General features: G+C 40.6%; 1 protein-coding gene across 3 annotated transcripts; it reads right to left on the bottom strand.

The window, feature by feature from the left end:
* Positions 1 to 17,788: 17,788 nt before the first annotated feature.
* On the bottom strand, positions 17,789 to 48,434 carry STAMBP (STAM binding protein). Of its 3 annotated transcripts, XM_021715707.1 has the most exons (11): positions 48,338 to 48,361; positions 47,835 to 47,935; positions 46,242 to 46,456; positions 36,079 to 36,154; positions 35,703 to 35,798; positions 33,894 to 34,260; positions 31,368 to 31,492; positions 30,394 to 30,531; positions 21,250 to 21,362; positions 20,579 to 20,678; positions 17,789 to 18,782 (listed from the first exon to the last, which is right to left on the bottom strand). In XM_021715707.1, the coding sequence occupies exons 3-11, from the start codon at positions 46,442 to 46,444 to the stop codon at positions 18,726 to 18,728; spliced, it is 1,275 nt and encodes a 424-aa protein (XP_021571382.1). In that variant the 5' UTR covers positions 46,445 to 46,456; positions 47,835 to 47,935; positions 48,338 to 48,361; the 3' UTR covers positions 17,789 to 18,725. The 3 variants fall into 3 exon arrangements, with proteins under 3 accessions (XP_021571382.1, XP_008062577.1, XP_008062578.1); XM_008064386.1 differs by lacking the exon at positions 47,835 to 47,935 and having other exon boundaries at positions 48,338 to 48,434; XM_008064387.1 differs by lacking the exons at positions 47,835 to 47,935; positions 48,338 to 48,361 and adding an exon at positions 47,429 to 47,621.
* Between the last annotated feature and the right edge of the window lie 23,655 nt (positions 48,435 to 72,089).

Consider the following 72,089-nt stretch of genomic DNA (forward strand, 5'->3'; position numbering starts at 1 on the left):
CGTGAGTGTGCCATTGCACCCCAGCCTGGGTGACAGAATGAGACTCCAACTCAAAAAAAAAAAGTGATTTCTTTAGATGAAATCTATCCCGATGAGGATGCTGTGAACATTGTTGAAATGACAACTAAGGATTTAGCATATTACATAAACTTAGTTGAGAAAGCAGTGGCAGAGTTTGGGAGAATTGACTCCAATTTTGAAAGGATTTCTGTGGGTAAAATACTGTCACATGCTACAGAGAAATCTTTCATGAAAGAAAGAGTCAATAGATGTGACAAACTTTACTGCTAATTTTAAGAAATTGCCACAGCCACCGCCACCTTCAGCAACCACCACTCTGATCAGTCAGCAGACAGCAACGTGAAGCAAGACCCTCCACCAGCAATAAGATTACTTACAACTTGCTGATGACTCAGATAATTGTTAGCATTTTTAAGAAAGAAAGTATTTTTAAATTAAGGTATAGACTTCTTTTAGACATAATGTATTGCACAGTTAATAGACCACAGTATAGCAAAGGCACAACTTTTATATGCCCTGGAAAACCAAAAACTTCGTGTAACTCCTTTTACTGCGATATCTGTTTGATTGCAGTGGTCTGAAACCAAACACACAATATCTCTGAGAGATGCCTGTATGCCTCTGCTTTCCACATGTTCTGAGCCTTGGGCTAGCCTAGGAGGTACTCCAAGATTAGGGCTCTGGCAGACCCATTTCTTCCCTTATTGCCAGGCACTCCCTCACCAACCCCTGCCACTTTTCCTGCAAGTACTTGGAGTGTGTTTCCCCACCTCCCTATCCTTACCTCAGGCAGTGGTGGTGATGGGGAAAGAGGGACTGGAGAGCTTTGTTTTTGTTTTTGGTTTTTTGAGCTGGAGTGCAGTGGCCGCTCCCGGCCACCACAGCCTCGACCTGCTGGGCTCTGGCGATCCTTCCGCCTCAGACTTCCGAGTAGCCGGAATTACAGGCATGCGCTACCACGCCCAGCTGATTTTTTGATTTATTGTAGAGATGAGGTCTCGCTGCCCAGGCGGGTCTTGAACCCGCCGGCTCAGGCAATCCACTCACCTCAGCCTCCCAAAGGCGCAGGATTACAGGCTGAGCCACCGAGCCTGGCGAGCTTTGTTTTTTATTTTTTAGAGTTGGAGTTTCACTCTGTCGCCCAGACTAGAGTGCAGTAGCACGCTTCCGGCCACCGCAGCCTCGACCTGCTGGGCTCTGGCAATCCTTTTGCCTCAGCCTTCCAAGGAGCTGGAACTACAGGCGTGCGCTACCAGCTAATTTTTGATTTATTGTGAGAGATGAAGTCTCGCCAAGTTGCCCAGGTGGGTCTCGAACCTGTGGGCTCAGGCAATTTACTCGCCTCGGCCTCCCAAAGAGCTGGGATTACAGGCTGAGTTACCGAGCTCTGCCGAGAGCTTTAAAAGTACAGTTAGTAGCCTTCTTGCTGGATGGTTCCTTAGTGATCAAGCTCCTTACTCAACACCCAGGTCTGCCTACCTAGAAGGGTGGCTTTGAAATAAAGCAGGACTCTTCCCCTCATTTTGAGATTAGGGGCTGTGGTTTTCCCGAGAGGCTTCAACACATAAAAACTCAGCTGAACCAGGGCTGTTAGGACCGTTCACTTACCTCTTTAGGCAAGACGAGGATGTCCCCCTGGAACACTAGAGTCCCCAAAGAATAATTTGCAGCAAACTACTGAACTTAGGCTTTGCTATTATTACTGTTATTGTTATTTCCACAGTTACCACTTTTTGAGTTATGTCTAAGAGGGGAGACCCCCCCAAAAAAACCTTGGACTTATTTTTGGAGGGTGGCCCCTTGTAGCACAGGCATCCCTTGCTAGGTAAGTGTTCTAATAACCGACTTGCATCAGTGTACTTGCTAGTTTTGTTGTGAGAGGCTGCGTTTGGCTTCAGTGAATTTATTTGGGAGATTCTTTTAACTTGTTGACCCATTTCATGATGGCTGATTTATGAGCACACCTGCTTACACAAAAACAATGTTCAGCAGTTTTGGATCAAAAATGGCATGTCTCCCATTGCCCTACTCTCCTTATTCACTCGGTCTCACCTTGAGCAACTTTTTTTTTTTTTAGTTTTCTTGGATGAAAAAAGTCCTCAGCTGGGTTTGGTGGCTCAGCCTGTAATCCCAGCACTTTGGGAGGCTGAGGTGAGTGGATTGCCTGAGCCTGAGGGTTTGAGACCAGCCTGGGCAACTTGGCAAGACTCGTCTCTACAATAAATAAAAAATGAGCTGGGCATGGTAGCATATGCCTGTAATTTTGGCTACTTGGAAGGCTGAGGCGGAAGGATTGCTGGAGCCCAGCAGATTGATGCTGGGGTCTCCGTGAGCGTGCCACTGCACCCCAGCCTGGGTGATGGTATGAGACTCCAACAGAAAAAAAAAAGAAAGAAAGAAAAAAGTTTTCAAAGGAAAACATTTTTCCATTGTAGTAGAGGTGAAACAAAAAACTGGTACAAGCACCAAAAGGCATCAAAACTGATGAATTCAAAAACTGTTTTGAGCACTGGGAAAAGAGTCTTGATAGGTTATTGCATCAAACAGAGAGTGCGTTTTTTTTTTGAGTAGGAGTCTCCTCTGTTGCCAAGGCTGGAGTGCAGTGACACACTCACAGCCACTCCAGCCGCAACCTGCTAGGCTCAGGTGATCCTTCCACCTCAGTCTTTCAAGTAGCTGGAATCACAGGTGCATGCCACTACACCCAGCTAATGTTTTGATTTATTATAGAGATGAGGTCTCGCCAGTTTGCCCAGGCTGGTCTTGAACCCCTAGACTCAGGCAATCTTCTCGCCTCTGCCTCCCAAAGTGCTGGGATTACAGATGTGAGTCAACATGCCTAGCGGATAGTACTTTGAAGGTGACTGAAGTTTAAACATGTAAGAATAAATACACAATTTTAATAAATCAGGTCCATTTTTCGGGGGGTACCCCCTTATACATGCTATCAATTGCACTAAGCTCTGTATATGCATGATCTTATTTAATTCTGGTATTATTTACTTTTTTTTTTTTTTTTTTTTTTTTTTTTACTTGGAGTCTCACTCTGTCGCCCAGGCTGGAGTGCAGTGGCATGCTCATGGCCACTGCAGCCTCAACTTGCTGGGCTCAGGTGATCCTTCTGCCACAACCTTCCAAGTAGCCAGAACTACAGGCACGTGCTACCATGTCCAGCTAATTTTTTAAAAAAAATTTATTGTAGAGATGAGGTCTCACCAAATTGCCTGGGCTGGTCTAGAACCTGCGGGTTCAGACAATCCACTTGTCTCAGCCTCTCATAGTGCTGGGTTTACAGACTGAGCCACCGGCCTGGCCTATTTACATTTTAAAGGGTTGAGAACTTTAAGGCCAGGATATTAATTACTGAAGTCATACAACCAGTAATTGAGGAAGCCAGAAATCTATCTCTTGTCAGTCTAGCTCCGGTGCCTGCCCTCCTAACCTTACCCTTATGCCTCCCCAAGTGCTGAGAGAGAAAAAAAAAACACTTGCAACTTGGCGTTAGCTGAGAACTACTGGAATCATTACTTGTAGCATTCTGAAGGTGAGGTTCTCACATAAGAACATAACACAGGCTGGGCTTGGTGGCTCAGCCTGTAATCCTGCGCTTTGAGAGGCCGAGGTGAGTGGATTGCCTGAGCCCGCGGGTTCGAGACCCGCCTGGGCAACTTGGCGAGACCTCATCTCCACAATAAATCAAAAAATTAGCCGGGCGTGGTAGCGCGTGCCTGTAGTTCCAGCTACTTGGAAGGCTGAGGCAGAAGGATCACCGGAGCCCAGCAGGTCGAGGCTGCAGTGGCCGGGAGCGGCCACTGCACTTCAGTCTGGGCGACAGAGTAAGACTCCAACTCAAAAAAAAAAATCACAAAAAAACAACGTAACACAAATAATTTCGAATCCATTTTAATTTCAAAATGGTACCGCAAATTCAGGTCCTCTTTTCTCTATATTTGGTTTACAGAGAATTCTTGGGTAGCCAAAATAACCTTTAACAAGTCAAACAAGGGTGCTGTGAAGAACCAAAATAGGAAGAGGCCAAAATAGGAACTCATAAAAGTTAAGGTTTATCACACGTTTTTCACTGTCTTAAAAATACTTTACTTCAGTAACACCTTTTGGTGAGAATGAAATCAGTCTGATAGATCTGGCAACAAGGGTAGACCCTGGAAAGTGGTTTGTGTGGGACCAAATGCTGAATAACACGTAGGAAGTTCACTTCCTCCAGCTCTCACAAAACGAGGTCACCTGCTCCAAGTTTTCTAAGTATGGGGTCAGTCTCTGACTAAAGCCCAGTTATGGTCCTTCACTGCCCAGGCAATTTTAAAACTTCAACTAAATAAAGCACTCACAGAGGGCTTTTTGCCTCTGAAGTTATTAACGCTCCTGAATCATGGGCTCCATTACCAAGTTTTATTTATTTATTGTGTTTATTATGTATTTTTTTTACTCTATGAACTTGGTTCTGTTTGGCTAGACCCAGACTCCAGTTTATCTTGCCTTGAATGATGACAACCTGTGTCTTCTCTTTTTTTTTTGAGTTGGAGTCTCACTCTGTCGCCCAGACTGGAGTGCAGTGGCTGCTCCCGGCCACTACAGCCTCGACCTGCTGGGCTCTGGTGATCCTTCCGCCTCAGCCTTCCAAATAGCTGGAATTACAGGCATGCGCTACCACACCCGGCTGATTTTTTGATTTATTGTAGAGATGAGGTCTCGCTGCCCAGACGGGTCTCGAACCCGCGGGCTCAGGCAACCCACTCACCTCAGCCTCCCAAAGGTGTGGGATTAGAGGCTGAGCCACCGAGCCCGGCTTCTCTTTTTAAGATGGTGAAAATGTATGATAAAACTCCTGTAACTCAAATGAAAAGTCTACTTTTTTATTGGCCATCCTACCTAATGCCAGTTCCTTAACAAATGGTGTAAAGTGGGATTCTCAGGTCAGCATTTGACACAAGGAGCAGAAGGGCTTTAAACAATTCCACCACTCACCATTATTGCCATAATTTTTGCCTTATGATGGCAAGAATAATATCAAATTATTTGCAACTTTTATCGACCTTTCCTCAGTTCTGGGCCATGGGCAAATTGATTGGGCATCGCTCTTCTGCTTCATGGATCAGAGTGGGGAGAACAACTTTCCTGAGGGCTGATCCAGGCTGAGCTCCTGACACCAAGTACTTTTCCATTCATAAAAAAAAAAAAAAAATCTGATACCATCCCTGGATGAGCTAGTTGCAAAGTCCTTTGCAATTCAAAGAAAAATAAAAGGAGATATTTTCTACTCTGATGATACGGCTTTATTTTCTTGGACAAGGAATGGTCCACATATACAATAGAGCCTACTGGCTAATTATGGACAAAGAAAAGGGCTACAGGTTGGGCATGGTGGCTCATGCCTATAACTCCAGCACTTTGGGAGGCCGAGGTGAGAGGACTGCTTGAGCCTGGATGTTTGAGACCAGCCCAGGCAACATTGTGAGACTGTTTCTACAAAAAAATTAAAAAATTAGCGGGGTGTGGTGGTGCATGCCTGTAGTCCCAGCTACTCAGGAGGCTGAGGCGGTAAGATTGCTTGAGCCCAGAAGTTGGAGGCTACAGCGAGCCTTGATCATGCCACTACACTCCAGCCTGGGAGACAGAATGAGACCCCCAACTCAAAAAAAGGGAGGGCTATAGATAAAAATCTATGATGCTAAAGTTATTACCTAGGTAGGTATTCATTTCCCGGCTATTCCCAAGGTCACAAACAAAGAGACAATCACACTGTCCAACATTTAATTCCCCAAATTTGCTTATACAGAAACCCTTTGTAGTTACTGCAAGTTCCTTTCCCACAGTAAAGTGGGAATCAATGTAGCAAGTGGGCCACGGGGCTGTTACTCCACCTCAGTAAGCTATGTTAAAACAAAACAAAAATGAGGCGAAAGTTGAGAGCTTCGGATCTTACTCAGCCACTAATAAAGAGTGGCAGTTGCACCCCAGGCACTTGCCAAAGATTATAATTCCAAGCTCACTGTCACTAAATATTTACTAAAATGTTACTGAAGAGATACTCAGACTTGTTTAAAATCCATGCAGTCCACCAGAGCTCCCAGATATAACAAATCTATCCTAGGTTAGATCAGGTTAGCAGACTCTGTGTCTCAGCTGCACCATACTGTTTCCCCACAACCACCAGAGTTCCAGCAGAATTGCTTTTACTATATATTGTGCTGTCATGAAATTTCATCATTTATATGGGAAAACAGAACACTTCTACATGATGCTGGGTTTATTACACAAGTTATTTGTGACATCATACCATATAGCCCATCCATAATGGGAATGTAACTAATCATGGTTTACATGTTTTGCTTTATTGCTGAATCCAATTTACTGCATACTTAATTTTTATATTCCTTGTTCCCCCACATTCGGTTAATTTTCTCTTTGTAATATTTTTACATATCCATGGAATCTATCTGAAATCCTTTCTACAAGGCATCCTATGTCAAGTCCTATGGGACTTGGTACTTAAACATTTGTTGAATGAATTAAAAGTAGAGTATAAGTAAGTTAAAATAAGACCATTAATTTCTCCCTCACTTTGGTTCCCTCAATACCTATAGGTAAAGTTGGTGCTCATTATTTTGTGTACACTCATCAATGGTGAAGAGACTGCCCTTATGCTGTATTACAAGAGTGTGGCTTCTTTATCTTACCCCATGATCTACTCCTTGAGGACAGAGAGCATAGCATCTACTTCTTGTGTACTTTATTTTTTTGAGTTGGAGTCTCACTCTGTCACCCAGGCTGGAGTGCAGTGGCACACTCACGGCTACCCCAGCATCAACCTGTTGGGTGCCAGCGATCCTTCCACCTCAGCCTTCCAAGTAGCCAGAACTACAGGTGCGTGCTACTGTGCCCGGCTAATTTTTGGTTTTACTGTAGAGGCAAGGTCTTACCAAGTTGCTGAGGTCTCACCAAGCTGTGCGGGCTGGTCTTGAACCCAGAGGTTCAGGCAATCCACTCGTCTCAGCCTCTCAAAGTGCTGGGATTACAGGCTGAGCCACTGAGCCTGGCCTTCTTATGTACTTTAAATAGTTCTCTGCCCACAGTAGGTACTTAATATATGCAAATTAATAAGTGACCCATGGCCTGCATATGTGACCTGTCTTTTTGAATGTGGTAATATCATGACTTCAAAGTCCAGTTGCTAATGTCTAAAGCCAATAGCACTTGACATTCCCATTTGTATTTTATGATCTCACCCACCTTGGGTCATATTGCCCACAGTGGAGATGGTAGGCTCTAGCTTTTTTATTCTAGGCACCTGTCATGAACACCTGTTGCCTTTGCCCAATATCTACCCCCCCTTTTTCTACTATTCCACCATTATTTTTCTTTGGAAATGAATGCTACACGTGGCTCAGATGTGGTATAAGAACATAAACCACATGTTCCTACAATACTCATGATTGACCTGGCCAATAAGAGCATTTCATTCTCCTAGTCACAGTAATTGGTCCAAAGGTGAAGACATGACCAAAGCCATTGCCCAGTAACTCAATTCCAGGACTAGTGTTGAAGCTGTTGGACTCAAAAGTCCTTTGTCTTGCTGAATTTACCAAGACAATAGGCTATAAAACTACAGCCGTCAAAGCTGCCCTATTGGAAAACTTAATTAAATGAACAAGCATGAAGCATATAGGAGCCTAGACATGAATACAAAATGAGTCTTGATGACAATGGACACTGGATCCAGCTGTGCTAAAACACCAGTTTGAATCGAATTTTCCATCGGTGCAATTAAACAAACTTGAACTAACAGTATTCTGTTCTGGGCCAGGTGAAGTCTCAAGGGTCATAATCAGAAGCCTTGTGCTTACAGAGCAACACTAGGATTAGGAACCAAAATATTTGTGTGACCTTATCCTGTGTCTACCATGGTTCATTTAAAACAAAAAATTTTTTTAAACTCTTAAGTCATGGGAGAGGTGTAGAATACTTAGCTGGGAGAGAGAAGTTCTAGACACAGGTGTTTAAGTGTGGCGAACAGGCTGTTATGAACTGTTCAAGGTGGGAAAGGGGTCAATGCTGTAGATGGCATTAGCTATGTTTTAATGGAGTTGTACTTTGATATGATACCATTAGTTTTTTAAAAGGAAAAGAGAGGAGGCTGCCAGGGACAGGGAAGCTAAATACAGGGAATGACGAAGGAATATCTAAGAATAGTCTTACTTCCTTTAGTCTAGGTAATATTTTCACTTCTGTCACCCACCAATAACCTGTTATGATTTGTCCAACACAAGGAGCATCCTACGTTCTCACCCAGTCCCAGAAAAAAGACAGAAATAGCCTTGGGCCTTTGTGGGCGTTCTTTACCAGAGAAAGATGAGGTTGGGAAAAGTAATCCTTCCCTAGGAATGGATGTAGAGAAGATCTACTACATCCAGATGGATACCCCAGACTTCCTCAGGTCATAAGACCAGAGCTGCTTCTCTCTTCTTTAGGTCAGTTCTTTCTCGGCTCTCCACTCATCAGGTTTTGTCCAAAGAGTTCTGCTAGTTCTTGTAGCAAGGTTTATGTTGAATGGGTTCCAGTGATGAGGTCACCCTCATAGAAGGCTTCCATATAAGACATGCTTCTGCCACTGTGCCCAAGAGATTTCCCAAGGCCCTTTCACTGACACTGTCTATGAAAAGGTCTTGGCTGGATTCCCACATTAAAGGGGGCAATGGAGTTTTGGTTTCTGAAAATAGAAAGTATGGTCATTTTTGTCCAATTATTAAAGTAATACATGTTCTCCATAGTACATTTGAAAAATTTTTAAAAGGACGGGGAGGGGGGAGAACAGCCATCCCAAAATTCCATCACCTAGAGGTAACACTGATAATATTTGAATGTACTTTTTTCTCATAGTTATTCTGAGTACATGTGTATCTATGTATATTTTTGGAAGGCAGTATTGTAGCGTGCCTAAGAGTGTGGGTTTGGAAGTCTAACGTCACTCATTTGGAGTTCTGTGGCCTTGGGCAACTTTAAGTCTTCCTTCAACTATAAAGGTTGCTAATTCTTAATCTAGTTCTTGGCCAGTACTACATTATTTTAACTTATAGGATTATAATAAGAGTTATCTGGTCACAAAAATTTCCTCAACATTCTTCTTTCCGTTTTTTAAATGGTTATTTCATGTGTTCCAGATTAATTTTAGAACAATTTTTAAAATTTAAAACAATGAGGTTTTTTTTTAAAAGTAGGTGAGCATTTAAATCTGGGGCTTAATTAAATAATTAACATTTAAAAAACATTAAGTCTTGCCCTCACGGAATACGTAGTGTCTGTGTTTCCATTTATTTTCTTCACATCCTTCAGCAAAGATTTTCTTCATACAAAACTTGTACACCTTTGTTCCAAGGTGTTTTATATTTTTAGTTGTTAGGGTAAATGAGATTTCCCCCCAATCATAACTGGCTATTACCTGGCTGGAAAGCTGTATTCAAAGTTTTAAAATAAATCATTTTAGCAAAAAACTTTGCAGCTCTTTCTTCTCAAGTCTGTTTTTTAGAATTTATTATCATCAGATTTCTAAGTACTCCATTTGTAGCCAAAACTTGTGTCTCCCTTCCAATAGTACACTCTTTATCCTGCTTCTTTACTTTGGTTAAATTATCCTTTCAGGACACTGTTTAATAATAGAAGTTAGAATGGATCTATCTTATACCTGAAAACATTATTTGCTTATTAAGTATGATGGGTGGGGGTGTGGTATCAGAAGATTTATTTTATCATGTATTAATTAAGCTTCTTTCTTTACTAATTTATTAGGAGAGTTTAAACAATAAAAAATAAATGTCGACTTTCATCTTCAAATACTTTTTCATGAGAGACTCTTGTTTCTGTTTGTTTCCTTTGACCTATTCCTGTGATGTAGTCATGGATTTCTTTTAATGATGCCATCATTACATTCTAGGGACAAAATCACTAGATAAATCCTGGGATCTCTGAGTCAGGGAGACCTGGGCTGCTATCCTGGTCCACCACTTACTAGCTGGGGAATGATGGGCAAGTTCTAAGTGAGGATATGAAGTAAATACTGGCAGTTATGATAACTTATTCCTTTACTATATTATTATATATTATATACACTGTAATATATTACTATATTATACTTATCTTTTACTGTATTAATTTGTTAGTGCTTTACTTAGAATTTTTGCATTGGTGGAAAGTGTGTGTGAATAAATTTTTGAGGTTATGTTCACAAAGATCAAGTATGTTGGTTTTCTTTCTTTCTTTCTTTTTGAGAAAGCAGGATTTGTTGAGAGGACAGAAAAGCTCCCACAGTGGGAGGGGACCCAAAGGGATTGCCAGTATGTTGGTTTTATGTTCCTATGTTCTACAACAGTTAAAACAGCATGAGATATTTGCACACCTATGTTCACATCAGTGATGTTGACAATAGACAAGAGGCGGAAGCAATCCAAGTCTCTATCAATGAATGAGTGGATAAACAAAATGTAGTATATATCTATAATGGAATATTACTCAGCCTTAAAAAGGAAGGAAATTCTATCATGTTACAACACAGAGCCAGTCACAAAAAGACAAATATTGCATGATTTCACTTATATGAGGTATCTAAATAGGTCAGATCTATAGAGTCACAAAGTAGAATGGTAGTTTCCAGGAGCTGGGGTGGGGGAGAAGAGGGAAAAGAAAGTTGCTGTTCATGGGTACAGAATTTCAGTTTTGTAAGATGAGAAAGTTCTAGAGATATGCTTCACAACAATGTGAATATACTTGACACTACTGAACTTATACGTAAAACAGGTTACGTCAGCACATTTTGTTATGTACTTTATATCACAATAAAGAAAGGCATGAGAATTACATCTGTTTCTTGAAAAATTGAAGGCACTCATAAAAGCACCCCCACCATTTCTCTATTGATTATTGGTCTTTGATATCTTCTACTTAAGATAATTTTGGTTTCATTCACATGTACAATTTTTTTGTAACCAGAAAATCATAGAACTTCTGCTGTCTTTTGTTTCACCTCTTCCACATCAGCAAAACGTTTCCCTTTGAGGAATTTTTTCATATAAGGCAACAAACAAAAAGAAAGTCGCTCTAGGCAAGATCAGGTGAATAGTGTGGGTGGAACATAAGGGTCATGCTGTTTTGAGTCCAAAACGGCTGAACACTCAGAGTGGTATGGGCAGGTGCATCGTTGGGGTGGAAGAACCAGTCAACTGTTTGCCACAACTCAGGACGTTTCTTCCACAAAATCAGGATGCAATCTTCTCAAAACTTCCAGATAAAACTTTGGTTGACCATTTGATCTGGAGGAACAAATTACGAATGTACTACAAGAGGCTCATCCTCCAAAATCAGTCCCTGATGCAAAAAGGTTGGGAATGCTGCTGTGAGGCATGAAGTGTATTGCATGCCTTGGGCTGGAGGGTAATTTTTTGTTTGTTTGCTTTTTACTGGTAACAGTGTTTTTTGTTTTGTTTTTTTACAAAAATAGTAATTTGTACAATTGACAGTTGAAATTGTGTGTATTCATTGTGTACAACATATTTTGAAGTATTGGGGGTCCCTCCAAAAACCAGAATTATCTTTTGAGGGTGGACTTGAGTACACTTAGAATTTGTTCCACTGGTCAAACTGTCAACCAATGTTTTTATCTGGAAGTTTTGAAAAAGTTGTGTTACGATTTGTGGAAGAAACGTCCCAAGTTGTGGCAAACAGGTGACCAGTTCTTTCACCATGACAATGCACCTGCCCACACCCACACCGCGCTATGTTCAGCAGTTTTTGACCCAAAAATGGCATGATCCCTGTGCCTCACCCTCCCTAGTCACTTGATCCTGCCTGAGCGGCTTTTTTTTGTTTCCCCAGATGAAAAAAAAGTCCTCAAAGGAAAACGTTTTGTCGATGTGAAAGAGGTGAAATGGCAGAAGCACTAAAAAGCATCAAATTTGATGAGTTAAAAAACTGTTTTAAGCAGTGGAAAAGCATCAGAGAGTACTTTGAAGGTAACTGAAATTTAAACAGGTAAGAATAAATACACAATTAAAAAAAAAATAAATTCCGGGTTTTTGGAGTCCCCACTTGTACAGGACTTTCTTATATCATGCATTTGTCATATTTGTTTGCTCATTTCTAATTTTTTATACATTTTCCTCTTTGGCCACTTTGTTTATGTACCTATTCGTGTATGTGTGTGTGTGTGTGTGTGTGTGTGTGTGTGTGTATTTATATATATATATTTTTCTTTTTTGAGTTGAGGTCTCACTCTGTCACCCAGGCTGGAATGCAGTGCACAATCACAGCTCACCACAGCCTTGACCTCTATGGCTTAGGTGGTCCTTCCACCTCAGTCCCCTGAGTAGTTGAGACTACAGGACAGTGACACCACACTTGGCTAATTTTTTAAATTTTTGTGCAGAGATGAGGTTTTGCTATGTTGCCTAGGCTGGTCTCGAACTCCTGGACTCAAGCGATCCTCCCCCCTTGGCCTCCCAAAATGCTGGGATTATAGTGTGAGCCATCACACCTGGCCTATTTTCCTACTTTAAAATTTATTAATTTCTATTTTAATATGTAATTTCTTTTTAAATATTTTTCTTTCCTCCTGATTTTCCTATACCTTTTTCTAATTTCAGTTGAATGCTTAATTCCTATTTTTTTTTTTAGTTGGAGGCTCACTCTGTCGCCCAGGCTAGAACGCAGTGGCACGCTCATGCCTACTGCAGCCTTGACCTCTTGGGCTCAGGCAATCCTTCTGCCTCAGCCTTCCAAGTAGCTGGACTACAGGCATGTGCCACTATGCCCAGCTAATATTGTTTGATTTATTGTAGAGACAAAGTCTCACCAAGTTGCCCAGGTTGGTCTTGAACCCCTGGGCTTAGGCAATCCTCTTGCCTCTGCCTCCCAAAGTGCTGGGATTACAGGCATGAGCTACTGTGCTCGGCATCTTTTGATTCTTTCTTTCTTTCTTTTGAGTTGGCGTCTCACTTTGTCGCCCAGGCTGGAGTGCTGTGGCACACTCATGGCCACCCCGGCATTGACCTGCTGGGCTCCGGTGATCCCTCCGCCTCAGCCTTCCAAGTAGCCGGAACTACAGGCACACACTACCATGGCTGACTAATTTTTTATTTATTGCAGAGATGAGGTCTTGCCAAGTTGCCCGGGTTGGTCTCAAACCCGCAGGCTCAGGCAATCCACTCACCTTGGCCTCCCAAAGTGCTGGGATTACAGGCTGAGCCACTGAGCCTGGCCTTGATTATTTCTTATTAAGTAACTAAAGCATTTGGAGTTCTAAATGTCCTTCTCTGTACAATTTGTAGAAATTCCAGAAGTTTTAATTTGTGATGTTGCTTATGATAATCACTTCTCTCTAAATCAAAGATGAATGGTTATATATGTAGCTTATTTTCTCATCTGCTTTCCTTCCTTTATCTTCTAACAAATCACATTGTATGATTGTTAAGTTTTAAATTACATGATCTTTAAAATAATTATTCAAAATGTGTGCATATTTGTTGCCCTTTCACTTATTTAGCTGGATAATTTGGGGCAAGCCTCTGCATTTATTCACATCTTAGTGCATGGCAGGGAGCTGACAGTACAAAGGGAAAAAAAATACAAAGTTGTGTTCTCAAGGAGTATGCTTCAGGTACATAAACCAGTAATAAATGAACAGGTCGATTTTCACTTGTGACAGTGCTAAAACGGTAATGTGTTAAAGAGGTAGGTGGAGGTGCTTTAGATGGAGTTATCAGGAAAAGCCTCAGCTAACTCCTGGGTCCCTGAGGCTTATCTTGCTGGGATTTAGCCCAACAAAGCTCTACTGAACCACTAGGTGCCATTTATCTTACCTCTTTAAACTGTTGCCTTCCTTGGTTTGTGATGAGAGTGGTGTCACCATATCCTGGGCACCTCCTGCTTTCTGTGCTCCCCCTTTCAGCCTTCGTTCCAGGTACATCTTCTGACCACCTACAAATGAGCAACTGGGCAGGACAACCATCTTTCCTGGAGGCTAGGAGAGCGCAAGTGGAACACAGGTCCAAGATAGGACACTGAGTCAAGGAATTCAGATGGCTCCCCCACGGTGGGGATAGAGCATCTCCAGGCTAGGACAGAGGCCCAGCCAGTTTCCTAACATGTGATGCTGAGCAACAAGGAAGTGACTGAATGGCACTTAATACAGTGAATAAAGCAAACATGGTCCCCACCCTAGTACTATTTATATGATAGTTTAGTGACACAACTCACAGTAAGAAAACACTGCAAAACAGCAACAGACCACACATCAAATGGTAGTAATTGCCACTGGAGCACGAAGAAGGAAGCCCTGAGTGAACCTACTAGTAAGAGAAGATATTAAAGATAGTAAAGGAGATGGAAGTTGATCCAAGCCCTAAAAGAAGCTGTTTTTGTTTTGTTTTGTTTGAGTTGGAGTCTCACTCTGTCACTCAGGCTGGAGTGCAGTAGCACACTGATGGCCATTGCAGCCTCGACGTACTGGGCTCAGGCGATCCTTCCGCCTCAGCCTTCCAAGTAACTGGAACTATAGACATGCACCACTGTGTCCGGCTAAGTTTTTGATTTATTGTAGAGGCGAGGCTTCACCAAGTTGCCCAGGCTGGTCTTGTACCCATGGGCCCAGACATTCCTCATACCTCAGCCTGCCAAAGTGCTGGGATTATAGGCGTGAGCCACTGCGCCTGGTAAGAAGCTGATTTAATAACCAAAGAAGGACACAAGAGTCCATGGTTATCCAGTGCCACAGGACTGGATCCTGGGTCTAACAAACTCAGTGAATGATGAATCAATTTGAAACAGATCAATGTTGCAGGATTTACTGGACTTTCACTCATTAAAGCTTTGCTTTCAGCAGTCGCCATTCCTCTCAACCCCAATATGAAAAACTTCTTTCCACTGTGAACAGAAACCCAGAAGTGACCAACAAAGGGAAAGGGAACTTACAATTTTAAATTCTTTGGTACCAAAAAGAAAGCTGACACTCTTGCCTCTCAAGCAAGAAATATCCACCATGATGCTAGCCCCACAAGGGAATGCTTCTCCCACACTACCTTTTAAGGTATCTGGTACCCAAGAGAGCATTATAAAGGTTTACAGTTTTCTTCTTCTTCTTTGGTCCTATTTAACTAGGAGGATGTGAAAGTGATCATCTGAAAAAAGCCAGCCATGCCCCAACTCCCAGCAAAGCAGCTCCTCTGGATTCTCTCTGGCCGGTGGCACTTGGAAAGCTCTGGTGCCTCTGTGAGGCCAACTGGGACACTGTTTGACAGCCAGACATTGATTCTGTCTTCCTCCTCAGCCCAGACCACTAGGCATGATACTTGTGCTGCTTGGGAGAGTGGAAAGGCATCCTGGTCTTGGAGCCTCAGAAGCTCACAAGTAAGTCTCTTTAGTTGAGTTACTCATTACCCTTTCAATACAAACTTCTTTCCTCCGGTTTCATGGTCTGAGTCCCTTTAATTCACAATACTCTTTTTTTCTCCTTTCCCTATAACTCTGGTTCTTCCTCTCTCCCATTGGCCTACCCAGTCTCCTGGGCTGGCTTGATAAAATGGAGGTAGCTGAAGGCAGAGACATTGAAACAGTCCTGTGCAGAGTGCCTCTGTGATAGCTAGACTGTAGCAGCTACAAAGAGAATGTTTGCAGATTGACTTTCTGCACCCATCTAGCCAGTAAGAACATCTTGTGCACAGGAGCAGAGGTAAGAAAATAAGGCAGTTTGGTGATTAGTATGTGATCAATGCAGTTGAGTGTTTGACACATTGTTCACTTTGGTTCAACAAACATTCACTGAAAGTCTAGGCTGTGCAGAGATTGGTAAACAAGCTCACCATTCTTAGGTAGAAAGGACCAGTGCTGTGGGTTTTCAACCCTTACTGCACTAGAGAATTCTAGCAGCTTGAAAGACAAAAATAAAAACAATGTCTGCGGCCTCACCCTAGATATTCAGACTGAATTGGTGGGAGGAGAGGCACTTTAAAAAAAAAAGTTATCTAGGCATTTGAATGTGTAGCCAGGGGTAGAAAGATAAGTGGTCATAGGTGGAAAGTTCTGAATAAAGGTTAAATTTAGCTTTTAGGCAAAAGAAAGCGATTGCAGGTTTTTGAGCAAGAGAGGAAACATGAATATGGCTATAATGTGGGAATCTTCCTCTGATCAAAGTGTTATAAACCAAAAATAAAACTGTAAACCCCCAACCAACTGAATGGAGCCCCTGGGCCAAGGAAAACCTGAAAAACTAAATTCCAGGTCATGATGGAAAAGGAGGTCAGACATGCCTCTCTTAATTATCCCCTATCCCTTGTGGAGTTTTAGGGACAAATGACCAGCATTAACATTAAAATACAGATCATACGACTGTCAAAACAGACTGTGGGAATAAGATACCAAATTCCAACCTGACTCTGGTATAAGTATCACATGACAGATAGCAGTCCTTAAAGGAAATAAAAATGCTTTACCCTAAAATGTGTTTCTCTGATATGTTTTGGAGTGACTCTGAAAACTCTCTACAGATTCAAATTTCCCCAAGAGAATCTGTAGAGAATCTCCTTCTCTATGAAGAGTTTGACACCTTTTAAGACATATACCACTTAATCTCTCTGAAGCCTACTCAGAGGCTTCATCTACATAACAAGAATCTTGGCTTTCACAACCCCTCTTAAAACAAGCATTTTTCAAACTGATTTCAAAGTCTTTAGACAGAGCTGAATGCTTTCTACCAACTGTCAATCGGAAAATCTTTGAATACATCTTTGACCTGTAAGGCCCCTCCCCCCATGTCCCTCCTTTCCAGGTTCAACCAATTTAAACCTCACATGTATTGATTTATAATACACACACACACACACACACACACACACACACACACACACACACACACACATATATTTTTTCCCCCTGTAACTTCTGTCTCCCTAAAAATGTATAAAACCAAGCTGTAATTCAATCACCTTGGGTACATGTTCTCAGGACCTCTTGGGACTGTGCCTTGGCCCTAGGTCACTCATATTTGGTTCAGAATAAACTTTCTTATTTTTACAGAGTTTGGCTATTTTGTCAACAGTGTACAAAATGGACTAGAATGAAGAAACAGTAAAAACAAAGAGAACTGGTAAAAATCTATTGCAGTAGTCTAAGTAAAAGGTAATAAAGCCCTGAACTAAGTGGTAGCCTGGAGAACAGAAAGAAGGGGATGAACTGCCTGGAAAGTACAGGACTGGGCAATTTCAGAACTGTTTAGGGCAAGGTGAGACAGCCAGGCTGCTCAGGCAAAAGAAGTACTCTTTCCTTTGCTCAAATCCATCTGGCTGCTACTCCAATTTATACTAAAACTAAAGGAAATAATTTCTGCTATCTTGGGAGTTACAGGCCCATGAGCAGAAAAATAATATAGGGACTTGACTCTTTTAGGAGAAAGGTTCAAGGACCACTAAGCTAAGCAATAAAGACTGAACATATTTAGGACACAAAATTTTAAAATGAAGTAAAACTTTACATAGTCACAGATTCCCCCCACCCCCTGACAGAATTTTGATATTGACAGAAATTGCTTTTCTCCTATGCAGGGTATTTACGTTCTTTGCACCTGAGGTGTCACAAATAACACCATCATTTCTAGGCCACCTAGAACACAAGGCTCAGATCATAAAAAGAAAAATGCAGTATCAATTGCAGCTTTAAATACTTTGCTAGGTTTTGCCTTAGTCAGAAAAGAATAGGCAACACAATGAAATTAGGGTAGTGTGGCTAGGGAATGTAATCATTTATTTGGAGTGTGCCCTGGTATTCCCAACAAAAGCTCTATTATCCTCAACCAAAAGCTTGTAGGGCACAAGGGGGAAGTAAATGAGATGACCCACTTGAGACAGCACTAAAAGAACAGGGATGACTTCACACCCCTGGAAGACGGCAGCAGGCAGAGAAAAAACATTGAATAATTAAAAGTGAACTGGGACACACCTTCAATGTCAGTACATCTCAAATTCCATTTTCCCCTCTCCTTTCCCAAAACAACCAGACTGTTTATTTAATCTGTTTATATAATGGTTGATCAAACTGATCACTCTAGAGCACAAAAACATAAGTTAATTGTTATTTTACTGTAAAGGAAAAATATCTTGAAATATTTGTTAAATACCAATAATTCCTGACAAAGTCACTCTTCTGGGTTTGTAAGCCACACCATCTAGTCAGATGTAGTGAACTGTCTCTTACCCTTATAATAAGCTCCATTAATATTTCCACAAACCATAGACAAACCCAAAAGATTTTCTAAATGGCTTCCAAATTTCTGCATAGATGCCCTTATTTAGTCCAGAGGTAAATATAAACAAGTTGGTAAAGAAATTTTAAGGAAAGCTGAGAGGAAAAAAGTGTTAACAACTGGTGAATCAAGAATGTAGGGCATATGGGAGTTCATTACACCACTTTCAACTTAATTTTTGAGTTACAGTTGCTTTAGTGTGATCATGCTCTTTTCCAGACTTGCCTAAAAATATATATTGTTATTTCTTTTCAAACCAGAAAAGGAAAATCAGCTCTTCCCCAGGTGATGCCCCATTTCTATTTTGTCTAAAAAAGCTTCCAAAGCTTTTTGGAAAGCTTAAATTAAGGGGCTACAGTACATTGATATGGTTTTATAGTTCTTGGAAGGTGTTTGAGTCAAACTCTCATCGAAGGTCTGTGATGGTCACTGCTCTGTCCACAACAGTCACATGGCTGCAGCTCTGCAACATAGAAACAGAAAAAAAGGTAAAGACCTAGAAAACTGTGAAAAGTCATTAAAACCTTGGGCCACCCCTTTGGGTCTCCACTCACTATGGGAGCTTTTCTGTTCTCTCAATAAACCCTGCTTTCTAAACAAACAAACAAACAAAAACAAAAAAAACCACCCTTATTTAAAACGCTCATCTTAGGACAGTGGTTCCCAGTCTGGAAGCCAGACTACTATTTAAGTGGCAGTTATGGTAAGGGGCCTGGAAGTTGCTATTCCACCAATCCCTGTTGGTAAGCTGAATTCATGTCTATTCATATATCCTCATTTATTTTTTAAGTGCATGTATATTCTAGAATCATTCTTTGTTTATTTGTGTGGTGTTGAAATTTGGGAATACAGTCATTCTTAATGTATATATTTATTTAAAAGAATTACTAGGATGGGTTCGGTGGCTCGGCCTGTAATTCCAACACTTTGGGAGGTCGAGACGAGTGGATTGCCTGAGCCTGCATGTTCGAGACCAGCCCGGGCAACTTGGCAAGACTTCGTCTCTACAATAAATTAAAAAATTAGCTGGGCATGGTAGTGCATGCCTGTAGTTCCTGCTACTTGGAAGGCTGAGGCGAAAGGACTGTTGGAGCCCAGCAGGTCAATGCTGGGGAGGTTGTGAGCATGCCACTGCACTCCAGCCTGGGCGACAGAGTGAGATTCCAATTCAAAAAAAAAAAAAGATTTATTGAATTCACTGCAGTTTTTTGGGCCACATCAATTAGATAATAAAGTATACCTATAATCACAGGGGGAGAATGCTCACTTTTGGCAAGCAAATGGTGTCTTTAGAACTGAAAATCTGGGCATTGGTGTTCCAGTCGTATTTTCCTGATTGTGTAGTCTCTGTTTCAGCATTCTAAGACCTAGACATACCAAGGCAGACCAATCTATTTTTGAACATATTTGTCAGAAATTTCTTCCTCATGTTCAACTGAAAATTATCATTCCACGAGGTATTAGTTTTAGTGAAATGGAATATACCTAGTATCTTTTTAATACATTAATTCTTTTAATATGCTAAGTCAGCACTCAGACTGTATTTGGGGTTTCTCTTCTAAACATTCCAGTTCTTTTTACGTGACAAGGTTCTGAATCCCTTTCCCTTATTGGTCACTTTTCTCTCAATGCCAAAGAAATAATACTCCATAGCCAGCATGGAGTAATGTAGCACTATCATATTAGATTTGATGAGCAAATTGAAACATACTGATCACATCAGCAACTAAACTTTTTATTCACAGAATACCACGTAGGGGAAAAAAAAACAACTTCCCAGGAAGGTCATAAAGTCCCTATTAACTAAGCAAAGTTCCTGAATCAAATATACTTAATCTCAAGTGGCTTTTTCTCCCCTTGTATTACATTCTCTTATTGAAGTACGGCTTAGCAACTGACACTGATGAAGGAAAAAATACGAACATTTAACGAGCTATTTACTGCATTACGTATTTTCTGCACTTTACTTCATTTAATTCTCTCAATAACCCTATCAGGTAGGCATTATTATTACGATGCCCATTTTACAGATGAGAAACCTGAGGCAACCTAATCTTAGTGGCAGAGCTAACTAAGATTCAAATCTGTTCCTATTCCACACTGCTTCTTACAAATGTCCTTAGCTGTGGAGATCTGGAAAGATAAATGACAAGTCTGGTCTTCTGTATGGGACAGAAAGGGCTACATGAGGCACCTCTTCAGCTCTGACTGTCCTCCCGCTTGAAGCACAGCCCCAATTTCTTCTACATAGACACATACACAGAACAAAGGTGGATCCTTGCTGTGTGGATGAAATCCTTTCTGGCGACAGGAAGAAATCTCCTCTAGTCCATAGTCAGTTAGTTTAAAGAATCCAGTTCTGAAATAAGAAATGGCAGGCTCAGAGTCAAGGTATCTCCCATCCCCAAAACATGCATGCGCACACACACAGATATGCACACTCACACAGCAGGACGGAGGTCATTTTGAGACAGTTTCTGTAGGATGATGTCTCATAGGTCTCTTCTCTGAAGAATGAATGAATCAGAGAATGATTCATCACCACCATATTGGTTTGCTGGAGAATTCATAGTAAATATCAGGATTTGGAATTTTTAAAATGTAACACTCTGAGATAATCTGTGTGATTTCGAAATTTTCTAGTCTAATATCAAACTCTTGAAATATTATTGCTTCAAGTCAGATACTTGAAATTTCTTGTGGACTTTTCTTAGAAAAGCAACTAAGCTGTTGCTTGGCTATCTCTTTAAACAAGCATGGTGGATCTATCAGGATATGGGCCTTAAAAGGAATTCCTTTAAAACAACCAATTAACACTATAATCTATAAGTTTTATAAAGAACAGTTTCTCAAGAATAGAGACCTTTTCCTCAGAGTAATTCTTTCTACTCTCTACTTGTAACACCCAGAACCATGCCCTGTATACTCACTCCTGGAACTTGGGGGAGCAAACAATGGCTATTGACTCTGGCAACATCATCTGGTAGGAGCAGTGTGTGTGTAGGTCAACACTGGAGAGAAAGGCAGTCTGTGTGGGATGAGTCTGAAAAGGAAAAAAAAAAGTCAGCCAACTGTCAGCAAGGATATAGAAAAGTCCTTCCTCATTAGTATTTCCCTTTTTCAGGTTTCAATTACCCATATCAACCTGTCTGAAAATATTACATACAATATGATATTTTGAGAGACATCATATTTGTTCACCTAACATTTTTTTTTTTTTTAGTTGGAGTCTCACTCTGTTGCCCAGACTGGAGTGCAGTGGCACACTTAAAGCTATCGCAGCCTTGACTTCCTGGGCTCAGACAATTCTTCCACCTCAGCCTTCTAAGTAGCTGTAACCACTGGTACGTGCCACCATGCCCGACTAATTTTTTTTTTTTCCCTGTAGAGATATAGAGAAGAGATCTTGCCAAGTTGCCCAGGCTGGTCTTGAACTCCTGAGCTCAGGCAATCCTCTTGCTTCTGTCCCACGAAGTGCTGGGATTACAGGTGTGAACCACTGAACCAGACCATATAACTTTTATTACAGAATATAATTGTTCTATCTTATTGTAGTTTTTGATGTCAATCTCTTACTGTGCTTAATTTATAAAGTAAACTTTATCACAGGTATAAAAGTATAGGAAAAAACACAGCACACATAGGTTTGGTACTATCTGTGGTTACAGGCATCCACTGGGGGTCTGGAAACGTATCCCCAAAGATGAGGGGGGATTACTCTGCTGTACAACCAAGCCTGGTCCATAAAGGAAGTTAAAGCCAAATAGCTCTCAACAGGTGGGCTCAATCTCCTTTTTCAGTACAAAGCATCTGCAACCATGAGGGGGTACATCTGAAGTTCATAAGAAAGGAAGGTCCTTTCTAGTAGTGTGAACAAATACAGTTTAACATGAGTATGGGAAGACTCATTATTTATTTACTTAAGTTCAGGAGATTTACAACATAGTGACTATAGCTCATAATAATGTATTATATACTCGAAAATTGCTTAGTAGAGAAGATCTTTAACAAATCACTACAAAAAAGCAATACATGTTAATTAGCTTGATTAGTCACTTCACAATAGACACATATTTCAAAACATCATGCTATATACACCATATAAATACAATTTTTATTTGTAAATAAAAAAGAGAAAAATATATGCTCCTTTTAGAAAGTCCCAGAAAACAGGAATAAGCTGCATAACATAGTTCACGGGATAAGGGGAATGAATAATTTTTGGACATTGGAAGAGTTGTCTATAGTGGGCGATACAGTGCGAGAGGCGAAGGGGATGAAAGTGACTAAGAAAATAATTCAGATCAAATCAGCCCTAGCAGAACGACAGCTAAATAGGTAGGGATCTTGTCTGGAGAGCAATTATGGGGAGATGCCACTCAAGGGAGGTGAGGGAGACACTCACTTCAGTTCCTGGGTAGCTGAATATATATAAGAGAAGTCCTCACAAACCATAATTCTGGGATTCTACAGAGGGTCTGATGGACTGGGTGATTTTTGTCTAATAGAAAGCAGCAGTGCTAAGCCTAAGAAAGTGCATCCTGTCCTCGCCCACGGTTGTAAATGACATGCCAAATAACCCACCACATTTTATTTAATTCTCTCAGATGGCCTTCTCAGGGAGAGGTCTCAGAGAGTAAAGTTATGTTGGGTAAAAGTAAACTGAAGATAAAGAGACTTGAGACTTTCTTACTTCTATTGTTTGAAGGCAGGATAAAACCTTGGGCAGCCTGAGCACTCATGGGGCAGTGAGGGGCAGGGGAGCACCAGGACAGACAAAAGGGGGGGATGAACAGAAGGGGGAAAACCTTTCTCTCTGTACTATTCAAGATGGAAGCTCTGATCACACTGGTGGTGTGATCTAGGGTGTCTGGTGGGTTCTGGAGTTCTTGGCTGTAGGCTGAAAAGTTTGGAAAATGGGGAGCATCAAAGAATCAGGCTATTAAACCAGTGGGTATGGAGAGGGCTTGAAGGCAGAGCTCAAACCTTCCATCTGATACCGATCCACAGTGCCGGAGCTCAAACACCACTTCAGAGCAGGAGAAAAATCAAATTCAAGGTTGGAATAGTCAGGGCAGGATATGGTTGTGCCATATTCCTGTTAAACAAGTTCTGACCTCTCAAAAGGAAATCAAGATCTAGATTCCAGGTGTTAAGAAAAGGTTTCCCTGAGGTTGGTGTGTGTGAGCCAGGAGACATGCATGGTGGGTCGTGTGAGGCATGGGGACTGGCAAAGGGGAATCCCATCGTAGACAAAGGTGCACAGAAACTGCCTTGGAGACCCATGTCAGACACAGACAGGTAATGGGGGCTTAGCAGATATGTAGACTGGAGTTGCATGGGGAGATCAGTGTTGTTAGGGGAGAAGGAACATGGAGATATGTGAGACTATGCTGGGGCTTAGCAGGCCAGATGGGTGAGGAGCCGCATCTCAGGCCTGGATATAGGAGTCAAGCCTGGCTTCTTAGGCACGGGGGTAGGGTGGGGTGGTATATGGAGATGGAAAAGGAGACCTCCAATCCAGGAACTGCAGGTGAGGAAACCTTGTAGGAGTCAGGGGTGTGAAGACCAGGAGAGCATATCTGTGTCTCAGATGTCACAAGTGAGAAAAGTGAGTGTACCTGCCTCTCTTGAATGTGGAGATAAGAGGGAAGATCAGTTGTAGGCCTAGAGGGAGTAGGCATGGTCAAGGCTACATACAGTGCAAAGATCACAGGCAAAGTGAGAGTGGAGACAGGCAAAGACATCTATGTCTCAGGCTTGGAGACAGGAGAAGAGACTGCCTGTTGATGTTTCCTGCTCTGGATCTCCTGTTCTCGAACCAAATGAGAAGAACCAAAGACCGTGGTGTTGGATTTACACTGGGATTCACATAATCAAAGGTGTTAGTGGAGTCATCAAGATGGGCATCCACAGACAAGGTAGGCGGATGTCCTCAACAACTGTGAATAGCATGAGAGTGGCCCTTGGAACTTCCCCTAGAGAATTTCTCCTTTTTATTTTCTCTAAGAAGTGCATCTTTTGGATGATTCAGGCTTTGTTTGTTCAAGAGACATTAACTGACCTAATTGACCATCAAGACTTATTTGGTTCCTTGTGAGCTCTCTTTACACCATAAAGAGTTACCTATTCTGAGACATGTGCTACCCAATATTTCAACACAGTAGAAGTCAAGGACTTGGTAAACCACAATTAGGTGAATGATTCTTCTTCCTGCAGAGGCATTAAAAGGGCAGGCATGAGCCTGGAGCTCTATAGGGAAAAGTTGTCCTGATCTAAGGAAGATATGGGAGGTAGGGGACTACTTGGATTTCAGTGGATAGTTAAATCATGCAAAGGAACTTGTCTTTTTGGAAGTAACACAAGATGTTGACATTTTAGGTCAAGCAGTTAAAGTACCATTTAGATCTGTTTATTTCATTTGTTTCTAATTATTTATTTTATGTTGTATTAAGCACTTTAAAAATATATTTTAAAAGGTAAAAATAAATTATAATATCTATAATGAACACATTATTATAGAGTTGACAAAATAGTCAACTCTATAATGATATGTTCATCTTAGAAGGGGTATGATCTTACGGAAAGAAAAAGAAAGACCCAATAAGACTCCCACCTTCACTGACAGAAAAGCACAGAATATAAACAAATGCAATTGACTAGTATTTTTAAACCTGCTGTCCAAAAAAACTGAATCTCCTGAGGAGCTTGTCAAAAGCCCAGACTGCTGCACCCAATCCGTGGAAACAGCCATCATGAGAGGGAACGCTTTTATTTAAAGGCCACTAAACGGTCCTTCTGTGTAGCCTCCTCTGAGAAGAAGCATTACTCCACAGAAGGCTGTGATGAGTTCATGTGGAAGAGGGCTTCAGGGCAACAGCATGGTAGCATGGAGCATGTAAGAACTTCAGTGACCACAGGGCTTCTACCTGATGACAATATAATCCCTGATACTGCTAGGGAGCAGTGCAGTGGCCCATGTCAATACCTTTCATCCCACAGTGAGAGCCCAAGATTCTAACTGGAACAAACTAGGCCTACACAACCCAATCTAGGCCTACATTCTAAAGTTAGGTGGCTAAGAAGATAATAAAGAGTCATACAGCAGGGGCTCAAGAAACAACTGTTAAACAGAATCCAAAAAGCCTGCCTCGGTCCCTTGCTCCCTGTAATTACTGTGCCTTCTCTTCCTCCTTTCATTATAGCCAAGTTTCTGTAGTTGTGTTCATTGTGTCTACACTGCTGGGGATAGAGGAAAACACTTTCACAAAGAGAAAAAAATATGCCTAAGGAGCAGAAATGAGTAAGGCCAGTGAATGCTGAAGGCCGCCTGAGAGTCTAGCTGGGGGGCAGGATGACCACACAAGAGGACAATGATGGCTAAGACACTATGAAGAGTATTCAAATACTGGGCTAAGGGTTTGACAATAGATGGTGACTGATCCATGACCACGCAAAATTTTTGGCCAGGGAAATTGATTTATAGTTGGCGAGGTTGAGAAGAAAGAACTCGGTGGTAAAATTATTTAAAAAAAAAAAAAAAAGGCAAGGAGACGAAGACCAGAAAAGTCAGGAGAGGGATTACCTGTACCAGGGAGGAAGTATGCCTGGGGGTGGAGGCATGCTCCAGCTGTGTTCTATTTCCTGCTCTAGGTAGTATGTACACATTTTTTGCATTCTTGCCAGTTTTAAGATTGAACAACCCTTATGGTTTGCTTTTTGGTTAGTCTGTTTTAAATCCCAAATTAGAAGGAATAATACAGAAATGTCATGGGGGAAAAAGCTAAACTAGCCAGAAGATGTGGCATGTGCCTGTAGTCCTAGATACTCGGAAGGCTGAGGCAGGAGGATCCCTTGAGCCTAGGAGTTTGTGGCTGTAGTGAGCTATAACTGTGTCTGTGAATAACCACTGGACTCCAGCTTGGGTGACGGAGTGAGACCCATCTCAAAAAAAAAAAAAAAAGTTGAACTATTATCAATTTAGGTTCTATATTTGTTCCTAGCTGGGCTCTCACTGATACTTAGAAATTCTTTTATTCATTTGTGGCTAAGTTCTACCTGAAGTCTATGCAGTAGTTATTCCAAACTTCCCCTCTTTCCTCCGGTTTCTAAATCTACCTTTGTTGCCCTTCTGCTCAATAGCAGAACTGAACTCCAACTGAACTCCAATATTACTGAAATCAAAATTGTCTAAAATGAGTTTCCTCAACTCCTCCAAATATCATTTCAAAAATCTTTCTGCTCAAGTCTGTAATCCTAGCACTTTGATGAGGGAATTGCCTGAGCCCACGGGTTCAAGAACAGCCCGAGCAACTTGGCGAGACTTCATCTCTACAATAAATAAAAACAACTAGCTGGGCGTGATAGTGTTCAGGCTACTTGGAACAATTAGCTGGACGCCTGTAGTTCAGGCTACTTGGAAGGCTGAGGTAGAAAGATCGCCTGAGCCCAGCAGGTTGACACTGGGGTGGCCATGAGCATGGATGGCACTGTACTCCAGCTTGGGTGACAGAGTGAGACTCCAACTCAAAAAAAAAAAAAAATCTTTCTGTAGTTGCAGCTCTCTTCCCTCAACCCTGTCCTGGAGAAATGGGGTGTTTTTCCCCATAAGAAGATAAATCTCTTTCTGATACTTCCGAGTCAACACCTCTCTATCGCCACATTACCTGTCTCTCCCACCCTTTTACACTCATGGGGCATAAAAACAAGTTCAGATAACTACATACAAGAATGTGGCAAAACTTCAAAACATTGAGCAAAAGAAGTAAGACACAAATATACATATCATATAATTCCATCTACAAAAGAGTCAAAACCAGGCAAAACTGTAGTGTTTAGGGATACACATTTAGATGGTAAAACTATTTTTTTTTTTTGAGTTGGAGTCTCACTCTGTTGCCCAGACTGGAGCGCGGCCTGGCTGATTTTTTGATTTATAGTAGAGACAAGGTTTGTCATGTTGCTCAGGCTAGTCTTGAACCTCTGAGCTCAGGTAATCCTCTTGCCACTGCCTCCCAAAGCGCTGGGATTACAGGTATGAGCCACTGCATCTGGCTCAGTAGTAAAACTATAAAAAAAAAAAAAAAAGCAAGGAAAGGAGGACCAGAAAAGTCAGGAGAGGGATTACCTGTACCAGGGAGGAAGTGTGACTGGGGGTGGAGGCATGCTCTAGCTGTGTTCTATTTCCTGCTCTAGGTAGTATGGGTACATACATGCTTGCTTAATGATTCATTAAAATATACTTTCAGTTACTGTGCTATTTTGTTTTTCTTTTTGGAGACAATAGTCTCACTCTGTCACCCAGGATGGAGTGCAGTGGCACACTCATGACCACCCCAGTGTCGACCTCTTGGGCTCAGGTGATCCTTCAGCCTCAGCCTTCCAAGTAGCCAGAACTACAGGTGCGCACTACCATGCACAGCTAATTTTTTGATATATTGTAGAGACGAAGTCTCACCAAGTTGCCCAGGCTGGTCTCGAACCCGTAGGCTCAGGCAATCCACTTGCCTCGGCCTCCCAAAGTTCTGGGATTGCAGGCTTGAGCCACTGTGCCTGGCCACTGTGCATTTTAAAATATGTCTTATATTTCAACTTATAAAGCATTTGAAAAAACAAAATCAAAACAAAGCACATGTTCAAGCCTTTTTACACAACCATTCTCTCAACCCCATTACTTCTTAAGCCACCTTTCCTTCTAGAGCTAAGCTCCTCAGATTGGTAGTGTATTCTTCATTATCGTCACAATCTCAATCCCCATGGCTTCTTAAACCCTTATTATTTATCCCCACCACTGCCTAAACCCCATTAAATCTAGGTCCTCAGTGACTTCGTCAGATCCAACAGGCTGATCCAAGTCTTCACCATTCTCTGGAGCTCTCTGCAAATGTGACATGGTTAACATCCTGAAATTTCCTCTTAATGAATTCCTCCTCCTCCTGTGGTCTCTGTGTGTTAACATTACCCTCCTCTTTCTCATACCCTCATTGCTTCATTACTTATTATGGTCTACTTTATATGTTCCCCTAGGCAGCCTGTCCCCCAAGTTGCCAGTGAGTCACTTCTTACACTCAACTCTTCCCTACTTCCAAAGTTTCCAAGGGCCTTTTCACACTCTCAGGACCCTCTCCAGCTTTGACCTTGCTCCCAAGTTCTAGCCTCACATTTCAAACTTCCTAATATACTACCTGCAATGATTTGATGTCTCGTTAGTACCACTCAAAATGCTCAGAGCTGAACCCCACTGCCAAAGTAAGTCTTCCTCCTGGATACCTTATTTCTGCCTATGAGATGATCATTGCCACATCCCACATCTCTGAGTCATCCTTGACTCTGAGTCATCATCCTCTATTACTCACTTCCCAAATCCTCAGAAATTCGACATTCATCTCCTCCTTCCCAAACACACTGGCATCACCGTGCCTCTCATAATTATTAGATTTTATCAGCACAGTAACCTCTTTTAGATTTTATCAGCACAGATATCCCTGCCACAGCCTACTTTAAAACCGCTTTTATGTTAAAATTTCTAAAGTATGGCTTTGATTATATCATTGCTCTCCTCAAAACCTTTTAAGAGTTCTCCACTTACTAAAAAGCAGAACAATTCTGTCTGTCTACCCAAGATCCTCCAGAACATGGCTCCAATCATGTTAAAATGTTATATATCACTGTTTCTTAATTTGAATACAAACCCCAGCAAGCTGGACCACCCAATGCTTCAGGAACACAGCCTGCCTATTCCCTACACTGTCTCCTCCTTGGCCTAGCTTGTCTAAATTCTACTAAACTGTATCAGGTATGATCCCTGCTTCCTCTGAATTCCACAGTGTTCCACTGGCACCTCTTAAGGTACTTAGCACACTCCGTCTCATGTGCAGTTATTAATTGTCTATTTGTCTAATCTCCTTTATGAGGCTAAAAAATCATATCTTACTCAAATTTGTATCCCCTGGCAGATAAGGAAAACGTTTTCTCTCCTCCATCAACTACAATGCGGGGAATACAGGATAGCCAAATCAGTCAATATTAATGTAATTCATTGGAAGAAAGAATGGGCTGGGTGCACTGGCTCATGCCTTTAATCCCAACACTTTGGGAGGTCAAAGAGGGAGGACAGCTTTAACCCAGGAGTTTGAGACCAGCCTGGTCAACATAGAGAGATCCTGTCTCTACAAAAAATAAGAAAACTAGTTGGGCATGTGGCGTACGCCTGTAGTCCCAGCTACTTGGGAGTAAGAGGACTGTCTGAGCCCAGGAGTCTGAGCTATGATGGTACCAAAGCACTCTAGCCTGGATGACAGAGTAAGACTCTATCTAAAAATAAACCAACCAACAAACAAAAGACGACAGAAGGCACAAGAAGCTGCCTCACAGGTCAATATGCCTCAAATTCTGGTATACAACTCTGTGTAATCTTCCCAAATCCGGGAATAAGCCAATTTATCTGTAACTGTCACTTAACATGAAAAGTGGTTTGGTCTGTGAGAGTGAGAGGTTGAGAAGTGATAAAAAGAAAAATTAAAACATAATCTTTAGGGAGGGAATTATATTTTAGCTGAACATTACTGGAAGACTGCCCAAGATATGCAAACACTTGAAAATCATGTATATTGGTGGCCTTCTGTTTTACAGAAAGGTACATGCAGCTTTCAGAAGTCCAAATGCAAGCATCTCAATTAACTTCCTTGGCTCATTTAAAATATTTTGATTTTTTAAATACTTTTCAGAAACATCATTTGTACAAAGTTGGCATAGTCTCTAGGGTCAGTATTCACACATATTCTAGGCCAGCATCCCATCACCATTCACACTCAGAAGGAGACTAGAACTTTAGGGAAACTAGTCAATTTTTATTAAAAAATAAACTATAAATTTTTTAGAAGGACTAAGTAGTCCCCAGAAATCAATACTGTAATGCAAGCAGTTAAGTAGGCTAAGCTCTGCATCCAAAGGAAAGAAAAACAATGAAGAATATGAATATAATTTATTCTGTTCAAAGAAAGAAACAAGCAGTATGTTTATAACACTACAAGAGTAACACTATGCTAACCCTCCGAGAACTCAGAATTAATTACATGAATCCAGCCCAGCGTGATGAGACCCTGCTGATCCTGTATGAGGAAAAGTTCTTCTTCATTCTCTGTGTTGCAATAATCAGACCCAGCACTTTGCTTGGGGATGAGAACATGGGTAATGGTAAATTCATTCTTCATCTGCCAAATGAGAAAACAGCTGTCACAATTCCCTGGCACTCATGTAATGAAGGCCCTGCCCACTCAGCATAATCCCCCACCTCAGTGGTTCACATCCTTGGCTGCTCATGCGCACTGCCTGGGGTGCTCTATAAAACACAGATGTAGAGACCAACCACAAAACTCACAGCCTAGGCAAACACCACAGCCTCATGGGAAGTTCCCGTTGCAGTCAAACAGGTCTACTCACGGTTCTTGAGAAGCTCTGGGTAGAGTACCACTACTCTTCCTTTGCTCATATCTAAAGTTGTTTCCCTTTCACTGTTTCCTTAAGTCCTTTTCATCCTTTAAGGTTCAGTTTTAGTCTACTCCATTTCATTCATTTATTCTTTCAGCAGTAATGGGTTTTAAGTGCCTCTAGTCAGTGATCTTTTTATCCTCAAAATTCCTAGTGTTCATATTGCACATATATACTATTCAGCATATTACTTACCTTTGGTGTATGCTTCCTATCTTTCCAAAGTGATTGGGTGCTTTTTGTGGACAGAAACTATATGCTTTACATATTTTTATATTCTGGAGTCCTACTATAAAGTAGGTGCTCAAAAAATGATATACAGATAATACGGGATCTTTCTGCCCAGTTTAAAATTAGATATTTTTTTTTACCACATTTTAAAATAACCAGCTCAATTCAAGGGACTCTGAAAATCAAATACAGGATCACCAAATTGATACTATATTATATAGTGACACTACATTATATAGTCCATGGTTCCCATCAGGGAGCCCTGGATATCTTTTCACGCCATGAGAGGCTAAGGGAAAAGAAAAAAAGAGTTGGTTTTTTTTTTTACCAGTTTTCCACAGAGAATTCCACATGTCTCTACTCCCCGGGCAGTGTTGGCACTGGCTAACTGGAGAAACTGTGGGCATAGCTTCCCGGGCACCACTACATGACGCAATCCATCAATTGTAGGAACTGTAATAGAGAAAGGAGAAAAGTCTGAGATCACTGGGGCTAAGCCTCCCCAAGAAGACCTCTGGGAGAGCAATGCTGAATCACTGGAATCCTGCCAACTTCAGGCAGTGAGTGAAGATCTAATCCTAATGGCACAAAAAGGGTTCATAAAGTCTTCTTTTCCAACCTCTGTTCACAGCTATTGGGAACACACTACTTCAAGAAAAGAATGGGTAGATTTTAGTCATTCAAGCTAAGAAAAGTATAAACTACTTTGAGAAAAGTTGCTGAGATACTCAGAAATTTTCTGTTGTAACCTAATACAAAGGATTAAAAAAAGCACTTCCCTGCTATGATCTGAATGTGTACCAAGTTCATGCGTTGGAAACTTAATACCCAATGCAAAAGTAAGTGGCGATGAGATGAGGACTCTTTTTGTCCTTCTACCCTTCTACCATAGGATGCAGCAAAAGGCCCTTGCCAGATGTGGCCCTCAAACTTGGACTTCCAAGTCTCCAGAATTGTAAGTCAAATGCATTTCTGTTCATTATAAATCACCCAGTCTCAGGCATTCTGTAACAGCAGAACAGAATGAACTAAGGCACTGCCCATTCACCTGAACTTTTATTTCAATTTTAAATCTCTCTTTTTTCACAGAAAATAACATCAGAGTATGACTTTCAAAGAAATACATCAGTTTATATTCTGGATAAAGGAAAATAATTTAGGTAGTTACTTACTTCTAAACTTAGTCTTTTGGAAGAAAATTAAAATGCCAAACCAGAAAAAAATAAAAAATACAGTCTTGTTCCCCAAAAAAGGCATGAACAAAGCTGCTCATAAAACCTGCTCCTGGATGCCAAGAATGGACTCAGTTCCTGAACACCATGGAGAAGAAACTCTGTGAGAGAGCCAGCAAGATAAAGTTAGGAAGCATCTTTCACAGATATATTTTCATATTTTTTAAAAAAGCGAAAAAAGATGTTCTGCTTCTGTACATTCGGCACCAAGATTTGAATTGCTGGAAAGATAACAAAGTCAGACCAGGAGACAATCACACGGCAGTCTGATGACGATATCTAAGGATTATGAATTAGGTTTGGCACAGTCCTTTCTTTTTAATTCAGTAATCACTTACCAAGTGCATACCTAGTAAACACTGTGCTCAGCCTACAGGCAACACAAATATGAGTAAGACTCAAGCCCTAACCTGCAAGAAGTTAAAATCTAGTTATTGACAAATGACTATGTTATCAGAAGATTTATCTAAATTGCATTAGAGATAAAAAGAGCTCTAGGAGTTATAAGGAGGACTGAATCATTTCTGATTGAAGGGAGGGAATCTGGAAAATCTTCAAAAAAAAACAGGGAAGGCAAAAACAGAGAAAGTAGATTATAGGTAGAAGGCAAATGTTAACAGACTTCTTTGGGTAAGATAATCCAGGGAATATTCTGGGACCATGATAGTCCAATTTTACCAGAGTACAGGCATTGTATAAAAGAACAGTAATGGGAGATAGGCCCACCAAATAAACGAGGAGAAGCCCTAAAGGCCGGGTTTCAGGGTCCAGTCCTCCTTACCCATTTTTTTTTTTTTTTTGAGTCTCACTCTGTCACCCAGTCTGTAGTGCAGTAGCATGCTGACAGCCACCGCAGCCTCGACCTACCAGGTTCAGGCAATTCTCTCACCTCAGCCTCCCAAAGTGCTGGGATTATAGGTATGAGCCACCATGCCCAGCATCCATTCTTACATTGTACTTTTAAAAGGACCTTCTGCAAAGCTGACTTCTTTAAATGACTACTTGAAAGTTGATTCTTAACCTCAAAATTTATTTTAATGATCAAAGTAGACTCATCATGTTGTCCCTATAGCTATTTTCTGACTGCCGATTGTTAGTGAGAGGAGGAAAGACTGCCAATTAGTTTTTATGGCTAGATTGAATTATCACCAACTATAGACAATGTTTACCTTGACTAAGCTCCTTAAGGATTAGGAATGTTTTTAGGGCAAACACAATTCAGTAGCCATTTTTTTTTAAATTTTTTAAAAGTCAGTTGTTGAATTGCACAGTGGTATTTATAAATTTTGAATTTATTTTTATGAAAGGTTATCGGTGGTCTTTAATTCACTGAACATTTAAAATCTCTGTATAACCCTTAGAAGTTCAGTGTCTAACTTTCAAGAATAGTTATTTGCTCTTCAGAAAATCAATCCGGCTGTAGGCAAACTATGTGGTTTATGCAAAGGCTACTTTTGTAATATAGCGAGTATGATAAGACACAGTATGGCAATGCTTATTAAATGGGTTTCTGTGATCAAAGCTTAATCATTGGGATCACTGGAGGTACTCCTAGGCTGACTCCCCAGAATGATACTCTGTTCAGTTGCAACTAAGAAGATGACTTCAGCAAATGTACTCACTACTTTCTGAATTGCTCAGTGATCCAGGTTTCAAGGACCTATCCACCATAGGTGGCTTAGCTGGCCTTATAGTTGTGTTACAGTCTGAAGGCTGTGTGGATGAGATAGGTGAGTTGGGGAACACATCTAAGGAGGGCTTTTCCAAGTCAGGCACCAGTGGGCCACTTAGGCCAGGGTCCACCTTCCTAAACTCCTGTACAGTTTTCAGTCGCTCTTTTTCTAGCTCCTGGTTCCGGATCATCTCCTCAAAGGCATGGAACTGTTCCTGTTCCAACTGTTGCTGCTTCTGTTGTGCTACCCTCTGTTTTTCCTTTTGTAGCTCTTGCTTGATGGCCATGTTCCGGGCAAATTTCTCTGCTTCCTTCTTCTACAAAGAAAGAAAAGGATTTAGACTAGCAGTTCACATCTTAGACGACTTCACACCCCAGGAAAACAAGGTTTTTAGCCAGGAGATTCACAAAATGTACTTCTGTTCTGGTCTGATTTCCCAACACAGAATTCATGCTTCCATCAGTACCTCTATATCCATAGAATAGAGTCACCACTCCTTTCTATCTGGCCACCATATATCTATCTTCATGGACAGTTGAGGTCCCAATCCTCTCAGTACCCTCCCCCAATAACTACTTAATGCATTTTCTTTTCTTTTTTTTTTTTTTTTTTTTGAGTTGGAGTCTCACTCTGTCACCTAGACTGGAGTGCAGTGGCCGCTCCCGGCCACCGCAGCCTCGACCTGCTGGGCTCCGGTCCTTCCACCTCAGCCTTCCGAGTAGCCGGAATTATAGGCGCGCGCTACCACGCCTGGCTAATTTTTTGATTTATTGTAGAGATGAGGTCTCGCCTGCCCAGGTGGGTCTTGAACCCGCGGGCTCAGGCAATCCACTCACCTCAGCCTCCCAAAGGCGCAGGATTACAGGCTGAGCCACCGAGCCTGGCCTTAATGCATTTTCTTTACCAAAATCTTGATGTAACTTGTCTGTACTCCATAACCTGTATTACATAGTTTTATTTTCTAACTTGCCATGTATATATTCTCTATCCCAAGTAAGGCATAAAATAGAATCAAATTCAAGCTTATATCTGGTATGTTGGGAGTATCTATTGAATTTTAACCCAAAATGAAGCCTCCAAAATTTTTCTTGTTATAAGTTCAATAGTGAGTGACATTTTAAACAAGAAATATTAAGTAATAACCTTGTTCATTTAAGTTTTCACTCATTGAGTGCCTTAGAAATATACACCTCATAGCTGTTCACCCCTTTGCTAACTTTCAACATCAGAGTACAGAATGGAACCCAGCAGTCAGCTATACAATAACATGTGATGTCTATAGTACATTTTCACATCTGGCCTTTGGTACTTGCACTGTGAGTTTCCCCACATGCTTTATCTTACTCTTCTTGACAAGAATTATGTGAAAATAGCTTGAAAAAGCAATTATTATAAACAGGTACAGGTATACCCAAATGTGAATCAAACCCCCACATTCTCTCATCTAAAAACCTATGTTTTGGTGAAAATTTTCACTGTTCTTAAAGTTCTAGCTCTAGATATAGCAGATATGGAATATATTTTCTGTCCCTCAAGTCACCTTCTTGGACAAGTAGGCTAAATCCATGTTAGAATACTCAGACTACCCACTATTGTTCTACTTCATTGAGTTTCTGGGTTTTGCCCACCCCCCAAGTAAAATAGCACACACACACAAAATCACAGGATTGGTTGAAATATCATATAACAATCCCAGTACACAGCCTAAGAAACAAAAATAATTTCCTTTTTTTTTCTTTGCTGTTATATATAACTAACCTTTTCTTCATTATATTCTCTATATTCTTTGGTATATCGTTTTAACAGTTCTGCCTTCAGCTCCTCTGCTTTGGGAAATGCAATCTCCTTTAATTTCTAAGACATAAAACAGAAAGCAGAATTAGAATAATGCCAGAAAAGTAGGTAGAGAATTAAAAAGAAGAGAAGTCAGTGATGGCAAAAATGTTTCCAAAAATGATTCAAGATCACCCTCCTACTGTACCATACCTGCTGCTTTATAACTCTTCTAGTGAAATGGCCTTATTACTCATGGCAGCATTTGATGCTCAGATGAAGAGGCTACTACTCTTATCTTGAAGTACGTTTGTTCTGCTTTGAAGCTTTTAGATGGGCAACAATGAAACTGAAGACCCACCTTTACTGTGTCTTTCTTTTCAGGAATGGCAGCAGATTTGTAATCCCGATGCTTTGGTAGTTTCTCAATAAAGAGCCTGGGGAACAGATCAATATGATTACAATGCAAAGAAAATGTCCAAATGGCCACAAGGTTCTAAAGCAATGCAATTCTCTTATCCTGCAGCCCCTGCATGAAGGGTGCCAGAGGTGCAGTGGAGGGAGAGCAGACACACCCAGACAGGCCACTTTTCCTTCTCATCTCTAACCCTGTAAAGAGTTGCAGTCTTTTCCTCTTCTTTCAAACCAGGCATGTGGCAGCAAGCTCCAAACTCCTATAACAAAAAAGATGGCCAAAACTTTTTTTTTTTTAAAGACTCTCCTGGCCGGGCTCGGTGGCTCAGCCTGTAATCCTGCGCCTTTGGTAGGCTGAGGTGAGTAGATTGCCTGAGCCTGCGGGTTCGAGACCCGTCTGGGCAGTGACACCTCATCTCTACAATAAATCAAAAAATCAGCTGGGTGTGGTAGCGCATGCCTATAATTCCGGCTACTTGGAAGGCTGAGGTGGAAGGATCGCCGGAGCCCATCAGGTCGAGGCTGCGGTGGCCGGGAGTGGCCACTGCACTTCAGTCTGGGTGACAGAGTGAGACTCCAACTCAAAAAAACCAAACAAACAAACAAACAAAAAAACCACAAAGACTCTCCTGTGCCTACAAATGTACATCCCAAGAAAGAGATCTTTTTCTTTTTATAACATGACAAGCTTTGAAAGAAAAGGGCCTCTGTCACAAAACATTCTTCAGAGATCACTTTGGCAGTCACAGGCAGGAGACTAAGAAAAAACCATGTCCTGTTACTACTCCTAGCCCTTATGTGACCTTCCAATTTTGGTTTTTTTTCTTTAGAATCCATGTTTCTTCCAAGAGAATACTCCTTTGCATTATAATAAATGTATCAAACTACTTAGTGCATGTATTGTGTATATTATATATATAGTATGCATAATGTGTGCATATTATATATATAGTATGCATTATGATCTTTGATGAAATATGCTTAAATATGCTAGATTTTCTCTTTCCATTCTTGTCCTTGGATATAAAGTTCAGTGAGAAGAATAAACTGAATCAATTCATAGACCTCTAGCATTTATGAATCTACTAGGACAGTGAAAACAAACAGAAGTCCAATAATTTGACACAACAAGAGAGTATCAGGTTCAGAATATCAACACTAGCAGGCTGGCTCCAGAGCCTACTCTTTTAACCAATACACCATGAAGTTGCCACATGGCTCCTGGAATGCCTGGAATGGCTAGAGGGGTGCTGAACAAAGATGTCTTTTAATAAAATTAAGTTGTAATATACAGAAACTGAGATCCAAAACAAATAAATTGAGGGTAACTTGCCCATGACTCTAAAACACTGTACTATAGCTGGGATAAACTAACTCTTTTCCACTTTCTGCCCATGAGGTAGGAGCAAATGGAGGAGGAAGCCGCAACAAGGGAAAAAGAAGACCCCTACCAAAACAAACCCTCTGCAGATAAGCCTTCTTCTTCAGTTCTATTTTAGGCACATGAAAATTCCATTTCAGTACAACTTGACAAGGCATCTTTGGAAGGGATGAATCCTAAAATCAAAATGATTCTAAAAATCTTCCCTTTGGGCTCATGAAAAAGATATAAAACGTTTCCCTGGAGTCTGTATTTAAAACAAGTACAGATTCATTTGTTGAAACTATAAAGTCCTGAAGAAGATATTAAGATAAATAATACATAATTCCTGCATTCTAGAGACTGATATTCAGTAGGTCTCTTACCTGGGTCCCAAAGACACAGAAACATATTTACACCTTCGCAGGCTGCATGTGCTTTGTAATGAAGACTGAATCAGCGAAGGAAGCACCATGCCATAGAGATGCCACACTTTACGTTCACATACAATATCATTACAGAACTTGACTATGAACTTCCTGAGGTCAAAGATTTCTGTTTCATGCTTTGTTGTATACTCCTCTAAAGCCAGCATGGTGCCTTGGATAAAGAGGCACTCAATAAATATTTGATGAATAACACAAACACACACATGCGCACATACATGTATGTATGTATATACAGTTAAGACTTTAATATCACTGATAGGTTCCTGGTAACTGCAACAATAAGTAAAACAACATATAACAAAACCAATTTTACCAAAGGCTAACTGACATAAACAAGCATTCCTCTGGTCTATTTCTGCTCACAAAGACATCACCAAACTTCTAAAAACAAACCGAGACACTTCTAATATTACATATTGAAAGAAATGTGAGCTATACACACATTTTAAAAAGATGTGTTTAAGCAGCTTCAATGCCAAGGCAGGAATCAACCCTGGACAGGCTGCCATCCCATTGTAGGTTACACTTACACACATACCCACATTCACTGGGAATAGGACAGTTTAGACATACCAGTTCATTCAACATGAACAACTTTGAGATGTGCAAGGAAACCTGAGTACCTGGAGAAAAATTCCTGCAGACATGGGGAGAATGTGCAGACTACACACAGATAGCAGCCCCGGCCAGGAATTAATGTTTATTTTCTCATCAGCATTACAACAAAATGACATTAAGCAAAATGACGTTATTCAAGGACATGCTGTATTTATTTATTTTGTTTGTAAGTATATAAAGGAACAGGAAGAATACACAGAAACTAAAAAAAAGTAGAAGGCGGGGTAAATAGGATGGATGAGAGGAATAGGAGTGAAACTTTTCATTGATTATCTTTTTGTATTATTTTGACTTTGAGCCATGTACTACAATCCAATTTGTAAGTAAAGAAAAGCTCACAGACCTATATATGAATGCCTTTCTCTTGCTTCTGCAACTGTGGCCAGTTTTCTGAATGGGGACGTATGGGCAGAAAGGTGTCCTGAAAACAGACAATGGCAAACCTAATCCATTACCCATAATGGAGGAAAAAGAGCTTAGCGGTTAAGAGGGCAGCCTCTGGAGCCACTCTGCCTAGGCTCAAATCCTAGCTCTGCTGTTTACTAGCCATGTGACCTTGAGTAAGTCACTGAATCTCACCATCTTCAGTTTCTTTATATACAGTATATAAATTATATAGATGGAGACAAACTAGTACCCCCTGACAGGCTTGCTATGACACTTAAAAATAAAAATACAGGCCAGGCCTGGTGGCTCAGCCTGTAATCCCAGCACTTTGGGAGGCTGAGGTGAATGGATTGCCTGAGCCTGCAGGTTTGAGAACAGCCTGGGTAACTTGGCAAGACCTCGTCTCTACAATAAATAAAAAATTAGCCGGGCGTGGTAATGCATGCCTGTAATTCCTGCTACTTGGAAGGCAGAGGCAGAAGGATCGCTAGAGTCCAGCATGTCGACGCTGGAGGGCCGTGAGCGTGCGTGCCACTGCTCTCCAGCCTGGGTGACAAAATGAGACTCCAACTCAAAAAAAATAAAAATAAAAATAAATAAATAAAAATACAGTGCTCAACACAGTACCTAGCACACAGCCAACATCAGTGATGTGCTTACATGATAGCTTTTATTAATAAACAAACAAAAAATATTAGCAAGAATAAGAGGTGATGATAACACCAGGGTAGAAACATTCTAGGCATAGAATAACGGTGGCCCAGATGCATACTGTTCTCTAGGGTTATATCTGGTTGCAGCCTAGAAAGAGGAAACATACCAAAGCAGAGATGTGTTAGCAAAAACACAAGCAAAACCACCCAAGAGAACAACAACAAAAAAGGAGATGAGCAAAAAAGTAAATTAAAAAGTGAATAAATACATACAATGGTGCTCAACTTCACTTATAGTGAAAGAAATTTAAATTAAGATGAGATACCATTTTCATTCATCAGTTAAGCAAAGTTTTAAAGGTTGTTACACCTGGTATAGGGAAATGAGTGTCCTTATATGCTGTTAGCAGAACTGTAAGTTGATATAACCTTTTATCTTAGGAAAAGGAAAGAATGAGAGACAAGTATTCAAAATTTAAAATGTATATATACTTCAAACTCACAATTCTACCTCTAGGAATTTATTGCAGAGATCACCATACAATAGTACAAAGACATATGTATAAGGCTATTCAACATAGCATTGTTTATAATAGTAGGAAAAACTGGGAAAAAGCCCTAAATATTCATCAATAGAGGATTATTTAATAAATGATTATATCCAAATGTGAAAACAATGTAAAAATTCATTTATTCATTCAACAAATATTTGCTGAGCCTCTACTATAAGGTCAGGAATTATCCTAAAGGCTAGGGATATGGCAGTGAACAACACAATAAAAAATTTTTCCCTACCATAGAGCATACATTATAGGAGAACAGACAATAAACAAAAGTTTGCTAGGAAAGACACTAATACAGAAGGGAACTAGAAAGTGTTAGGGGAAGGGCTGAAATTTTAGGTAAAGCAGCCACTAAGGTGGCATTTGAGTAAGGACTGGAAGAGAGTAAACTATGAAGAAATCTGGGATAAGACTATTCCAGGCAGAAGGAACAGCACTGAGGCAGAATGAGTGGCTCAGTATATACTGGTATGGAAAGATACTACTAATACCGAAAACCACTCTCCTACTGTTAAGAAAGCAAGTCACAGAATATATGGCTAGATCCCACTGATGCTTTAAGGAAGAAGAATATATATGAGAGCCTCTGTGTGCTTTATGTCTTATCCACAAAAGAAATATAACAGTATTCACCTCTGGTATATGAGACTTTTCAATTTTGTATTTCCCTTGCACTACTTTAAAAAAAATTCTTTTATCATGAACAAGAGTTAATTTTGTATGAAAATAACTAATTCAAAAAGTCAAGCGGAAATTCTTAACATGGATGTATTAAGGATACTCATCTCATTTCTTCCAATTTTAAAAGTTAATCAGCAAAGTAAGCATGATCACAGATGAAATCTTCTTCAGCCTATAAACCCTAGACCCAGTAAACACTGTCAACACAGGTGATAGTTTCTGTTCAGAAAGAGGGCTTGTATTACAGGAGGCTCACATAGCAGATAGGAATTGCCCGAATACTCTGTAACTCCCTTCTGTGCAGCCTAGTCGATGACCATAAAAAGCTGTGAAAGAATCCACTGCCTGGTTCATTGTCTGTGCTCATCATGAAAATATGTACTGATTTAATATGCTGAAGATCTTTCTTCTATACTGGGGTCTGCACAAGGCAAAGCATTCCTATGTTAGGGAAACCACTGAAGGGGTAAATATGCCTGAAATCATTAAGATGCCTGAGCTGCTCCAGGAAAAAGAACACACATGCCTTTTAAACTCCTGAGTTAAAGTAGCCACAAAAGGTCCAGAACAACAATTCTTAATAGCAGGGGAGGTAAGGATTGGTGGGGTAGATGTTTATTCTCCTCTCTTCTCTCCTTGGTTGTGGTAAGTGGTAAAGTGAGCCACTATTATTGATAGGAATATACCAAGTAAAATACGGTAGAAAAACAGGCTGAGAAACACTGAGCTAGAACTTCTTTATAACTACTGTGCTTGTCAATTCACAGAATCAGAATCAAGATTTTGAAGGCATCTGCAAGAAAAATGAAGGTAGGCCCATTTACTGCTTCCAGTCAAGCCAATTCAACAAAATCCCAAATTAAACCATAAATCTAATAAACCAAGTAAATTAACTGCTAAATCCTACCCCCCAAAATTCTCCTCTAGGTCTAGTTCAAGATATGAAATGGTACTATAAGAGAAACACCTTACACAGGGACAGACTCCCCATAGCAGTTTTGCTGTTAACACATTCATGTCACTCAAAACAACACCAATTCACATTAAAAAATCCATTTCTTAAGCATCTGTGTACTCTTTTATTTTTATTTTTTAATTTTAAAGATGTGGGGTACAATTCAGGATTAGGTATACGAGTTGTCATCATATAGGCAAAGTTTGGGTCTCCCTCTGGTTCCCACTTTTCCTGGTTTGAGATCAGGTCCTCTTATTGATGTCATCTGCATACTCTTAATCCTATCCCCTCTTGCCTTCTTAGGAGTTCATTGCTACTCTGTTTTGGACCATCAGCCTCTATTTCTCCACAGGATTTTTCTATCAGCAAAAAATATGCTCTAGAATCTTCCATTTTAAAAAACATACACATATTCACACATTACTTGCTCCTCTTCAACTATTTCCCTATTTTTCTGCTTTCTTTCCTATCCAAACTTCCCCAAAGAGTGCTCTCCACCAGGACTGAAAACTGCAGCTAGTGTGCCAAATCCAGCCAGCCATCAGTTTTTAAAGTTTCACTGGAACTAGCCAATCCATTCATTTAATGTGTTGTCTATGGCTGCTTTCACACTACACAGGTTGTGATGGAGACCAAATGACCCGCAAAGTCAAAAGTTTTTACTATTTGGCCCTTTTAAGAAAAAAAATCTGCCAACTTCTGATCTGCAGTTACCACCTCCACCTTCTTACTGCCTGTTCACCTTTCTACCTGCTCCAATCTAGTGTCTCTTTTAATCCTTCTAGTGAAACTGCTAACTGAGATCATCAATGACATCAAGTTACCAAACCCAAAGGCCACTCTTCTCTCCTCACCCTTCTGACACAGATGGCCGCTCTCTTTCTTCAAACACTGACCTATTTTGGCTCCCATGACACCGCTCTTTCCTGAATTTCCTCTTACCTTTGAACCTTCTCCCTCCACCAATCAATCTCAGGGCTCAGTCCTAGATTTCTCTTCTCACTCTATAATCTCATTGTCAAGGATTTTTGAGCCTTTAATGTGCCATGGATCCTCCTGGCATCTGGTAAAGGCTATGAACCCCTTCTCAGAGTAATTTTTAAGTTACAATATAAAGTACAAAGGATTACAAAAGAGACATATTTTACTGAAATAAAGTTTTCAAGATATAAAAAAATTGTGGTGCTTATTTATTAATGAATTAACTAACAGGATCTAGTTATGGATCTAATAATTCTGTACTGTAATTCTAAAGTAGTAATAAGTGTAGACGCTATTTTGATATCAGAAACAACTGTGATATGAAAATATCTTGATTTCTATTGGTGACAAAATCACAAATATCAATGGTTTTCTATTGCTATCAATATAAAATGTAAACTCCTTATCACAGGCTGTAAAGTCCTGCATGATCCAGCCCCACCTGCCGCTCCAAATACATCTGGAGATATTCTCCCTCTTCTCTAGCTACACTCCAAACACGATAATCTTTCAATCTCCAAACATGCTAAGGTCTTTCCTACTTAAGAGCTCCTTGTTTATTTGTTTTGTTTTGTTTGAGTTGAGGTCTCACTCTGTCACCTAGGCTGGAGTGCAGTGCCACGATCACAGCTTACTGCAGCCTTGACCTCCTGAGCTCAAGCAATCCTCCCGCCTCAGCTTCCCAAGTAGCTGGGACCACAAGAGCACACCACCACACTTGGCTAATTTTTTGTAGCAATGAAGTCTTGCTTTGTTGCCTAGGCTGGTCTTGAACTCCTGGGCTCAAGTAACCCTCCTGCTTCAGCCTCCCAAAGTACTGGGATTACAGGTTTGAGCCATTGTTCCCTGCTCTTAAGAGCTTCTGAACCTACAGTTACCTATTTTAATGCTCTGCTTCATGCTCTTAGAACGACCAACTCTATTGCATCCTGCAAGTCTCAGCTTAACTCTTACTTTCTCAGACAGACCATACCGACTATTCGATTTAATTAGGAACCCTTGATATTCTGTCATAGCACTTTCTTTGTTGACTTTTCCTTACTCTATAATTATAGCTAAACCTTGAACAACATGGGTTTGAATTGTGTGGGTTCATTTATATGCAAGTTTTCTTCTACCTCTGCCACTCAGAGACAGTAATCCTGCTCTTCCTCAGCCTACTCAACATAAAGATCACAACGATGAAGACCTTTATGATGATCCATTTCAACTTAATGAATAGTGTATATATTTTTCTCTTATGATTTTCTTACTAACTTTTCTTTTCTCTAGCTTACTTTGAGAACACAGTATATGATAATATAACAGAAAATATATGATAATTGACTGTTTATGCTATCAGTAAGGCTTCCAGTCAAAATATTTTTGGGGAGTAAAAAATTATATGCATATTTTCAACTGCACAGGATATTGTTTAAAGGTCAACTGTATATATTTATTTGCTTATTGTCTTCTCCCCTATATAGAAGGGAACACCAATAAAAGCAGGAGCCATTTTACGCACCATTGTGTATTCAGGACTTAGTGCAGTGCCAAGTAGGTATCAGGAATACTCAATATATATTTTGTGAACAAATACGGTCCTGGCCTGAAAGCACTTTCTATGTGGGGCAATAGGGGTCTGAAAGCCCTTCAGAAGATACCTGGTAGAGTGATTCCACGATTCTACTGAACTTTCTCAATTAGTGCTTCTCTAAAGGAATTGTGCTGCTGGGTTCCATTCTGAGAGAACAATCTGCAAACTTGTTGGAAATATATGAGAATTTACTTCTATCAGCGGTAGTGTATATAAAGAGGACAGTAATGAAAGAAACTTCTCAGGAAAATAAATTTTGTGACTAGGAATGAAAAACTCACTAGAGCAAAAAAAACCCAAAAATGTATTTATGATTCTATGAAACTTTATGAACACTGAGGCCACATGGCAGGGCAGAATGGCATTAATGAATTATAAAATCTCTGAAGAAAGAGATAAAAAATTAAGTTAGGCCTAAGCCAAGAGTGGTGGCTCACACCTGTAATCCCAGAATTTTGGAAGACAGAAGCAAGACTGCCTGAGCCCAGGAGTTCGAGACCAGCCTGGGCAGCTTGGCAAGGCCTCGTCTCTACAATAAATTTTTAAAAAAATTAGCCAGGCATGGTGATACATGCCTGTGGTTCCAATTACTTGTGAGGTTGAGATGGAAGGATCACTTGAGGCTGTGAGTGTGCCACTGCACTCCAGCCTAGGTGACAGAATGAGACTCTGACAAAATAAAAAATAAAAAATAAAAATTTGGCCTAAAGCCGCCTGCAACATAGTAAACTCTACCCTAACTTAATGTGTAAATGAACTGTAACTTATGAGTTAGGTTACAAATATAACAGGCAGTCATAGTAGCTGAACCTCCAGTCAATCTGAGGCTGAAGACTGCTGAAACATGACCAAACTCAGAACTGCAGCCAATCAGACTATTACATATCTCATAACCTTTTCCCTGGCGAAATATAGTTCATAGCCTCCACTGTTGGGCAGAGCATTCTGTGCCACTTTTGGTCCTGAGTATTACCCAGTTCATGAAACTTTTTCTGTTCAATTAAACTCTGTTAAATTTAACTTGTCTAAGGTTGTTTTCCTTTAACACAGGCAATACTTCTAAATTTAAAAAAATTTAAAAAAACAACAGCAGTTCCTTTTTTCCACTCTACAGTTACAATAAGAATCCTAGGCAGTCCACTCTTCCAGGTGAAATACCCTATGAACTACTAAGAGTCATATAACTACATTATAATTATTACTTTTTAAAGATCCTGGTATTACGAAAGAACAAGACTAAAATGATAAATAAGACCATTAACATTATTCCCTTCATAAGTTCCATATCATTTCATAGTAACTGGGGTTTTAGAAGTTGTTCCCTGTTAATAGTACTGAAATCTTCTATTTATGCTGCCTACCCTAAGATGATAAACAATTCAAAGAAGTGGTCTTATTATGATGAACCGCACAAACTATAGGCAGTCACTAATTATTTGATGATTTGCACGATTATGATAAAGGTTAAGAAGATTTTTTTCCTATATCACTCAATTTGTTATAAAATAAGTGGAGGCAAGGAATTTTGGCTCTGGTAGATCCCAACAATAATCCTCTGATTGGCTGCTTTAGTAGAAAGAGGGCAGTAAAAGCATTCATCAATATATAACATGTCTAATTTAACCACCAACTCTTTTGTCTAACAGCTGGGCTATGTGGGCATAGGCCAAAGAGCTAAATCTCTTACTCATGAAATTACTGAGTCATGAAAATAACACCTTCAGCATTCATATCTTTGAATGGCAAGGGTAGTCAATATGTAGGAGTTGCCAGCAAAAATGATGAATGCTGATGATACTGTAGAGTTCTCTAGTTTTAGCAATTCTGAGCAAAATAAAGTGAGGCATCAGTAACCAGAAAAGAAAAAGGAAACTGTAAGTGTCTTACGTGATATACTTGTTATAGAGGATGAAGGCATGTTCAATGTTGCCTTCCTCAGAGTAAATGGATGCCATTCGGATAATCTCAACTCCAGAGCGGAAGTACCGGCGGGGTGGAATGTCTTCATTCACCTCCACTGCACTACCCAGCTGGGAGAGAGCCCTCACCCGATCTTCGGGTGGGAGGCTTACATCTCCATGGTCAGACATCAGGGCCAAGTTCTGAGACAGAAAAGAGAAAACAGATGGCATCAACACCGCTGCCCCCGTCATCTCAGTACATTTAGCACAATGAGTTTATCTTATAAATCTCTACCTTAAGAATAAGAGAAAAATACCATATATTGTGGCTCATATCAAATAAGATCTCTTTCCTACAAGAAGGCTGAGACCCTCAAAGAAGCCCAAATCATGATAAGAGGATTGGCAGACCCCCAAACTCACAATCCCTGTGCCATATTTAGGTGGTATAAGGAGTATAACAATGATGGGCACCCGGAGGTTCAGTTCAAGTTAATTGCTCCCTGTCATTAGGTGGCCCTGTCTGCACTGCAGTACCCTGAGAGTAGGAACAGCATTTTTTATCTTCCATTATTTCTCTTTCTGGCTACTTATTTACATCCATTCACCCAGTACCTGGCAGTGTGAACACAGTGAACTTTCATGAGGATTGTTAGCTGACTTCAAGTTTAATTATTTTTATTTAAACTGAGAATGACATTTTCTGTAGTGTATTTTTTCATATTTGAGCACAAGGTTAGTTAGGGGAACTGGTCTGGGAATGAATGCTCATAATCATAACTCTACTCATAAAACTACTATTCCAGTCAATCTACATCATTGCTCATCACGGCAAGGAATCCAGATCTTGAAAACAACCTCTACTCAACTTCAAAGACTAAGCACTCTTTGAGTAACAAAAGGGAACAAAGGTAATCTGGAATGCAGAAATGAACCAACCTTGAAGTTTTCCCTCCCTGAACCCCAACTCCAGTAACCCTACAATCTTCCTAGATACAGTTGCTGTTAGAATCAGACTCCAAATTCCAATCAAGTATTATTACTCTGCGTCATCTCCAAAAGGTATTTGATACACACTGAATTACAGTACATGCTAACCAGCATGCTCTTGAAGATACAAGCTATAATAGAATTCATCTTGGAATTCAAGGCCCTGTGTCAATTTAGCCCTACCTTGTCTTATCCATCTTATACCTTTACTCCTCTTCAACAGAGATCTTTTGCTTCAGTCAGGATTCCAATCTGCCCAGGAATCCTCACATTTCAGTCTCATTTGTCTATCCACTTTTTTTTTGTTTTCTACTACAATTCTTCCCTTAGGACAGTCTTCTTCCAGCCAATTTTATCTTTAGGTCTCTTCAATATTCGGGCCACACTTCCTCCACAAAGTTTCCTTTCGAAAACACTCTAACAGCGCAAAAGCTGTGGGGACTGCTAGGGATACAGAGACATCCCATCTCTCACGAAGCCTCTTGAGAATCTCAGGAAGCCGCGAGCAAATCTAAAACCTCCCCAGGTTGCCTAATTAGTAAACCTAGCCCACAGCCCATAACAGAGAATGCTCCTTGCATTCCAGGACCTCTCGGGAGAGGTGCTTGTGGGCCGAGAAAGGAACCCCTCCGAGGCCAGCAAACGGCGCGAGGTGCCACGAGGTTGAGTCACTCAGAAGGGATGCAGCATCTGTGGACAGGTGGGAAGGGCGGCGGGAAGGACAGACCGGGAGGTACGAGGAGGCGAAAGGAAGTAGCAGGAATGAGAGGAGGGGGCGTATACAGTGGAGAGGGATCTAGCGACAACTGCTTGAAGCGCCCCCGAAGGCACTCAAGCCCAAGTCCCAAGCCCGGACAAAATCATCCAAGGTTTTCGAGTCTTTCGAACGCAGGAGGCGGGGACGCGCCGGGCCTGGCAGGTCAGGCTGCAGCCCGCGGGAACCAAAGGCCCTCGCGCGAGGCGACCTCGCCGAACAGAGGCTGCAGGGGGAGGCGAAGGCTGCAAGCTCCACACTCACGGCGGCTACTCTCCTTCAGAGTCCGACCACGCTCAAAACCCCTCCCCTGTCACACTGCCAGGACCCTTCCCCACCTTTCCCCGCGGATGAATCTCGGAGTTTCCGGAGTCGTCACATCCGGCGCTCGCCCCGCCCACTCACGCTCTTCTGTCAATTGCACACCCGAGCACTTAGGAACGGGGGCGAAGGGCTGGTGGGTGGGGCTAGAGTCGGCCTCTGCGGAAAATCCGGCCAATGAGGAGAGAGCTCTAAGCTATCATTGGTAAAATAAAATGAACACGGAAGAAGGCGGAACCAGTGACTAGGCTGTCATTTGTTTTTAAACTTATTTTGATTTGAGGCAGGGGTTTCTTACCCGATAGCCCCTCTGTCACACTCACATAAATCCTGCATTCAAGCAGGGATTGCTGATTCTAGGAAAGCTGCAGACTTGACTAAACTAATCAGGATTCATAAGTCGGAAGACAGGAAAACTTTTGAATTTATTTTCAGCTTATTTGTGTTACTTTCTACACAAAATTGGTAGCCTGAGATGTTAAGCAATAACTTTTATTGCTTATAAAAGTACATAAGACTAGCCTTTTAATTTCAAAACACGTGTGATCTCTAAGGGTCACTGTGCAGAAACAATGTGCTACACAGTTCCCTGACCTGAGACCAGGACAAGGTAGTTATATACAGCATACCAAATGCAGAGTGGTACATTCTGCATGTAAATGTGTGTATATTGAATATATACACACCTTCTTTCCAAAAAGGTTCTGCTAGCCTGCTTGTCATTCTGTCTCAGGAGACTTTGTATATCACCACTCTGAGACTTTATGCTTTCATTAAAAAAATTAACTCTCTGGGGACACTTTCCCAAAATTTATTGTGAAGACTCCTTGTGAGTTTGCTAGTTTGAGGATATGACTTATCCTTCAAGGTCTAACTTAAAGTCCCAATTCAGGTGTTACCTCCTCCATGAAGCCAGTCGCCAGATCTCATTACTCCCAGCCCCTGTTGTGTATGTTTCTCTTGGAGTTGGTTTCCTGAAGTGATTCTGTGTGGTCATTGGCTTTTCAGACTTATGGTAAAAAAGCACTCATTGGATCATCCCCTACTCAACTTCCCCCAACAAGCATTAATGTGCATGCTAGTGTTAAGGTCCACTATTGATTCTCAAGGATCCACTGCATATAAATCTGGGAAGACAGTTGTACAGGGCACACTGCTGCATTTTCAAAACTCTAATTCTCAATCAGAACAGCCTGGTACTGGTACAAAAACAGGCATATAGACAAATGGAACAGGACAGAGATTCCAGAAGCAAAACTTGATTTCTCAACCAAATCATCTTCAACAATGCCATCAATAATAACCTCTGGGGAGAGGAGACCTTATTTAGCAAATGGTGCTGGGAAAACTGGCTGACCACATGCGGAAGAATGAAACAGGACCCCCACCTATCACCATATACAAAAATTAACTCCAAATGGATCAAAGACCTAAATTTAAAATGTCAGACTATAAGAAGTCTACAAGAAAACACAGAAAACGCTCTTATGAGCCAAATAAGTCAAAAGGAAAAAAACAGTTCTATTTAAAAATGGGCAGAAGACATGTAGAGGACATAAATAGACACTTCTCCAAAGAAGCCATACGAGCAGCCAACAGATACATGAAAAAAATGCTCAGTGTCACTAATCATCAGAGAAATGCAAATGAAAACCACATTGAGATACCACCTAACTCCAGTAGGATGGCCATCATTAATAAATAAAAAACAACAGATGCTGGTATGGGTGCAGAGAATAGGGGATGCTTCTACACTGTTGGTAGGAGTGAAAACTAGTCCAACCTCTATGGAAAATAGTGTGGTGACATCTAAAGGAACTATTCCCTTCGCGGAATATAACTGGGGGAACATAAATTGTTCTACAAAAAAGAAACCTGCACACACATGTTTATTGCTGCACTATTCACAATGAAATGAAATGAATGAGTGAAAACATGGAACCAAACCTACTACTGCCCATTGAAAGTGGACCGGATAAAGAAAATGTGGTAAATATGCATGATGGAATATTACACTGTCATAAAGAAGGACAAAATCATGGACTTCACAGCAAATTGGATGGAGTTGGAGACAATCATCCTTAGTGATCTATCACAGAAACCAAGAACCAGATACCATAGGTTCTCACTGTTAAGTGGAACCTGAACATTTATCACAATAGCACAAGGGAGGGATCGACCGTGGTGGTACACTGCCAGGGGTGGGAGGGAGGGGAAGGTATGTAACAACATAAAGTGTACCTGGTTCTAAACTAGCAGAAGTGAGGACCAGTTGGAGGCCCATATTCTACCTGCACATAGATTACTTATGTATCTAATCCTGACTTGTACCCACATCTCTATAATAAAACAAAGTTATAAAAAACAACAAAAGTCCTCCAGGAAGACTTGCATGTGCGCAGACGTGTGTGTGTGTGCGCGCTACAGAAGATTCTTGGCATAACTACCTAGCCCTCCCAAAGGCTGAAAGCTAAACATTGAAGGTATTCTGTAAGCAAATAGGCTTCTGCAGCTCACCTGGGAAGCCCAAAGCAGGCTATGAATTGATATACTCTTTCTTTCTGGAGCCCACATCTGGCCATGAACAGTCTTTCTGAGTATAGCAGCCTTCATCTGACCTCTCGTGCACTCCACTGTCAGACTGCCTTTCCTACTGCATGCTCATTTTTATCTGCTCATTCCTGGGTAGCAACAAAGATTCCTAGAAGATGAAATTCTTAACCTGATATGTAGCATCAGAGTATAGAAGACACAGACCAAGTCAGAGGATCATTTGAGTCTAGGGGTTCAAGGCTATAGTGCAGGGGTCATCTCCCCCGGCGCTGTGGACAAGTACTGGGCTGTGGTCTATTAGGAAACATACCACACAACAAGAGGTGAGTGGGGGGAAAGTGAACACCCACTCCCCACCACTTGCATTACCACCTGAGCTCCATCTCCTGTCAGATCTGTGATGGCTTTACAGTCTCATAGGACCACAAACCCTATTGTGAACTATGCATGCCAGGGATCTAGGTTCCACGCTCCTTATGAGAATCAAAAGCAACTACTGATCAGCACAATACATGCAATACGCTTAAATCATCCTGAAACCATTTCCTTCCACCTCCCATCCATAGAAAAATTGTCTTCCATGAAACTGGTCCCTGATGCCAAAAAGGTTGGGGACTGCTGCTATAGTGTACTATACTGCCGGTGGATAGTCACTGCACTACAACCTGGGCAACACAGTGAAATACAATCTCTTCAAAAAGAGAAGAAAAGAAAAAGAAAGCAAAAGCAGGCCCAGAGTTGCTTTCTGAGAGTATTAAACACAAGGAAGAATGTCAGGCAGTTTTCATTTGTGTATTTGTTTCTCCTGTGAGAAATGCCATACCTACAAGGGCAGTTGCAGTAGTACTTAATGAAGGGGCATCATTCTTGACTACTATAATACATTCTTCCTGCAGCTAATGATCTTTTTAAAACAAAAAGCAGATTCTATATCTCCTGTGAATTCCCATGTCACTTGGAATAAAAATACAACCCCTTTACCCTGGATTACAGAGTGATTCAGACCATCTGACTTCATCTCCTAATCTCCCCTTTGCTTCCCAGTCTCCGACAACACCATCCAAACATCTGCTGCTTAACTGAAGTCCTTTGCATGACTGTTTCCTCTTTCTGGGGTTCTTTTACCCTGATCTTCCTTTGACTGACTCCGTCTTGCCCTTCATTTCTCAGCTTAGCTGTCACCTCCTCAAAGGGCACTTCTCTCACCACCCATTCTAAGTAGCCACCCAGTCACCCTGCAACACTTGGTCCTATTTTATTTCTCTTCACAGTCCTTACCATGGTCTGATCTTTCATTCCTCACTGAAATATAATTTCTAGGAATATAAGATCTTTTGCTGACTTGCTCACTGCTCTATCCCCAGTGCCTAGAATGAATTGTGACCTCAGAGGCACTCAAAGATTGTAGGATGTTCAAATAGTGTTGAGATAAATGTTTCACTGTCCCCAAAATGAATTATAGGAATGGACTTGGCATTATGGCGACAGCTGAGATGAACAATGAAAAACAATGACCGTTATGTTTCTGAGAACAAGTCTTCCCTACAAGACAATTAGAACTAGAAGCAGAAAGCTTGAAGTCTAGATGCCTTCATTAATTGAGCAAATGTGTATTGAGTAATATGCTCACGGATCAATGAAAAAGAAAAACTCATTTTCTGTTGCTTTAAGGTTTTTATGGATGAAGACTTAGAGCCATCAGAAAGAAAGACAGTCTTTAAAAGATGAGCAATGCCGGGCTCGGTGGCTCAGCCTGTAATCCTGCACCTTGGGAGGCTGAGGTGAGTGGATTGCCTGAGCCCACGGGTTCGAGACTCGCCTGGGCAACTTGGCGAGAACTCATCTCTACAATAAATCAAAAAATTAGCCGGGCATGGTAGCGTGCGCCTGTAGTTCCAGCTACTTGGAAGGCTGAGGAGGAAGGATCTCCGGAGCCCAGCAGGTCAAGGCTGCGGTAGCCGGGAGCAGCTACTGCACTCCAGTCTGGGTGACAGAATGAGACTCCAACTCAAACAAACAAACAAACAAAAAAAGATGAGCAAGATTCTCAAGAGGGTCCTAGGTGAGCTCCAAGCATCAAGACACCGAAATAGCCTATCTAGAACATTACTAGGGATGAAATACTCTGATAGCAGAAATGGGCTGTCTGCTAAAGATAAATCGTTCCTATTGTTAAAATTTTTTTTGTGAATCCACTGGGGTATAAAATGACAAATAAAACTTGAAAAATAAATTCTGAGGAAGAAAAAGATGTGGGGTGAGCTGGTTCAAATAAAGGGAAATGTAACAAAGGCCCTGTGATCTATTAAGTTTCTGCATTATGAATGCACACCGATTATGTTTCTTTTCAGAGGGAGTTGCAATTACCTGATGAAGATGTCTCTTGAGAGGAAGGCTACTGTGAAACCAGTAATGTTAAGATGAATCTGTGGTTTGGAGCTCCACCTATAGTCTGTTTGAAGACTTGTATCTTCTGTCGCCAAGAAAAATAACTAGTTTGAAATGAGTTCTCAGGCATGTTTGGAAAGAAAGTTCTTCAAAGTGAGTGTATCATTAAAACTTATGGTTAAATGTATACATGAGGAATCCATTTTATGTGAAAATATTGTTCTTTTGTTACCTGTCAGTTAGCTGTGAGTTATATCACTTATTTTCTAATAATTCAAAACCTTTGTTTTTGGTATGACTGCCATTCTCAAGACTGCCAATTTCAACAAGAATTAAAAAAAGATTTAGGGCTATTTAAATGGAACATTTGGATCTTATAATTTTCCAATCAGTATCTCTTGTTATTTTTCAAAAATATTGGTTTAGACCAGGCACTGTCACTTTTAATGAGAGATGAGGAATTGCATGTTATTGTAGTTATTCTCTTTGAAAAACAGTCCTTTAGTCAGTCACTTGACAAATATTGATTGGTTACCTACTATGCACCAGACACTGTTTAAGACATTGATACATTTCAGTGAACAAAGCAAACATTTTCCAGGATCTTACAGTTTAGTGGTAAGTAAAAAAGTAAATTACATAGCACATTAGAAGGTTCAATGTACTAAGGGAGAAATAGGCCATGGAAAGGGAATCAGATTGAGGAAAGGCAGAGAGAAGCACAGTGTGACAATTTCAATATCAAATCTTGTGGTCAGGGATACCCTCACTGAAAAGTTGAGATCTGGGAAAAGACTTGGGGGTGAGATGAGCATTGCCGGAAGAGGATAGAGAATGCAAAGACTCTGAGTCAAGAGCTTGCTATATTCAAGGGACAGCAATGGGGTCAGTGTGACTGGAGTGGAGTGAGTGAGAGGGAGCATAGCAGTAGGGCAAGAGTCAGCCAACCAGTGCAACTTGTTTTGGGGAATAAACTGCTATTGAAACATAGCCATGCTTATTTGTGTATTTCTTTACTGTGACTGCTTTCATGCTGCAACTGCAGAGTGGAGAAGCTGAGACAGACACAATCTGGCCCACAAAGACCTTCATATTTACTGCTTGGCCTTTGATAGGAAATGTTTGCTGACCCCTGATGTAGTTGGCTTTAGCTCTGAGAGAAATGAGAAGCCATGGAAGGTTTGAGCAAAGAGGGATAGGATCTGACTTATGTTTTGAAAAGAATCATTATGGCTGCCATGTTGACAAAGTTTAGGGGGAAAAGGTGGAAACAGAAAAACCAGTTAGACTGCAGTTCGAAAGTTGTGCCAAGGTTATCTCAGGACACCACATTAGATTCAACTGGATGTAGCAGGATAATTTATTTTATTTATTTATTTTTTAAATGCAGCTTTGTAGTACAATCTATGGTTAGAAAATATCAAGTAAAGGTGCATTTCTTTTTTTTTACCAGCAATTACCAGTCCTGGGCAAAATTTGATAAATAAGATGATTTGTTTACTTAATTAAGCTAAACTTTGATTAACTTCTTAGATTCTAAAACAGATTCACCTTTTCCAGGTGTGGTATGCAAGACATTAGTAATCCTTCCTTTTTAAAAAATTATAATCAATATTTTTTATTGTGATATTTTGGGGTACAGTTAAGGGTTAGGTATACAAATACGTTTCGTTAAGGCACCCTTGTTGATAAGAGGTGTTTCCCAGTCCCCAGACAGATATTTACTGCCATTAATCCCAACTCCCTCCCCCCCATAGTTTCCCACTACTGTCAGTCATTTTCTTATAGTATTATATTGGATGTTTAAAGTCCACTATATGAGTGAGAACATGTGATACTCAGATCTTTGTTTCTGTGAGAGGTCACTCAGTATTATAGACTCTAGTTCCATCCAGGTTGCTGCGATATTCATGATTTTGTTCTTTTTTATGGCTGTGTAGTATTCCATTGTGTATATGTACCACATTTTAAAAATCCAGTTCTCTTTTGATGGACAGCATGGTTACTTCCAGGTTCTTGCTATTGTGAACAATGCTGCGATAAACATACGTGTGCAGGTATCTTTTTTATAGAGTGATTTGAGTTCTTCAGGATATATTCCCAGTAGGGGGATTGCGGAGTCATATGGGAGGTTGATATTTAGAGCTTTTAGGAATCACCACACTGCTTTCCACAGAGGTTGCACTAGTTTACACTCCCACCAACAGTGTAGAAGTATTCCCTTTTCGCCACACCCTCTCCAGCAGCTGTTATTTTTTGAGTTGTTGATAATTGCCATTCTGATTGGAGTTAGGTGGTATCTCAGTGTGGTTTTGATTTGCATCTCCCTGATGATTAGTGAGGTTGAATATTTCTTCATGTGTCTGTTGGCTGCTCAGATGTCTTCCTTTGTGAAGTGTCTGTTCATATCTCTTGCCCATTTTATAATGGGGTTGTTTGTTTTTTTCTTTTCAGCACATTTGAGTTCCTTGTAGATCCAAGATGTTAAATGTTAAGCCTTTGTCAGACCTGGAGTTGACAAATACTTTTTCACAGTCTGTAGGCTGTCTCCCTGCTCTCTTGATGGTTTCTTTGGCTTTGCAGAAGCTTGTCAGTTTAATAAGGTCCCACTTGTCTATCTTCTCGCTTATGACCTGTGGGTTTCGGGTTTTGTTCAGGAATTGGATGCCAGTTCCGATTTCCATCAGGGTATGTCCTTCATTTTCTAAGGTTCTTATGGTTTGAGGTTTTACATTTAGGTCTCTGATCCATTTGGAGTTAATTTTTGTGTATGGGGATACATAGGGGTCCTGTTTTAATCTTCTGCATGCGGTCAGCCAGTTTTCCCAGTACCATTTACCTAATAGGTTCTCCTCTCCCCAGTGGTATGTGGTGGAGGCTTTGTTGAAGATGAGTTGATTGAGAAATTGAGGTTTTGCTTCCGGAATCTCAATTCTATTCCATTGATCTATATGCCTGTTCCTATACCAATACCAAGCTGTTTTTATTATTGTAGCTTTATAGTAAAGTTTAAAGTATGGTAATGTGATACCACCTGCTTTGTTTTTTTTTTGCTGAGGATTGTTCTAGCTATTTTTGGTCGTTTGTGTTTCCATATGAATTCCTGTGTTTTTTCTAGGTCTGAGAAGAATGTTGCTGGTAATTTGATGGGTATTGCATTGATTTGTAGATTGCCTTAGGTAAGATGGACATCTTCACAATGTTGATTCTTCCAATCCATAAGCATGGGATATTTTTCCACTTGTTTGTGTCATCTTTGATTTCTTTGAGGAGTGTTTTGTAGTTTTCATTGTAAAAGTCTTTCACGTCTCTGGTTAGGAAGATGTCAAGGTATTTCATTTTTTTGTGTGGCTATTGTGAATGGAATTGTGCTTTTTATTTGGGTTTCTGTTTGTTTATTATTGGTGTAAAGAATTGCAATTGTCTTTTGCACATTTATTTTATATCCTGAGACTTTGCCAAAGGCCTTTATCAGTGTAAGGAGGTTTTTGACAGATTCTCTTGAGTTTTCAAGGTACACAATCATATTGTCTGCAAAGAGAGATAACTTGACTTCCTCTTTTCCTATTTGGATACCCCTGATTGCCTTCTCTTCTCTGATTGCTCAAGCCAAGACTTCCAATACTATGTTGAACAGGAGAGGTGAGAGTGGGCATCCTTGTCTTGTTCCAGTTTTCAGGGGAAATGGTTCCAATTTTGGTCCATTTAGGAGTATGTTGGCTGTGGGTTTCTCGTAGATGACTTTTACTGTTTTGAGGTATAGTTCCCCGTATGCCTAGATGTTCGAAGGTTTTTATCAAGAAGGGATGCTGGATTTTATCAAAAGCTTTTTCTGCATCTAATGATATAATCATGTGGTTTTTGTTTTGACATCTGTTGATGTATTTAATTACATTTATGGTTTTATGAATGTTGAACCAGCCTTGCATCCCAGGGATGAAGCCTACTTGGTCATGATGGATGATTTTTGAGATGTGTTGTTGAATCCGGTTTCTTAGGATCTTGTTGAGAATTTTAGCATCTATGTTCATCAAAGATATTAGCCTGTAGTTCTCTTTCTTTGTTGGATCTTTACCTGGCTTAGGTATCAATGTGATGTTGGCTTCGGAAAATGATTTGGGGAGAGTTCCATCTTTTTCTTTTTCTTTTTCTTTTTTTTTGAATTGGATTCTCACTCTGTCACCCAGACTGGAGTGCAGTGGCTGCTCCTGTCCACCGCAGCCTCGACCTGCTGGGCTCTGGCGATCCTTCCGCCTCAGCCTTCTGAGTAGCTGGAATTACAGGTGTGCGCTACCACGCCCGGCTAATTTTTTGATTTATTGTAGAGATGAGGTCTCGCCTGCCCAGGCGAGTCTCCAACCCATGGGCTCAGACAATCCACTCACCGCAGCCTCCCAAAGATGCGGGATTACAGGCTGAGCCACTGAGCCCGGCTAGTTCCATCTTTTTCAATCGCCTGGAATACTTTCAGTAGGATTGGTATCAGCTCCTCCTTAAATGACTTGTAGAATTCTGCTGGAAAGTCATCTGGACCAGGGCTTTTTGTTTGTAGGTAGTTTTCTTATAGTTGATTTCCTTGATTGTTATTGGTCTATTTAGGGTCTCAATTTCTTCTTGTTTCAACCTAGGCAGGTTGTGTGATGTCAGAAAGTCCTTCGTTCCCTTAAGGTTTTCAAGTTTGTTTCCATACAAGTGTACATAGTAGTCTCTAATAATCTTTTGTATTTCCTCAGGGTCAGATGTGACTTCATCTTTTGTGTTTCTGATTGTGCTTATTTGGGTTTTTTCTCTTTTTTTCTTGATCAGTCTAGCTAGGGGACCATCGATCTTGTTTATCCTTTCGAAGGACCAGCTTTTTGTTTCATTGATATTTTGTATTATCTTTTCGTTCTATGTCCTTGATTTGGGACTTTATTTTGGGATCTGGATTCTTCTGCTGAAACTAGGGTTTTTGTGGTCTTGCTTTTCCAGCTTCTTTAAGTGTCTTATTAGAGTGTTAATTTGTGATCCTTCCATTTTCTTCATGTTCGTTTGTAGGGATACAGATTCCCCTCTTACTACAGATTTCATGTCGTCCCAGAGATTTTGGTAAGATGTTTCTTCATTTTAATTTGTTTCCAAGTATCTTTTGATCTCTGTTTTGATTTCATCATTGACCCAGGAATTGTTTAGCATCAAGCTGTTTAGTGTCCATGTTTTTGTGTGTTTTGGGGGACCTGTTGGTGTTAATGTTTCTTTTTATTCCACTGAGGTCCGAGAAGGTGCATGGTAAAATTTCAGTCTTTTTAAATTTGCTTATGCTTGTTTTATAGCCAAGTATGTGGTCAATCTTAGAATATGTTCCATGCGGTGATGAGTAGACTGTGTATTCTGTGGTCTTTGGATGGAGTGCTCTGTAGGTATCAGTTAAGTCCATTTGGTCAAGAGTCACTTTGAGGTTCCGGATCTCAGTGCTGATTTTTTGTCCTGATGATCTGTCTAGGGTTGTGAGTGGGATATTAAAGTCCCCAGTTATGATTTTGTTAGACTCAATATCTTTCTTTAGTTTTCCTAGAAGTTGCTTTATGAAAGTTGGCACATCTATGTTGGGTGCATATATGTTTAAGATAGATATTTCTTGTTGGTGGAGTGAACCTTTTATCATTATGTAGTGGCCCTCTGTATCTTTTTAAATTTTTGATAGTTTAAATGGTATTTTGTCTGAAATTAAGATCACGAGTCCTCCTTTCTTTTGTGTTCCATTTGCCTGAAAATTTGTTTCCCATCCTCTTACTTTGAGTCTGTATATGTCCTTTCTAGTGAGATGGGTCTCTTGAAGGCAGTATATTGTTGCCTGGTGATATTTTATCCATTTTGCCATTCTATGTCTTTTCAGTGGTGTGTTCAGTCCATTCACATTCAGGCTAATTATTGAAATGTGAGAGTTCATCCCTATCATAGAGTTCTTATAGAGATGTTGTTTTTCCACTTGGTTTTTTTGTCCTTCTTTTGGTTTTGTGGTTGGTTCGTGTGTATTTTATTCTTTTCCCTGTACTCTTGTGAAGAACGTTATTCTTTTTTCCTTTTCTTCTGTGTTTAGTATTTTCTTAAGTGTTTCATGTAGAGGTGGTTTGGTGGCAGTGTAAATTCTTAGGAATTGGATATCTGGGAAAGATTTTAATTCTCTCTCGCTGATGAAGCTTAACTTGGCCGGGTAGGTTATTCTTGGTTGAAATTGTTTATCTTTTAGGACTTTGAAGATAGGGCTCTAAACTCTCCTAGCCTGCAGGGTTTCTGTAGATCAATCTGCTGCTATTCTAATTGGTCTTCCATGGTAGGTGATCTGGCCTTTTTCTCTTGCTGCCTTTAGGATTTTTTCTTTTAAGCCTACTTTGTTTAGGTGAATTATTACATGTCTAGGAGTATGTCTTCTCATTTGTTGTCTTGCAGGGGTTCTCTGAATCTCTTGTGTTTGAATTTTTGCATCACTGATTAGATAAGGGGAGTTCTCTTGAATGATCTCATGGAAAGTTTGTTCCAGTGTGGTCTCTGTCTCTCTTTCTGCCTCTGGAAGGCCAATTACTCTTAGGTTTGGTCTCTTGAAGTAATCACTCATCTCTTGAAGGTTTGTTCTGTCTTTTTGAGCTTATTTTCTGTGTTTTTAAGAGTTTGGGTTAGTTCTCTATTTTGGTCCTTAAGCTCTGAGATTCTTTCTTCTGCTTGGGTAATCCTGCTTTGCATGCTTGTCAGTTTGTTATTTATTTCATTCACAGTATTCTTTATTACTGTTATCTCAGATATCAACTCCTTCCTAGTTTCTTCTTGTGTCTCCTCAATTCTTTTTAATCTCTCCATTATTGTCTTAATATCTAGGTTTGTAGTTTGAGACCCTTCATTCTGGGGGCTCTTCATTGTTTGCATTCTGAAGTCAGTTTTCTCAGGTCTGTCCTCCCAGGGGTCTGGGAGAGACCCATACTCTTCTTTTGGTTTTTCTTCATTTGTGTAGATTTTTCTCTCTCTCCCCCTTTCCCTCCCCTTCTTTAATTCTGTTTTTGAGGGAGGGTGGGGTTGCTTTTGTTTCACTTGTGCAACATCCTAGTCTTCCTTATGAGGGTCTTCTGGTTTTGTTCACTTTTGAGGTTGGAGTTTGGGCTGCGGGCTGTACTTTTTGCAGTTTTGAGGTTTAATTGAGGGGGAAGTTGTGGTTCAGAATGTATATGCTGATTCTAGCATCCACCAACAGGTGTATGAGCACCCTGAAACCTATTTCCCACTGCCTTACAATCTGTCCATGCAGCGGTATGTACGCTTGGCCCCTACATTAAACAGCGGTATAAAAGAGGAAAATAATGGAGGAAGGGGGGTCAATAGGAAGTTAGAAAGAGAGAAGAGTGAGAGGGAAAAGAGACATACATACCAACTAACAGGTGAGAAAGAGACACAAGGCCAGAGAGAAGTGAAAAAAAGAACACATAAGAAAGATTCCCTAATGAATACTGGTAGCTACACAGAGACAGACCAATAAAATCATGAAACAGTGTAAGTCAGAAAGCAAACAACAAAAGTGATTAAAACAGTCAAAATGATAACATCAAAAGTCAAAATAAGAGATCAGACTAAAGTCACTTCAGCTCTGATCTCCAGTCTCTCCCCTTTGTTTTTCATCGCAGGCATCTAGATTTACTCACAGTTTGCATTTGTTTTTTTTTTTTTAGCCTGATGCCTGGTAGGCTTGCGATGCTTAGTTCCTTTTGTCTGCTTCAGCGTAGGTGTGGGGCTTTGTCTCCTTTTTAGTGATATTACCTTAGGAACCGAGGTGGGGGTTGTTGGTAGGTTGGCTGGGCAGTGCAAATCTCTGCCTGGAGAATGGCCGAGGTGGTAGTCTCACTTTCACAGATCGTTTCTCTCCGGTTGCCTGGGTCCCCAAGCTTGGGGTCACGTGCTGAGTGCCTCAGCCAGGGTGGGTCCAGAGCTCCAGAGCTTCAAAGGGCAGGCAGTGAGCAGCAAGAGTGGCCCTGGGCCCCCCACAGGGTACTTCAGCCAGGAATGGGACTGGTGTCTCTGAGGGATGGGCACCCAGAGACTCCCTGAGTGACCGGTGGCTTGGTGCTGGGTGCTGGGTGAGAGATGATGTAGCCAGGGAAGGAGCTGAGACCCGAGACTCCCGTACAGGCAGAATCATGTATGGTGGAACAGCAGCAACCAGGGGCTGCATTATCCAGCCCTGAGTGGGACCAAAGGTCCCCTGGCCTTGGACCAGTGTGGCTGGCAGTGGGGAGGAGGATGTGGGAAGAAAAGTAAGAGTCTTTTTGGGAACTCGCGTTCAGAGAATCTCACAAGTGCACCTGTGCCATCGCCATCTTACCGGAACTCCCTAGCAGGATAATTTAAAGTGAAGGATTCATAGCAATACTCCACATCTGTAGCGTGTGAGCTTCTACCAGTAGGTAGTTCACAGTTTAAACATCAGGTCATGTTACATTCCTTTCAATGATGCCATATCTCTGTGAAGCTGAGATTTTAGCAATAGCTATAAAAATAAGCAAGTACCTTATAAAATTTAATGTGGAATAGGAAATAAGCCTGGCAATGTCTAATTTGATTTCAAGGTTTGAGATACACAGTACCCAACAGGCACATATATTCATCCCTTCAGCAAGTATTGAGGTTAAGAGTGACATCAAGTTTACTTTTAGCTAATATGTGTTATCGTCACATAGCTACATTGTTGTTAGAATATTGGGCTCGTTTCCAGTGGCTGCTCTAACAAATCATCACAAATTCAGTAGCTTAAATAATAAAAATGTATTCTCACAGATTTGGAGTTCAGAAGTGTAAAATCAGCATCACTGGAGCAAAATTAAGGTGTTGAGAGGGCTGTATGTATGCCATTCGCAGGCTCTTGGGGATAGTTTTTTTTTGCATCTTCCCGGTTCTTGTGACTGCCAGCCTTCTTTGACTGGTGGTTGCATCACTTCTATCTTTGACTCTGTGGGCACATTGCCTTTCACTTCTTCTGTCTGTATTAAATTTCCATCTGCCTTCATTTTATAAGGACACATGTGGTTGCACCTAGGGCTCTCTCTAATAATCCAGGATAGTCTCCTCATCTCAAGATCTTTAATCACATCCAAAGACCCCTTTTCCAAATATGATAATATTTACAGTTTCCAGAGATTAGGGCCTCATCTCCATGGGTGGCCATTATTTGACCTACTACAGGCATAAACACTTATTAAATTGCTGGCACCTAACTACTTAATAAACGGGACTGTTAAGTATTTCTTTTGGCCTAAGAGTGAGATAAAAAGGGCTTGATGAGTCTAGAAAGTTTGGGAACCTCTGCGTTGTTAGAAGGATATTTCAAAAATCCAGGCAGGAAATGATGAGGCTTTTAACCAATACAAAAACGGAGGAATGTGGTTGGAAGTAGACAGGTCCTAGATTGAAGGTAAGGCAGATGGAATTTTCTGATGTTTCAGGTGTGTAGTTTTAGGGAGAAACAAGAGGCAAATGACTTCAAAGGTTTCTGGGATGAGTAACTGGAAAAATGGCATTGCCATTAACTGAGATGAAGAAAACTGCATGGACCAGTTTTTGTGTGTGTTTGGGATGGGGAGGAGTTTGGATTCGAGATCCAGTTTTGTTCATGTTGAGAAAAGAAAAATAAGGAAAAAATAAGGAAAAAAGAGAAGAAAAAGATACACCTTTCTGACCAGGGCCAGCTTCTGGATTTTTCACCTGCCCTGATGGGTTATTTCACCTCTCATAGTGTCCAAACGTCTCCCAACCACTGAGCCCTTTAGGCTGTTTTAACTTCTCACTCAAGACATGGTCTGAGCAAGTACAGACCAGAAGTGCCGTGGTAGAGAGGACTCAGGAAGTTTCGTCTGACTCAGAGTCTTAACTAGTTTGGGGCAAATGGAGCTCTGCTTCAGGAAACAGAAAACTACATTCCTCTCCATTTAAAATAATTACATCCAAATATTGAGCAAGACTTCAAAGATGGAGGCATCAGTGTAGTTTTTGAATCTCCTGAAATCCTCTCATGGAAATAGATAAAACAAAACCTATGCTGGTGTAGCATTTACCACGAAACTACAGGACAAAGTTCTCCCTTTGAACCCCAACACGGAGGGTGGGGCAAACCAATAGGCACCAGACCTGCCAGGTTTGACTATCAGCACAAGAGGGAGTGGCAGACAGGAGGTCTTTAAAGTGCCTGCAGGTGATCCCTGGAAAGCACAGATGACCAGTTTGAGAACAGCAGCTGAAGCCACCAGGGGTTTTGCCCAGTTCCAAAGTGAATAAGTACAGTGGCTGGTAGTAGAATCCGAAGGGCTGAAGCAGTCAGGCCCTTGACACTCTTGAACCTGAGCAGTCAGAGTTCCTTTTCCAGATAAAGAGAAACTTCATGGAGGAACAACAAACACAAAGGATAAAAGTTAGGGAGGGCAACAGAACCAGAAATCTCAGAAATCAAGCCACCATGTTTTTGAATACTTTATTATAAAAATAGGTTGGGTGTGGTGGCCAATGCCTATACTCCCAACACTTTGGGAGGTCAAGACAAGAGGATAGCTTGAGCCCAGGAGTTGGAAACCAACCTGGACAACATAACGAGACCTCATCTCAAAAAAAAAATTGACTCTTGTGGTGGTGTATGCCTGTAGTCCCAGCTACATGGGAGACTGAGGCAGGAGGATTGTTTGAGTCCAGGAGTTTGAGACTGTGGTGAGCCATGATTGTGCCACTGCATTCTAGCCTGGGCAAAGGAGTGAAATCTTAACTAAACAAACAACAACAACAAAGCTTAAAAAGAACACAAGAGTGAATGAACATAACAGATAATATCTTTTAAAAAATAAGACATTTAAAAAAATCAAACGACCCCTTCCTTTCCAGCCTTGGCTGCAGACCCTGCAACCGCTGTGATGTTGATGTCTAAAAAAACCAGATTTCCATCTATGAACTTTTAAGGAGGCTGTGATGGTGGACAAGAAGGAGTTCATCTACCTAAGCACCTAGAGCTGGCCAATAAGAATGTGCCCAACCTTCACATCATGAAGGCCATGCAGTTTCTCAAGGCTTGAGTCTACGTGAGGGAACAGTTTGCCTGCAGACATTTCTACTGGTACCTTACCAACCAGAGTATGCAGTCTACATGATTACCTTCACCTTCCCCCTGAGATCATGCTAGCTACCCTGCGTTGCAGATGTCCAGAGACCTTGGTCCCAAGGTCTGGAGGACAAGCAACATGCAAAACTCATAAGAGGGGAAACTGACAGAGACATCTACAGTACAGTGCCCCTGGTGCTGACAAGAAAGCCAAGGCTGGGGCTGGGTAAGCAACTGAATTCCAGTTTAGAGGTAGATTTGGTCGTGGACGTGGTCAGTCACCTCAGCAAACAAACAAACAAAAACCCAGCTACTGATGAATGGATAAGCAAATGTGGTATCTTTTTTTTTTTGAGTTGGAGTCTCACTCTGTTGCCCAGGCTGGAGTGCAGTGACAAGCTCACGGACCACCTCAGCATTGACCTGCTTGGCTCAGGCGATCCTTCCACCTCAGCCTTCCAAGTAGCCGGAACTACAGGTACCTGCTACAGTGCCCGGCTAACTTTTTATTTTTATTGTAGAGACGAGGTCTCACCAAGTTTCCAGGGCTGGTCTCGAACCCGCGGGTTCAGGCAATCCACTCGACTCGGCCTCCCAAAGTGCTGGGATTACAGGCTGAGTCACTGAGCCCAGCCAAATGTGGTATATTAATATAATAGTATACTATGCAGTTATGGAAAGGAATGAAATACTGACACTCACTAGAGCATAGATATGCTTTTAAACCATTATGCTAAGTGAAAGAAGTCAAACACCAAAGGTCATATATTGTTATTCCATTTATAGGAAATGTCCAGAAAAGGCAAATCCATAGTGACTGGTGAATGCCTGAGTCCAAAGGGAGGAGGAAATAGGGAATGATTGACTGGAATCAGGTCCAGGGGTTTCTTTTGGGATGATAAAAATGTTAAAAATCAGATAGTTGTGATGATTGTATCAACTTGTGAACATACCAAATGCCACTGAATTGTACATGTTTAAAGTGAATTTTGTGTTATGTAAATTATATCTTAAAAAATAATTTTAATAAAGTAAATGACTGATTTTCCAATGGTAATGATGCACTGTCCCCTCCATTCCTTACGTGTCTTCTCTCCTTCCACTGCCTCCAACTCTCTCTCCCTCCTATGCCTTGAGGCCCCCCACAGGGCCATTGGGAATTTGCATCCCCTGGCTTTGGGGGTGACCCAATGCACAAGCACACTCATCTCTCTCTCATCTTGTGGTAATGGATGCTGCAGACTGATTTTTGCTTGGGGGTGACCCAATGCACAAGCACACTCACCTCTCTCTCATCTCGTGGAAATGGATGCTGCAAACTGATTTTTCTCGTGCAGTTTCGTTGATGACAATGGTGCAAGAATGCTGCACACTCTGGGTTTGAGAAGGGTGACATGGCGGTGCCCCTCAACTTAACATTTGGGCCCTTCCAGAAGTTCAATCTTGTGTGCTGGTTATATTCTGATGATGGACTCTGAAAGCCAGGTTGGCTGCCCTGGCATTTGAAAACTCTGAGGACTTCAGGGTCACTCCATAGGCTTTGTATTGCGGCCTTTCCTTTCACATGGGGTGTGACCCTAGCCCGTTGCTGAACCTCATCAGGAAAGTGGCACAGTGATACTGGCTTTTCATGTTCTTGTGAATGTTAACTCAGGCAGTGCTTTATGTTCCAGCCCCTGTTCTGAGTGGGCCTCATACTGTGACAGTTTAACGGTTGAGGCCCCAGGTTATCGGTTGCCACGGGAATACTGTGGGCCCTTGCCACTCTCCTGGTAGGTTCCTCTGTGCTTTTTGTTTATTTTTCCAGTCTATAATCATATATGTATATGGTAGTACAAATCTATTGGAAATATGTCCTAAATCTTATTTTCTAAAACACGTACCTAGTAGGTCATAAGAAATAAGGTCATCCTCCATGAGAGATTTTTAACAATTCTTCTGGTTAACCTAGACTCAGCCTCTGTCATCTTCAACTTTGTCCAAATGTTATTCTTTAGCCCTAACCTCAGATTGTACATCTCACTTCTGCCCTTTCCCCCATTCCTGATTCTTTTCATAAATGCATAAATTCTCTCTTCTTTTAGTCATTCTACTCCTGGACCAGGTTCCTTCCTTTTTCCTCAGTTCTCATCCTTTTCCCCCTATTTTCCATCCCAAGTTTGTTTCTTGTTTCTGATGTAGCCTTTGATCTCCATCTTTACCAAAGAAAAATCATAGTTAACAGAATCTGGGAACTCAAAAAACTACCTTTGTAATCATATACGGAGCAATCTATTACATTCTTTTCTTAGTTCTATTGTTTTAAAACATATCAAAATAAATAAATTTGTAGCTGTCTATGCATATGTGGAAAACCGGCTGGTACTCAAAGTGATACTGGCAGATCTTACATTGTATAACTATAGTATTAAGTAATTTCCATATCTTTTCCTTCTCAACAAAACACTGCATTTTCCCCCAATGTAGTGTATTTGGTGGCATTTTTATGCTCTTGTTGAGCTTGCCTCTTCATGGCCTCACACTCTGGCCTTTGCTCTTCTGTGATGAGTATTGACATTACTGGTTCAGGAACATTGGGTTTTCTCAATGGAATTGGTTGACGGCTAAAGTCTTGGAATAGACACCGGTTTTGAGGCTTGAGTGGTGATGGTAGCTTGGTCCCAATGGTGGAAACAGGCTTATTGTGGTTAGAAGTGCAAGATGATGCTTTGTAGAGTGCAGGCCTAAAAGTAGGAGACTGAAGGATAGTAGACTGGGCAGAATATGTCAAGCAGGGTTGGGTTGCATTGGTCAAAATTGGCTGAGCTGATCTGAGAGGACCCATCAAAGATGAGCTGGTGGATGGATTGACTGCAGTAGGTTGAGCTGAGTTAGTAGAACTAGGCCTGGCAGAGTAAGATACAGCAGGCCTACATGCAGCCAGAGACTGTGGCTATCGAGGAGCAGGTCAACCTTGAGGTTCGTCCAGGGTTGGAAAGGGCAAAGGTACCAACTTGACCTTCCCACGTTGTGGTAGCTCAGCCTTTTTCAACATTGTTATTTGGTTTCTGGGCTTTGACTTGCATTTTCTCAGGACCTTTACACTCACATGGGGTTTCCAGTCATGGTTTGAGAGCAGGAGATGACTTGGAGTCCTTTGTCTTGATTTCCCCAGCGTCTGAAAAAAGAGACTCCACTTATAATAGTCATAACTCATGCATGCATAATACTGATATATTACATATGACATATAAAGGAAGGTATAGTAAGTTCTGGAAAGACAAAAATTATGAAAAGTGAATATTACATTATAGAACTAAAAATAATATGTGGATATTAATGAAAGTTAGGGTATGTAGCAAGGATCAAAGTATAGCAAATTACTTATAAATGAAGTTCTGTTATTTATGTATGCAATAATATGAAATTAAATATTATCTACTCTATTTTAGTGAATATATGAACCTAGAAACAGTTCACAATAGATGGCGATTTGGAATGAATTTCTAACCACTGTATATAGACAGAGAAACTACATTAGTAAAAAGTATGCAACAAGCAGCAAAATACAGTACATGGGAATGTATAGGTAGCCATAATATATGTAGACAAACGTTTCCATAAAAACTAGTGCAAAACAGAGAGCAAAATAGTAAGTGTAAAAGAGTTCCACTATCATGTGCATTCATATTTCTCTAAATACAACCTAGCAAGTGCCAGGTATTAATCCCAGTAACAATTGACATTTAAGTTAACATAGCCACATACACAAAAATGAACATTTAAAGATATCATGAAAGTTTTCATATTTATCCTGAAAATCTAGATTATAATCATCTTTAACATTCCGGAAAATGTCATTTACAAAGTCTACACAAAACCATCACTGCTAGAATCCAATTAAAACACAATTGGTAATGTAGGAAAATCCAAAGAACTCCAGAACATTCTTTCCAGTACATATGAAATTAGAGATGTGACTTCTTATTCTTAGATAGGTCTTTTTTTTTTTAACTCTAGGTCTAAAAACAGTTAATTGTTAATCACATGTACTCTTTCAGGAATATGACAATTGTAAAGATGAAAAACAACCTTCAAACATACTTAATACACAAAGGAATTTGTTTTTTTGATGCAAGTTAAGATACAACCATTTATTTTAAAAAACTTAATTTTATTTAAAATAGGTGAAGCATCCAAATAGTTTAAAAATTTAAAGAAATATAACACTGCAAATTCAGTTTCCTCCAGACCCGTATTTAACTACTTTTATTAGTTTTTTGTTTAGCAAAAGCATCATTTCTAAAACATATTTCTAAAATATGTATATTCAAAAATGTCAAGTGTAGTTCTCACTTTGGCAGGCCATATATTAACATTGGGACAATACAGAGAAGATTCACATGGTTTCTGCTCAAGGATGACAGCAAATTCATGATGCATTTTATATTTTAAAAAGGGAGGGGCACATAACATCAATAAGGGTACCTGATCTCAAATCAGGCAAAGTGAGGACTAAAGAGAGGCTCAGATTTACCTGTGCAATGACCACTTGTATACCTAACCCTGAATTGTATCCCTACATCTTTAAAATAAAATAAAATAAAATAAAATAAAATAAAAAACCAACTATTCAGTGTCATCTGTGTTCAAAGAGAATAGACAAAAGTCAAACAACTTCATGTAAGTTTTCTGATAAGCTACATTTCCGAATTATGCTCTATTCTAGCCTTAGTTTCCTTTCTAGTCTATTTTTCTAAGCATCTGCTAAAACCAACTTCATTTTGCCCTGCTCTGATTAGGTTTCCACTCTGCCATTTCTGCTATAATTTAAAGTCTTTGGTTCTCTTTAACATTTTTTCCCCAAACTACCTCCTTTTTTTCTTTGAATCATTTCCATCTCTTTTATTCCTATATTCTCTCTTCCATCATTTTGCTTTTTCTCTCCCATCTCAGTTCCTGTTGACCAGGGCTTAATGAAACCATCCCAAATTTCCTTAGCTCAGAATATCGGCTCCCTTAAACCTAGCACTCTCTATTCTTTCTTTCTATTTTCCCTTTTTACCTAGTTTAAATAGAAAGCTCCAAAACATGTGAATATTACTTTTTGAACAGCACTAATTAAAAATACGAAATTGTAATATTAGTGGAGGGAGAGTATACCTGATTAAACATCTTGGTTTGTATTGCTAGTTTTCTACACCACCTAGGTTTTTTGTTAGTTTGTTTTTGCTGAAACACACTCTTAAAAATTCTCTGATTTCATTTTCTATATGTATGTTCTTTAAGACTCAAGGTTATAAAAGAAAGGGACTCGAGGGAATAACCAATCTATTATCTTAATGTAACAGATGAGGAAACAGATTTTGTCTTACATAGTAATGTAAATGCTTTATCCAAAGTAACATAGCTAGTAAGTGTCAAAGCCAAAACTAAAATGAGGTCTTCAGATTTCAGGCTCAAAACTTGCTCTCATTAGTCATCAGAACTCTTTTGACTCTACTACTGAATTTAGGGAAAAAGAAATCCAATGAAAAACTTCTAAAAGTTTATCTCCTTACCTGACAAGGTCAGAGAAGAGGAACTATCAATTGTAGATATAAGGAATGAAGAGACGCTACTAGAGGGTGTCTGAGTGGCTGAAGCCAAAGAGCGCATGTGTCCAGTAGGAAAGTCACTGGTCACACTGGTCACTGGTCCCTTGTGATGATCCAAATATTTTTGCAGACAACTCCATGGTAACCCCAAGAGTCTACCAGGTGGGTTTGGTGGGAGAATGATGTCACCAAGAAGGCAGTTGAAAGCTATGAGATAGCCAATAGGGGGGTCAGATTCTTAACAAGGTGACAGTATTGATTGGAAGGAGTTGATAGGAAAGGTATAACAGCACCCAAGTAGCTGAACTCTTGGTAGTTAAAATCCTGCAGGACGGACATGATAGTTTGATGTTCCTCCAGGCTCTTATGTTAGGAAAATCATCTCAATGTTTCTTATAGCTGTTCATTAATATAACTGATAGTTATTTATATTTTTATGTTACCTTTCATGTTATATAATATCATACATATATATGTTATGTACCTAATTAATATCCTTGAGGAAGAAGGAAAAGGACATTTAGGTTGAGCAATTACAGTTACTCTGAAACTCTATCCATGAATGTGATGAGTGAATTTACTACAGTTTTTAAGGACCACAGGAATAGATTAAAGAGCTCTTTTTGTAACTTGGTTGAAGAACAGGGTGACGTGCACTGAGTGCCCCTCACAGGAGATGATATGTGGTCTAAGGCTCTTCTCTTTTAGTTTCTTCTCTTTGAATCCTACCTTTCTTGGGCAGGGCAGGGCTGGGCCAGGTAGGACTCATGTCTCTCTTCTGCTCTTCTTTCTTTGCTCTGATTTCAGGTATTGTTTCTGACATAGGCCTTGATCTTGTGTTCTTACAATACTGGGTGTTACCTCCTGTCAACTTCCCAGAGCAAGAGTCTTCTTTCCAATGTTTTAAAAAACACATTTCCATGTTAAGAAAATGGACTCTGCCCACTAAAAGCAAACACTAGAGCAGTGGAAGACACAACTGACTGCAAATCTTCCCTCTTCTGATCTTTGGTCACAATTCTTTTGCCCCCCATTTGCTACCTCTGGCTCCCTGAGTCATGCAGACAACTGACCATCCTGCTCTTTTATACATGAGAGGCATTCAGGATATGTTCTCTCTTCTCCCATAAGAGAATACAGTGTGGCAGTTCCTGGAGCCTTCCCTTTGAAAACAGCTGCTATAGAATATCTGGCATCTAGGTTTCACTGTCTGCCATGCTTGGGTGCCATGCCAGGTAAAATGTAGAGAATAATTAGAGAAAGAAAACTTTAGTAGAGAATAGGGAAGAGGCAAGGTGAGAGCATAGGAAATAAGAGATTCATGTGGATGTTTTGATTTCTGTGAGAAAAAAGTTGATATACTCATTTTGTGTTAACAGAATAGATAATACAAAATTTTTAATGTAGCCAGATAGTCCAGAAACTGCTATGAATTCTGCATGTGAAGAGAATAATCTTAAATATAGTTTTCCATTTTGTGTCATGTCCTATTACCGCATTTATGTCATTCATTAACATGTATGTAGATTATAGATTTCTTTTAAAAGCTGTGGGTTCTCAATGTGTTTATTCCCTTGTCATATATTTATAGAATCCAACATTGTAAGACATATTGCATGTTTTTTCTTGATGATGATTATTTTGTAGCATTATTAACTAACTTTACCTGATGGGTTTTGTTGAGAAATTGAAAGAGGAGTCTGTGAAAGAGACATGGTGGTGAGTTGTATTGTGCAGTGAAGCATAAGGAACAGATGTCTGCAGTCAGTCTAAGTTTGCCAAGATTGGCTTTGTTTTTGGTCTTCTAGTTAGTGCATTTCTCACTAATTTCTCTTGTAACTGTGATAAAGTACGTTAAGACTAAGTTGGTTTGGGGGAGGAAATGTTACATTGAGTGTAAGACCTATATAGTTTGGGGAGGCTATAATTATTTTCCTTGGTGACAAGCTTTAAGGGATGCCTGGATCCCTAGATCAATTTGTCTAGGTACTTTTCTAGTGGCAGTGAGTAGGTAGTGTGTGATACAGGGTGCCAAGGGTCCACAAGAAGATAAACTCCAGATGAGTCCACTAAAGACAAATATTGCATTTATGGACATAGTTTCCTATATCTTCCAATAATACTCCTTGTGATTGTCTATGAAAATTTTCAGTG

This window comes from Carlito syrichta, unplaced genomic scaffold (assembly GCF_000164805.1).
Source record: "Carlito syrichta isolate Samal-C Ts95f unplaced genomic scaffold, Tarsius_syrichta-2.0.1 Scaffold307324, whole genome shotgun sequence".
Taxonomy (NCBI): Eukaryota; Metazoa; Chordata; class Mammalia; order Primates; family Tarsiidae; genus Carlito; species Carlito syrichta.

Bases quoted from the DNA above. Each gene is read 5' to 3' on its own strand.
- STAMBP (XM_008064386.1), bottom strand. From the start codon at position 46,444: ATGTCTGACCATGGAGATGTAAGCCTCCCACCCGAAGATCGGGTGAGG. The intron at 31,493-33,893 runs GTGAGTACATTT...TCTCTATTACAG, and splicing joins ACTGAGCAATTCAGAAAGTA to TTCCTACAATTGATGGATTG. The intron at 18,783-20,578 runs GTATGTGTCTAT...TCTATGTTGCAG, and splicing joins AGGATCCACCTTTGTTCTGT to AGCTGCAGCCATGTGACTGT.